The sequence below is a fragment of the Elaeis guineensis genome, chromosome 11, assembly GCF_000442705.2.
Source record: "Elaeis guineensis isolate ETL-2024a chromosome 11, EG11, whole genome shotgun sequence".
Taxonomy (NCBI): Eukaryota; Viridiplantae; Streptophyta; class Magnoliopsida; order Arecales; family Arecaceae; genus Elaeis; species Elaeis guineensis.
The window spans coordinates 107,152,106-107,224,194 of NC_026003.2; the positions used below are offsets into that span (position 1 = coordinate 107,152,106).

General features: G+C 37.7%; 4 protein-coding genes across 4 annotated transcripts; 1 reads left to right on the forward strand and 3 right to left on the reverse strand.

Moving 5' to 3' along the window:
• Nucleotides 1–7,368: 7,368 nt before the first annotated feature.
• On the reverse strand, nt 7,369–13,520 carry LOC105054286 (glyoxylate/hydroxypyruvate reductase HPR3). The gene is made up of 2 exons (XM_010935779.4): nt 12,961–13,520; nt 7,369–8,279 (listed from the first exon to the last, which is right to left on the reverse strand). Exons 1-2 carry the CDS (start codon nt 13,429–13,431, stop codon nt 7,758–7,760), a joined length of 993 nt encoding a protein of 330 aa, XP_010934081.2. The 5' UTR covers nt 13,432–13,520; the 3' UTR covers nt 7,369–7,757.
• Nucleotides 13,521–16,884: 3,364 nt separating this feature from the next.
• LOC105054285 (glyoxylate/hydroxypyruvate reductase HPR3) lies at nt 16,885–27,832 on the reverse strand. Its single transcript, XM_010935778.4, has 2 exons — nt 27,245–27,832; nt 16,885–17,624 (listed from the first exon to the last, which is right to left on the reverse strand). Exons 1-2 carry the CDS (start codon nt 27,695–27,697, stop codon nt 17,094–17,096), a joined length of 984 nt encoding a protein of 327 aa, XP_010934080.2. The 5' UTR covers nt 27,698–27,832; the 3' UTR covers nt 16,885–17,093.
• Nucleotides 27,833–45,867: 18,035 nt separating this feature from the next.
• On the forward strand, nt 45,868–47,627 carry LOC105054284 (gibberellin 20 oxidase 1-D-like). Its single transcript, XM_010935777.3, has 3 exons — nt 45,868–46,544; nt 46,670–46,991; nt 47,098–47,627. The coding sequence occupies exons 1-3, from the start codon at nt 46,036–46,038 to the stop codon at nt 47,374–47,376; spliced, it is 1,110 nt and encodes a 369-aa protein (XP_010934079.1). The 5' UTR covers nt 45,868–46,035; the 3' UTR covers nt 47,377–47,627.
• Nucleotides 47,628–70,547: 22,920 nt separating this feature from the next.
• LOC105051654 (ethylene-responsive transcription factor ERF020) lies at nt 70,548–72,060 on the reverse strand. Its single transcript, XM_010932173.4, has one exon. The coding sequence runs from the start codon at nt 71,762–71,764 to the stop codon at nt 71,366–71,368; it is 399 nt and encodes a 132-aa protein (XP_010930475.1). The 5' UTR covers nt 71,765–72,060; the 3' UTR covers nt 70,548–71,365.
• Between the last annotated feature and the right edge of the window lie 29 nt (nt 72,061–72,089).

A 72,089-nucleotide genomic window follows, 5' to 3' on the forward strand; every position in this document is an offset into this window, starting at 1 on the left:
TTCCATCGGTGCAGACCCATAGGACTTTGTCATCCAATCGCATCATCCCATTTATTAGCCGCACACAGGTCAAGCACATATCACATCACCATCCTTGAGTAAATTTATGGCCGCTGTTAGAGGTATTTAAACACCTCACACGGTCCCGTGTGATGGACATAATCGTAATGACCTCTTGTCCTTTCACCCTTAATTTTAATCCCCTCTGGAGAAGGGATCCTAACCAAAGTTGCAGCACCGACCCCCGACTCAGCTCTGGCTTCCAGCACCTTAACCGATCCATACATTAGCCAGTTCCCCCCAAAGTGACATACAAGCGCCACGCATTGAGCTATGGAAGGCCCAACTATCTTTGAAGATTTTGAGTCAATCCTTACGCCTAATCAATCTTTGAATCATATACTATTACAACTTATTGTATATGGAGAGGCTGACCTTCCCCAAGCCCCATGCGGTGGGCTAAACCGACCCTTAGATCGCATCGAGCCCCGCTTGTCCAACCCCCTGCTGATTTCAGATGGCGCATTCTGAGGACATTTCTTAGCATTCCCCCCAATCCACCGATCCCTGCTGCTATCAATTAATGAAGAGGCCGATCGATCGAGATCGGCCAATTCTCATGACCGACACCTTCTAGCAATAAGGGTGTCCACCAGCTCTCAGACTTTGGCGCATCGGACAACAGCCCTCCATCTAAAGTGTGGATCAAAGTACACTAATTATGACTTCTTGTCTGTATAAGTCAAGTCAAGGTACACTATCCCACGCCATTATTCCACTTGTAACCCACGCACTGGGTAAACCTACATCACGTAGATTTCTTTAATTGACTATGCGCCATATAGCTCCATGTGATAGGACGCAATCGGAATAACTTTCTGTCTCCCCTCAATTGACCTTTGCCCATCCCCATTAATGGGGGGCAGACGGGGCTCTTGGAAAATGCACGGATAATGGACCACCTGGACATCGGGCTCAAGGTCAGGGGAAGCTCATTTTTGGTGTTATCCCCGAGGATTCTGAGCCGATCCTTACTCTTAATCGGACTCTGGGTCCTTCACTATTATAACATATCATTTCAGAACAGTTGGCCCCTATTATACTGACCCTCTGAATAGGACCTCATAAAGAGCCCTCCAGTGTCCACACTTCTACTGCCGATCCCGACCTCCGTCAACCAATAGATGGGCGAGTTCGAGCAAACTGACCGACCCCCCTGACCGACACTCTCCGTCTAATGGTAGGGACTTCTATTGGCCCTCAGACTTTGGCATCAAGAGAGAAATCAAACATCAGACTACAGCCATACATCTAAAAAATAGGTCGAAAGACTAATTATGATTTTTGTCTAAATACATCGAGTCAGGATACATCATCTTGGTGTGCCATTTTACTCATCGTACGCATGCCCGTTAAGCCCCCATCACGTCACCTTCCCTGTCAGTGGTGCATCAGACAAAAGTCTACTTGACAGTGATACATGTGGCATGACCTGTATGGCCCACCATTATCATCAATCTCTCTATAAATAGAGATAAAGAAGAGACCCTCAGGTATGTGCGCATGTGCCCATAATACTTTGTGCTCTCCTGTGATTTCTTCTCTTTCTCCTGTATTGCGTCAGATTTCTGATTTGATCGTCGGAAGGTCCCCACCGGAGCCAATTTTGATTGGAATTTATTTTCCAGGATCATCGCTTCGGTGATCTGTAGTTTATTCCGGTCATCTTCGTATGCGGTCGAGAATCTTCCGTGACATATCCTTTTACACAACCGGAGATAGTACTATGGATGAAAATCTTATATCTATGTGGCGTGTTAAGCTGGACTCTGGTACCAGCTAGACATCATTTTCCCAAAAGTCACCTTAATTGTACGGCTACGAATCATCCACCTAAGAATAACGAAGCTCACCTCTAGCTAGTCTACCCTGGAAGCATTTGGTAGTAATTAGAAAACATCAAAACAGTATCTAGAAATGGTGCTTCCTCTGTTGGACTGATGTGTATTTTTGATTTCTAAGGACTTGAATACTGGCTCATACTATTGCGTTTTAAATAACCCCACAAAATAAGAACTTGAATTCAAACGCCGACTAACGAAACATTCCAGACTAATTTCCACCTAAAAGGAAATTAAATGACACAAAATAGATTACTATATGACGCAGTTACTATCAAAGATTACCTATTGCACTGACAAAAAACAGTCCAACAGATACTTTAATTGTCAATTTGACGCGTCCTTGATATCGAATCGCCTGTTCCGCAAAACGATTGCGAGAAGCTGTATGACCTGGGTGAGGGAAGATCACAACGCATTGGAGGTCCGAGGTGGCATTGGAGTCGAGACTAAAGGTGCAAATGGGTCAGGTTGATCCGCGACCCAACCTATGGAGATCCAATTCTAACCGTTTAAAAGGACTGTGGATTCAAATCGAGTTTTAAAATTGGATCCATTCTATTTTTTGGATCGGGTCAGGATTTACTAAATTTGGACCCGACCCACTTGAATATTTAGATTTATATAAATCTTATGCTCAATGATCCGATTTGATCTGAACCCATTATATGATCTAAATCTATTATATACCTGCATGGACTAAGCATAAATTACAGTGGACTGTCCATCTACACCATATTATCTTCTTCTCTTCCCACTCCACAGCTGAGTGGCATCCACTGGTTCAAATGATGGAGTCTCCAACAAATATTATCTTTTTTCTTTCCACCTCTATAAGAAATCCTTCGCATCAAATCTATACAATCTTACGAACTCAAAAAATTTAGAGAATTAGTAGGAAATAGATATTTCACTTCTAATTGTATCCCATGACCAACTTCTATATGTATATGAGGTACATCTTGGTAGTTTCTTGAGATGTAATTGTCACATGTTGATGACCACTCCAAAAATCATTGTATCGTGAGTGTCATTAGAAGGTAAATTTGTAAGATCATTTTCAACTCCAATCATAGAAATCGATTGAATAGCTATAGCTAATGCCCATTAGTTAATTTGACCCACAATCTAACTCAAACTTAATCTGGATTCGAACCAGATCCGTATTTCATTGGGTCAAAAAAATTGATCACGGATCCAATTCAACCCAACCTGATCTTTGATTAGATTGGATTTGAGTCCAATATTAAGATCCGATCAAAGAACCGGATCGGATAGGAATCACTGATGATTCGATTTGATCCGATCCATTTGCATCCCTAGTCGAGATCAACAGCGGCCAGTAGAGGTTAGTGGTGAATCGGAAAATGGATTGGCATGGGGATAGGTCACGAGGTAAATCCTTCGCATGAAAGCTGAATTCATCTTCCTGAGCACGAGTCCACCCGTGGGATCATCCACTGTTCCCTTTGAGAGCTATTCATGTGCAGATTGCAAAGGGACTAGTGGACGATCCAACAGTGGATTTGTGCTAAGAAAGATGATTTTTGTTTTGCATGAAAGACAACCCCGATTCACTCGGTGCCCTACCTAGGAGTATTCGGTAAACATTTGCATTTTCATGGCAGGTTTCGTAACAAGCAATGGCTGCTTTTCTAAGCGGGCTAACGGTGGATAATTTTTTGTAGGGCAGAGTCTCACTAAGGCTGCAAATAGATCGGATTGATCTATGATCCAACTCAATCTAATCCATATTAAAGAGCATGTAAGGTCGAATCAGATTCTAATTTAATTCGACCCAAACCCAATATACCATAAGGACTCAAATCCTTTTAAGCCTCTAAGTCATGATTTAAAACTTGTACGTGCAATATCTTTGATATAAGAATATATTTAAAATTATTTTCATATCCTAATTTGATTTGAGATCAATATTATTCATTATCTATTTTTGTGTAGTTAAAAGTAATTGGCTATGTCGTAATTAAAATGTAGTTAGCTATGTTTAACTTGATCCAACCTTAACCAATTTTTTTTGGGTTTGGACGAGGTTATACTTTAACCCGACCTAATTTGAATGATCCGTTGGATTAAAAATTTTAGCTATGGGCCCAACCCGATCCAATCTTTTATTGGATTGTATCTAGGTGTAACATTATGACTCGATCAAAAAATTGAATCAGGTTAGGGTCACTCGTGGTCCAATCCAACCAGATCCATTATTTGTAATGTTTGGGCTGGTTAGATTTTTGTATCTCTTTATATATATATATATATATATATATATATATATATATATATATATATATATATATATATATATATATATATATATATATTGTTAGAATTTGACGCCTCGAGATTCAGTCCACATTGAGCCCACATCGAGGTTCGCGGCGAAAAACGGAGTCCAACGAGACCAAGATCATCTGAAACGGAGCTCGGATGGAGGAGATACGAGCTTTTGAAGTCGGCACGAGATTCGAGGCGACAAAGGACCGCCGGTGACCGGCGGCGGGCGGTAGCGGCGCGGCCGCAGGCGGCGGCGCGCGGGATGCGCGACCCAGGCCCGCGCGGGACACGCGACCCAGGCGGGCGCGCGGCCCAGCCTGGCGCGCGGCCCAGCCGAGCGCGCGCAGGCCCGCGCGCGGGAGCGGGCCAGCCCAGGCGGCCTGCTGGCTGTTTGCCCCGGTCCACCGTGGACCGGGCGGTCCACAGATGAGCCTGTGGACCGCGTGGACGTTTCCCACGCGTTTCTCACGGTCCACGGCACTATTTCGTGGACCGGAGCGCGATCGGACAGCCCAGAGATATTGCGGTCTTGATCCGACGGTCCAGGAGGTTTTTTGGCTTTATTTAGGACTCCTAATCCCTCTCTAATCTAGTTTTAAACCACGTTTAAGCCTTTAAAAAGGCCTGTGACGAACAAACAGTGGTAGTGGTTGGTTTTCTCGCACCGTACGAACCCGAGAAGAGAGAGAGAGGCAGAAGCGCTGAGAGAGAAGGAGCAGGAGGCTCCTAGACAGCGGTCGCCAGGCACTTCAGGGGTTCAGGGGGTCTTCCAAGAGAGAGAGTGAGCTTTTGTGAGGAAACTTCTAGTGAGAGAGAATTGGGTGTACAAGGGTTGAGGGTGAGGTCTCCTCTTGTAAAATTTTCTTTTTCATAGTGAAGTTTGTATGCCCCGTGGAGGCGAGCCTTTTTGTGGCTGATCCACGTATTTTGATTGTTTTTCTTTTATTTTGTTTCTTCTTTCTTCCTGCTGCATCACGTGGTACTGAAAAGATCTTGAGAGGTGGTATCCTGGTCAGACATCCACCCAACATATATATATATATATATATAAAGTTAGATGAATTATACATGTCTTATATGAATACATTCAATAAAATCAGATAAGTATGAAATATCATGAAAAGCAATGGAGACAGTTGACAAGTTGATCCATAGCACTTCTCCATGATGCACCACATAAGATGTAACCTAGTCCACACTCTTGTTTACCTCTCAGTAGACATGCTAAGCACCTAGGGATATACACTCTCTTGATATCTTTCATATATCATACAAGAAGGGTGTGCAATAGTCATCCTAGCCTATCCCTTAGGCCACAGTAGTTGAAGTATCCTCGATGATTATGAGGCCAGTTTTCAAAATTAGCCTTACATAAATAATGCCCATCAAGGCCGCCCTTAGTCCTGCTCCAATAGTTGAGATATTAAATTTGACTTCTGCCAGTAGCTACAAACCTGAAATCCGGGCATCAGATTACGAACCTAGCTCTGCCTTTGTTATCACCATAAATCACATTATCGTTGAAGTTGATCTTAAGGAAACTCAGGGGTAGAGGCTCCTATGATAAAAGCCAACTGCATAGCTATAAGAGCAGAAGAGGAATCCCAAGTATCCCAAGCTATCATAGTCTCTCTAGCAAAAGATGGGTGAATGATCTGAATATCATGAATTAGAGCCCTTTTCTGAGCAAACCTCATTGGCTAGCTACTTCCCTCAGAAACATAGACATCCCTACCTAGCTAGTTGTGATAGGAAATGTGAGCAGCCCTGATGCCTTAAGATTTGGAGCACTATGAATACTCCCCTACAAGAACTCAAAAAAGGTGTGGACTGGCATCATGAACCGAAAGATCATCAGGAGAAACTAGTCAGCCTTCATACATGCACTGCTCTCTAGCATTGAAATGAGACATGTCCAGCTGTCTCAACATCTGTAACATAACAGGGTCGGTTGGGGAGACGTTCATCCTTCAATCACTCAAAATCCCCTCATAAGGAGACGACCTTAAGCTACCTCTCAGATAAATAGACCAACTCTAAGATTAACCCCGAACCTCCAAATCCAAGCTCTATCTAATCTCCGGGCCGGCTCACTTCTAAATAGATGTTAAAGATCCCTGGCCTTCACCTTCGAATTGTAGAAAGACCTCCAAACCCTCGTGTCATGGATGTCATAAGGAGGAATTACGAGAGAAAGGAAAGGACCTTCTTGACCAGCCAATCTCCAAACACGTGGGCGACTAGAGCAGTATTCCATCTGTCTCCTTAGGATGGAACTTGCATGCTCACCTTGACCTCCATGTTAACTATGATCAGCTACCGTCTCATAAGAAGGTCAGAAAACCAAACATCCTCCATCACATCCATAGTTTTTTTTTTTTTTTTTTTTTTTTTTTTTTTTTTTTTTTTTCACTTTGTGCTATCGTTTGATCTATCCAATCATTGTTTTTTTCATTTTTCATTTTTCTTTTATTTTTTTATATTTTAAGCAAGCATAAAGAGGGCCTATGCTATAATATTATCTTGCTTTTAGGTCTTCCCGCAACCGATGAGCAGCCACGAATCAAAGGAAAATCAAGTCAATGATGTTATAAAGATGAAGCTGATTTCTTTATGGTTGAAACAAAGATGAAGCTGATTAATTATTGAGAACAGGGCCATTGGAAAATAAATTTGGAGGAATGGGAAACTAAAAGCAACACTAGGTAGCCCTAATTTCATGTGCCCGAAAAATTGCTCCCACCACATGGCATAAAAACATTGTGTAACTTATTGGAATTGATGCGATACATTAGAAATTAAGGAAAGGTCTATAATGATCATCACTGAACTTCATTGTTATTTAGGAAATCTCTATTTAGATTATGAATGCTTAATATATAAGAGACTTGCTTAACTTTATAAAGTTTTTAAATAGAAAAGTGTCTAGTATCAAGTTACTTTCAATGGTCCTAACTCAGTTGATGCAAGTTAATGAATGCTAGATACAACCCATGTTTGAATCTTACCCTCACCCAATGTCGGTGGAGTTTTACTTCCCATTTATTTCCATGGAACTATGGAAGGTGCCAATAATAATGGCGGCACCGTCTTAGGTCATTCTGGCAATAACATGAACCAATAGACTGATGTATATCCAACAAGAAATAAAAACTCACCAAGTATAGCAGTCTGATAGTAATTAAACAATCAGAACGAGGAGGTTGTCATAGAGTAACTAATATTTGATGAGCAAAGATTGATCCTACCGTTGGTAGGTTAATGAAGGTTTCTGAGAGGGGCATTATTTGGAGGAATCACCATTATTGGAGTCATGCAAGCAGGTCCAAGTACACAGGCATACGATGCCTACGACAAGGAAATGAAGCTGTAGCTGTCAGATGCCGTAATGATTCTAGTCATTTTAGCACAATGAGATGTTTAATAATAAGACAGCCACAAGACAACGGTTACAGCATGATGATGAGAGTTTTGACAGGATCCAATATCCTGGTACTAATATAATCAGGGGAATCTTATCAGACTGGCTCATTATATGCTGTCAAAGAATTGATCGTTTTCTTTCTACTCTGAAACTGGAGTAGGCAATGGCCTATTTGAGAAGAAAGCTTCCAAATTGCCCATGACCACCTCAAGCAGCCCATGAAATGACTCCGGTGTGAACACAGCTTGATGATGTGTCAGTACAACATTGTCCATGTGAAGGAGCTCTTGGGGCACAACTGGTTCATTCTCGAACACATCGAGACCAGCACCTCCAATCTCTCCTTCCATTAAACACCTGACTAATTCCTTCTCGTCAACAAGAGCCCCACGCCCTACGTTGATGATAATGCCATCTTTCCCTAATGCTAACATGACTTCCCTGTCGATGATATGGTGTGTTTCAGCAGTCAATGTACAAGTTGTAACCAGAACATCGCTTTCAGCAGCAAGGTCAGTAACATTTGAGAAAAACTGGTGCGAGACAGATGGCTTCTTTCTTCTTGAGTGGTATAAGATAGTGCAGCCGAAGGCCTCGAGCCTTCTTGCAACTGCTGATCCAATGCTTCCTAGACCGATAACACCAACTCGTTTTCCACCCAGCTGTGACATCATAAAACAGGATATCAACACACCAGCATAGATGATTATCTAAAGATCAACATGTACAAAATTGTCATGATTAATCTTCATGTCAAAATGGACCAGTGGTTGCACATCAGCATAGAGAGTGAAACATGGGAAATCAAGTGTTATGGAAATTATTGACAGTTGGACTAAGCAGCCGGAAAGATATCGAGTATCCTAAAACTTGCTGCCATAAAATGCTGTAGGTATTTATGTCCTAAGAATAAAGGAGCTAATCATTTGACCTAGCAATATCAAATTCCCTAGAAGTAACTGGAAGTAATTGCAGAACATCAAGAAAGTTTCTGGCAGTAATGCTTCATAAGTGAGATGACTTGAGACTGTTTCAAAGGAGGTGACTTGGACTGTTTCAAAGGAGGTCTAAATTAGCACCAAAAAGTCATTTTCTTAATTAGTCACGGAATTTGCATTTTGGCAATGAGGTTAAAGGAGGTCTAAATTAGCACCAAGGAGTCCTTTTATAGTCAGAAATTTTATAGTCCTTTTATAGGCATGAACCTTAGGAATACATGGATCACCCGAGAAGAGTTGCAACGGATTCCTACGGTTCTAGTCTCACTAGTCCTAAGGTTTGTTCAGCTTCCTCAAATTTCTCGATCCGATCTGAGTCTGGTTCATATACTTCTTCCTCCTCAGATTCTATTGCCTCAGGCTTGTTAGTCTCAGGTTTGGGCTCATCGATAAAAAAGGCGCAGGTAGGGCACTGAGCCGCTACATGACCAAATCCTTGACACCTAAAGCACCTCATGACTCTCGGTCCCTCTCCTAGAATACTCTTATTCTTTTCGTCTTTCCTTACTGGTGGATTAGAGGTTGGATTCTGGGGTTTTCGAGTAGGGGTCTAACTTGATCCTGGTCTAGGTTCTGAGGGTATTGATCGAACAATCTCGGTCTTTCGAACTATCGAACGATGGTACCTCTTAACATCCTAGGCTATCTAGTATGCATGATCTAGGATCATAACTTCACGCAAATAAAGTTTACGCTGCAGTTCCTCATGTAGCCCAACTCTAAATCTAGAAAGGATCACAAATCTATCCTTATTAACACCATACCGCATCTGGAATTCATTGAATTTGGCTATTTATTCTGATACGGGTCGGTTATCTTGGGATAGTCGTCACCACTAGTCCATCAGTCGCTGCCTATAAGATACAGGTAGTTACTTCTCTTACAGTTTCTCCTTCATCTCTACCCAAGTCTCTATAGATTCATTCTTATGGTGTTCAATCAAGATCTAAACATTGTGCCAGTACAACTTGGTCTAACCTAACAGTTTCATCTTAACATACCGAATCTTTCTACCTTCAGTCATATCGTACCACTCGAAGAAGTGGTCCATGCTCGCTTTATAGTCTAAATATCCTTTGGGTCTAAATGCCCATCAAAGCTAGATGCATCAACCTTTGCACTTCTTACTATTCGGTCATCTAGATCAACAGATTCACGCTGGGGTCGTCCTTCTAGACACTGACCTACTTGTAGACCTAACCTTAAACCTTGAGGTAGGGTCTGCTTAGTCTGCACTAAAAGCACTGGCAGGATCTCTGGGTTTAATTCTATAGTCTGATTCCTTCGAACATCCTCTAAGTCTCCTATTCTTTGACCATAATTCTACACCAAATGGGTCAAGTTGTCTAGCCTCTCCAAGATGGCCCCCATCATAGGATTACTGCTTGAACTCGGTTGATCCGATATGGGTGGATACTCAATTTCAGTTTGGGTACGCATGCAATACAATTAATCTAAAGATTACCTAGACCTAAAACTCGATGCGCAATGAATCGAATAAAGCATGAATTGAATCTATTGCTCAATTCTGTCAACCAGTCAAGTAAGGGGTATAGTTGTAGGAGGCTCTCCTTGCTCTCACAAGGACCTAATTAGAGAACCATGAGCTAGCTTCGATATTTGCCTCTTAACCGCTTATCTTAGACATCAATTTTGAGAGTGGATTGCAGACTCAACTCATACTAAGTTTCAACGAATCACACGAACTGACTCAGTTGAATCCTAAGACTGACGTCTAATTAATTTTAAATTAAACTTTTGGGTTCTAAGATGCAAGTTGGTGGTTTATGAGCTAAGAAAGGGTGATAAAATCTCCACCTTATCTTATAATAATGGGTGTGCCCTTAATTAAGTTATAAATGATGCAATACAGCACAACCAGAATTTCAGCAGAACAAGTTCAGACTTACGGGTCGAATTCACAAATGATCTTGATATTAGCCTGGGATCAAACAATCAAGATTTGAAATCCTACGAATCTAGTTTCCAACAAAATAAGTTTTATAATTTTTGGATTCTCATTTAATAAATTATGAATTTTCTTTTGCTGCTTGCACAGAAGAAAGTCCTGCACGCGAACAACAGGGAAACAGAGAACTGTTCAGATAATTTTAGAAAACAAAATGGTAGAATTTTGAAGAGAAATTTCAGGGGCGGATTTCTTATTGAATAAAGTCTCTAAAATAGTAGAAATTATATTTTTTTGATTTTCATACAAATAAAAATGAATTTCTCAAGGACTGCTGCGCGAAACAGAAAACTGTGCAGAATGCAAAACCTAATCAAAACCTAGGGCTCTGATACCAAATCTGATGCGAGAAAGGCATGCAGATGAAGATGCAACTAACTTCTTCTTCCTTTTCAGCAATCAAATAATAAACAGTAGCAAATCTAACAAGATCTAAACTTTCAAGAAAGAAAAGCATTAATTAAAGTAGGTGGATCTTTCAAGCATGTATAGTTGTTCCTTTAATTTTAAGAATCTAGGATCGAAGGCAATTAAGAAATCTTCTTTTTGATTAGGCTTCACAATTCAGATTCAGATCTAAAAAAATATAAGAAGATGAATTTTACTTATCAACAATAACGATCTTCTCAATAGATCTATCAAGATTCAGCTCAGATGATCGCTCGATTCAACCTTAGAGAAGTTAGATTGCTGCAGACGGTGGTGATCCCAATCAGTGGTAGAACTTCACGAATCCAAAATTAAGGCACCTTCAGGCGTTACTCCGGATCGACGTCTCAGATAGTAGATGGCATGTGGAGAGATGGTGGTTTTTTTGATCTTGGCACAGGGATGAGTTCAAGCACAGAGAGAAAAACTCAAAAGAAGAGAGGAAGAAACCAAGAAGGGGAAAAGGATCTTTAGATTGGAGAAGAAAACAATAGCTCTATTTTCTTTTTTATTCTTTTTTTTTTAAGTCTAAAACCTTGTGGGTTTTTATAGACTGAATAAATCATATCCAACAATTTAATTTCAAACCAAGATAAGATAACAAATTTCAAACCTAGACAAGATAACAAATTTCAAACCTAGATAAGATAACAAGCTCTTGACTTCAAATCTAGGAACTTATCTAAAAGAAACATGATAAACTAAAATAATATAAAATAATTTTAAAAATAAATAAAAAATCTTCAAATCCACATGTCGGCTTCAGGTTGCTGATCTGCGCCGTCTTCGTTGATAGACCTGAAATTTGAACTTAGATGCGGTTCCTTGATTTAGCTGGCGCCAACACAGTTCCTCTTTTTTTGGTCTTCTTCATGGTGCAGGCTAGAAAATTGGGACTCTCCTTTGGGCAGCATTAGAGGTCCATTAAGGCTCCAACTTGACTGGTGACGCAATGCAAAGGTAGCATACAAGTAGCATATATGACAATCTAAAATAGTAGCTACTAACATACTAAAAATAACAACTTATTAAAGTATGAGAACTCTTATTGATGTAGTTAGACTTGGCTTAGTCAAGTCAGATGGTGGCTTGCGAACTAGTGTCTGTACCACTATATTTCACTAGTCATCACCCCATATGCTTTCTTCCTATCATGGCAAAGTAGAGCAACATTCATAAGCCAATCCTCAATGCTCAATTGCAAAATCACGACATCACAATCTCACACTCATTATTTTTTAACAGATCCACAACTATGAAAATATAAAATGGTTCAATTCAGATCTGAGACTACATAGACTGTTGTACAATAGTTTGTAATTTATCTATAACAAAATTCCTCAGTCTCTGAATCACATCGTCCAAAAATGAAGAAAACCTTCTACATCACCAACAATATATCATCCGAAAAACCTTCACTTATTAGAAGTTAGAATTTGCTTTGTAAATTAATGAGCAAAGGTTCATGCTAAAATCCCACTTCAATTTATCCTCAATCCTCTTTAATCTCCAATAATCCACATTAGAGTTTTCATTTATAGCATTCCTATCAACAACCCGTAGCATTTTCAAGTCGAATGGACATTAATTATGTTACCATCATCAATGGCAGTCGAGAATCAATGAAGTTTGGAGGTGTTTGGTTGGGAGGAGTGGGAGTCTGGAATCGGAATGGGTGACTCCCATTCCAACCATTTGATTAGAAGGAGTTTCATTCTGATTTCGATTTCAAGATGGAATAGAAATATAGAGCTCAATCCCAACTCTCATCTATGGATTCAATTTTTCATTCCAATTTCGATTTCGATTCTGATTTCGATCACAAACCAAATACTTTGGAGGATTTGACCATTTCAATTTTGATTTTCATTTTCATTCTGATTTTGGTTACGAACTAAACGCCCCTTAAAAACAACCGGAAGAAGAGGAGAAGGGACAAGAAGTGACCTTGCGACCGAGTGGATGGTCGCCCTTGATCGGCCAGAGTCCTCGCCGCACATACCGATCAGACGCAGAGATCTTGTGCAGGACATCGATCAACAGAGCCACCGCATAATCCGCAACATCATCAGTGAAGGCGTTCCCGGCGTTGGTTATGGCGATGCCCCTGCGCCGGCACGCAGCGACATCAATATGATTGACCCCGGCGCTGGAGGCCACCACGAGCTCCAGCCGGGGGAGGCAGGCAAGAAGCTCGGCGTCGACGGGGGTAGGACCGGAGCAGAGGAGGGCCCGGACGGCGCAGGCGTGGGCGGCGAGGAATTCTTCTCGGGGGAGGGGGGACTCCCAGGGCTTCAGGAAGCGGAATTTGTGGGTGAGCGCGACATGGAAGTGGGGGAAGAGAGGGGGGAGGAGGAGGACGAGGGGAAGCTCTCGCTCTCCGGCCGGCGTCTCCGCCGTGTGGTTTTCGACCGACATCCTCGCTGGCGTGGGGGCGAACCGGCAGAGAAGGTGACGACTTTTGAGTACAGGGACCGAGAGCTTGGGGACTGTGCGGTGGAAATTGGGGGCGGGGAGACTAAAAAACAGTCAAAAGAGACGTTCCAGTATTGTCCCTACCGCCTTAGATGGACGCCACGTCATTAATTTCCGCTGAATCCAAGAGTACGAAAAAGATGTCTTTGAAAGATACGTGCTTGTACCAATAATAAATAAATAAAAATAAAATACTGAATGCTTTACCTAATTAATTTAAAAAAAATTATTTACAAAAATAATTTAATTTTTAATTTATTTATCAAATTGATGTAAATAAAATAAAATATCATTTTGAATGACATTTTATGATGACCACGTCACCTACTTTTTTCCTCATTTTTTACGTAGATGATGAAAAAAATAAAATAAAATTATTAAATTAAATGATATTTTTTAAAACGTCATTTGAAATAGCATTTTTGAAAATGCCATTTCAAATGGCGTTTTAAAAAAATATCATTTTATTTGATGATTTTAATTTTTTCTTTCAAAAAAATAAAAAAAATTTAAAAAATTAAAAATTATAATTTTAAATTTATAAAAAAATAAAAATTATAATTTTGATTAAAATAAAAATCATCATTTCGAATTAGTATCTCCATTTCAAATTATCTTTTTAAAAAAATATCTGAAAAAAATTGATGTAAAAAAAATATCATAAAAAAAGAATTAAAAAAATAAAAATTATATTTTTAAATTTTAAAAAATAAAAATTTTAATTTTATTTCAAATAAAAATCATCATTTCAAATTACAATCTTCTTTTCAAATTAATTTTTTTAAAAATATCATAAAAGAAGAAAAAAATGAGAAAAATTATAATTTTGAATGAATTTTAAAAAATAAAAATTTTAATTTTAATTCAAATAAAAAATATCATTTTAAATTATTTTCTCCATTTAAAATTAATTTTTTTAAAAAATATCTCAAAAAATCTTAAATAATTAAAATAATTAAAAATACCATAAAAAAGAAAAAATGAGAAAGAAATGAGAAAAAAATAAAAATTATAATTTTGAATAAATTTTAAATAAAAATTTTAATTTTAATTAAAATAAAAAATATCATTTCAAATTACTTTCTCCATTTCAAATTAATTTTTTAATTAACTTTTTTATGATATTTTTTATTTTTTTACACCAATTTTTTTCAGATATTTTTTTAAAAAGATAATTTGAAATGGGGATACTAATTTGAAATGATGATTTTTATTTTAATCAAAATTATAATTTTTACTTTTTATATTTTTAAAATTATAATTTTTATTTTTTTTATTTTTTTTCATTTTTTCTCTTTTTTTGGGAAAAAAATTAAAATCGTCAAATCAAATGGCATTTTAAAAAATGCCATTTGATTTGGTGATTTTATTTTTATTTTTTTTTGCGTCTAAGTGGAAAATAGGAGAAAAAGGTGGGTGACGTGGCTATCATAAAATGCCATTCAAAATGGCATTTTATCCTGTTTGCATCAATTCGATAAATAAGTTAGAAATTAGGTTATTTTTATAAATATTTTTTTTAAAAAAATTAATTAGGTAAAGCACTCCAAAATACGTGCCCGATTTTGAAAAAGAATATAACGATGAATAAGCCGTATTATTTTTAATAGTAATTAAGGATCTCAATTGAGTTAAATCAGATTTGATACAGGTCAGATTGAATATAAATTAGATCAAAAATATATTAATTAGAATATAATATATTTATTAAATAAATTAAAATTTTAAATCCAAATCTCGTTATTTTATTAAATAGATAATGCAAAAAAATTAAATTAAATTAAATTAAATAGGTTGAATATGTTAGATATTGCAACTTCTATGCTAGCATGACTTCTTGTTAAAGGTATGGCGCATGTCGATGGTCAATACATAGTGCATGCCGGTGGTCGATACATAAGCTATGAGTAGAATATAGCTAGTGACAACAAAATTGGCCACATTTGAGAAATATTTTGTATAAGAAAGTTGACCTCTTGTTTCTTGAATGGATAAAGATAAGAACAGCCAAAAGCCCCGAGCCTTCTCACAAGTAGATCCAATGCTTCCTAGTCCGAGAATAAGAGTGCTTCCCACATGTTGCAGCATTAAAAAGTAAGATATCAACTTTAGCTTAGATGACTAGGTTTCTATAAAATCAATATATACCGAATATTATGATGCATCATCAAGTCAGAAGGAAATGGTAGATACACATCGGCATAGATGGAAAGTAGCATGAAAAGTTATTGGCATTTCGATCTAACAGTCGAAAGATATAATTTCTCTCAAAAATGACGACCACGCAAGGCTCTGCCGAAGTATTTGAAAGTAATCTTAGCACAGCAAGAAAAGGTTAGTGGCATTAACTTATAGTGGGTTTGCATTTTGAAGGATTCTCCATCATTAAAAGTAAACATTCGACTGGATTTCACTATTATTGTATGGCCTTTTCAACCCAATTTTCCATATTAAATACATTCTTGTTCTTGAGCTGCCAGCATAATAATATATTAAGGTATCAACGCATGCCAAACGTATGCAGTTCTCTGATCATTTGATTAAAATGGTTGCCAAATCTGCCAAGGTCACCAACCCACCATCAATTAGACAATTACTCAATGAAACATCTTCCCCAGTAATCGAATTTCCTGTTGTAATTGAAATCCATCATTAATAAATATAGCTTTTAATGCCACATTCCAACGTTTAATCTCTTTTTTTTCTTGATCAGGTTATCACCAAGTCACAGTATGCTTCATGGGTAGCTATCCAAGCAAGCACGTTTATAAGATATTGCTTGAGGCAAGCACCATTATCAGCAATTCTGTGACTTTGGTTGCTCATTTCATGCATTACGAAATCAATTTCTGGAGCTGCATTCGCCGATGGAGTCCTTGATTTTCCCTCTGCAATTGTTTAATTTGTTAAAACTGATTGAGAAGCCTGCAACCTCCCAGATTGGTTGATAATACTTGGCTCCAGCACTTACCAAAAAGTGAAAAAACAAGCACTCAGATTTGTCCTGTTGCCTTGGCCTTGCAGTGTTGGTACAAGCTGCACTGGACAGGGATCTACTGTGATCTTTGCACATAAACCGTGATTATAGACCATTTGGCCTAGTCACATTATGAGATATGTGGAACCTCGGATCCTTGGAATCAATGACACTGAAGCATTACTATTATGGTAGCAAGAGGGAATAAGGGATGATGAGATGGGACTCACCTCTGGAATTTTAGATGGCTGTGCAAATTCAATCACTTGGCTCCAATAGGCTTCTCATTTTGGTGCAAGATCTCAACCTGCAACAAACTGGAAGAGTGGTCCCATGCAGCTGAAAAATAAATATGCAGAGATACGAATGTTAATCGCAATATAAAGAGGTGATTGATTTCCCATGAAATATGGTATGCAACCATATAGAACTACAGATAAAATTAGCTTCATTTTATTAAAGCCATAAGGCACGTTTTTGAAACAATATTCACCTGGCTGTCTGAAACAACTTTCACTGGATAAGAACATAGATAGAAAAAAACCATACAATAGCAAGCCCCTACCACCAAACAGCATAGCAGTTGATGCAATAAGGCAATGAGCAATCGCTCAAATTCTTTGTTTGGCTATAAATCATTATGATTAACCGGTGTAAGTAATGGTCTATTTGAGAAGAAAGCCTCTAGATTGGCTACAAGCAGTTGACCCAGGTCAGCTAAGGATTCTGAAGTAAAAATGGCTCGGTGAGGTGTCAAAACTACATTGTCCATGAGGAAAAGCTCTTTGGGCACAGCAGGTTCATTCTCGAACACATCAAGACCAGCACCTCCAAGCTCACCTTGCATCAAGCGCCTGACAAGTTCAGCCTCATCAACTAGAGGCCCCCGTCCGACATTTACAATGATTCCCTCCTTTCCTAATGCTGTCATGACATCTTTGTTGATGATATGATGTGTTTCACTGGTCAGTGCACAAGACACGATGAGAATGTCGCTTTCAGCTGCAAGATCACAAACATTTGGAAAGTATTTATATGGCACAGAAGGCTTATTTTTCCTTGAATAATACAGGATAGTACAGCCAAATGCTACAAGCCTTTTCGCTGTTTCAGACCCAATGCTTCCCAGGCCAACAATCCCAACTCGCTTGCCACCTAACTGGAGTCATAAGCATGCATTATTAACAGAAAAGAAAGAATGATTGATTTCTGAATTCTAGCGATAATTGACAAGAATCCTATCAATTTAGATAGATAGATAGACAGACAAATAGATAGATAGATAAATAGAGAGAGAGAGAGAGAGAGGGAGATCTACTATTTCTGATGATCACATGAGTTATCAAATGAAACTATGCTGAGGCTAGCCCAAGTGCCCAACTGAAAACATAAAAATGTTCAATGAGACATGCACATGTAGTAGAGAATTTGGACTAGCCACTTAGCAGACAGGATTCTATGGGTAGGCCATGAGGTATTAGTTTTCATATGAAAATGGTGCTTTACAAGAGCCAAATAGATGCTTTAAAATAATGATTTGGGCTTGTAATTCTACTAACCCACATATAATTCACAGTCTGCACCTTAAGTTTTAGTGGCTAATTGCCTGAGCATAGATAGCTAGGTTCTGCTGGTAGACCAAAGCTCTTAATTGGTGACAGGCTATTTCATCAACAATTTCCCTCTTAAAAACTCTGAATTATCTAAAGTTATCTATGCATACAATTTAACTCTTCTACAAGTAACTAGCAAGATTAATGTTCATAAAGTAACCTTTATCAAATATTTTTTACAATTACTTCATTTTTAATACTGACATCAGTTATTGATAACTAATAGTGTGATGTGTAAGCCCAAGAGGCAGTACAGGCAGATGCTTAGCCACCAGTGCATGTAAAGAGGCCAGACCCTTTCTGGTACCAGAGCAGTCATGGGTAGCCTGGGGCAAATGCAAATGCCAAGCAAGTTGGACATGATAAGCAGTTATCTAGTCAGACATGCTTATGGGTAAGGAAGTTGGCTTGGATGAGGGATGGTATATCTTTGCAGACAATACACCATGCTTGTCCTGGAAAAAGGTCAGTCATGATAGCATGTCATAAGTACTGAGCATACCAGTGCGAGTACGTGACAAATTGCCTATTGGGGCAGCAATGAACAAGGTAGCTTTCCTTTTTTCTTCCAAAAAAAAAAAAAGGGAAGAGAGAGGAAGCTTCCTGAATTAACCAAATTGTAGAAATGCTCCACAAGTATTATTTCACAAACAAAAGAAGTCAGCAACACAACACTTTTTCCTTGCAAAAAATAACATCCTAATTGTAACAGAACTGTTAGTGAACTTATATATTTTTAATATTGATCATTATATATACAGGTCTTTAATGATTTGCTATTGTTTGGACTCACAAATTATAGTGGTTAGAGTATGTATTTATGGCAGTAGCATATTAGGCTTATTTTATTTTTCACTTCTATGCCTTATTGTATATGTTCATTTATATTAAGTCATCTATACATCTCTATAAATAGTAAAATAACTCTAGAGAGGGTATGTTGCTTTTACCCATATTTTTCATGATATCAGAGTCAAAACCCTAACTCTAGGATAAGCCGCTGCCATAAATGATCATCTTTTGTGGATCCTCTACCACCGATTACTCTCTTTCTTCTTCTTCTCTTTTCTTTCACGTACCCATTCCCATCTCTGGTGGATCCATGTACCCATCATCAAACCTTCTCTTTTTTTTCACATTACTTTTCTCATTTTTACTGCTTGCTATAGTACCACTACAGTACCATTGCAACAGTACTGCTACAATACTAATCTACTACATTACCGGCCATCAATTCTTTGGTACGACTTTTATTTTGTCATCTTACAACAAACTTATGGCGGCTAACATATCTTCACTATTTTCCGCCATCAACATCAAAATCTTGGTCGCGATTGAACTCACCAACATCACCTATCTTGCTTGGAAACAAGTGTTTTTGGATGTACTTGAAAGTTTTGGAGTCTCCTCACATGTAGATGGCATGGCAATCGTCCCTTCTCAAACAATTGAAGGAACTGACAATAAAGTTTTGACCAATCCGATCTACTCTACCTAGAAGAAAGAAGATACAACTATACTGTCATGGATTAACGCGACGTTGTCTCTGAGCATTTTATAGATGGTCATATCTACTCCACCAAAGATAGCATGCGAGGTCAATCTATAGATGGTAGATAGTTTCTTAGATCAGTTGGTATATATTAATGTGTTGCATATGGATGATGTATAAATAATTTAAATATTAAAGATTTGATATGTAAGCATAATAGTTAGTTGCTCTGATAAGCACCATTGTCTATGCATTGAAGTATATTACTTTGTAAATTATATTGGATTACATGACAGGTAGAATGCTTTGCATGCTCATAGGAACATTTTTCTATGAATATGCCGTGGCTGCTCATGCCCTTGGTTTGTGAATCCAGAGTCTAGGGAGTGACATCTCCCATTCCATGTAGGCCAAAGCCAACATATATAGAGAAGAGATAAAGAAAGTTGACTACTTAAGATTGTTTATGAAGCTAACCCATATTTGGAGAAGAAAGAAGATGTAACCCATGCCTAAATTCAAGGCAATTGCTGGGGACATAAGGGAATATTTTGTCAATTTGGCAGGAATCTACTAGTAGATGGGGGAATCAGGGAGGGTGGTCCCTGGCCTCTGATAGATCACATCCACAACAAAGTATAGGCAAGATCAAATAATTACACACAACACAAGAAAGAAAAAGGAAGGGGCAAGTAGCGGCCGCAATTACTGAATCGAAGGCATTCATTATAATTAGGGTTAGAACCACATCAAAGATGGTCACCAATCACCACAAACATCCTCATAATCCCACCCATAGATCAAATCCAAGAGAAAAAAAGGACCACAATCATCATAGCACATGAAGAAGAAAGAAAGAAAACAACAAGGCAACTTAGTGCATCGAAATAATTGCTGGCCATGATCATCAAGAACATTCCAAATCCAATCATTCCAAATTCCAACAACCACAATTATCTCAGAATCCAAAGAAGAGAGGAGGAAAATCGAAGAAAAAAAATCATCTTATCGAGATAATTATCGGCCACCCTCACCAAGCCAAACTGCAAAGCTAATAAAAATGGAGCTAATCACAAACCAAAGAACCTTCGGCCAAGTCCACCCTTCATTGCACATAATACCTCTTGATGCCAGTGAGGACAAACTTGGCTACAGCAAGAAATAGCCACCAACCATGGGAAATCAGGTGGATGGATGAAGATGGATCAAAGAGTGTCAGTGCACCTCGATGCTAGCCAAAAAGGAAGTGCCAACATCCAAAATTGGCTGACACCGATGGAAATAGCTACACCAATAGACTTAGGGGGATTGAAGAGGCCCTCAATCATTTCATGATAATTACAATTCCAATTAAGGTTCACTGTTTCAGTACCAGACCCTATACCATACCATCCTATTACAGTGCTGGTATGTGGTACGGTATGAGATGGCAATATGTATTGAGTGTTGGTACGGTATGAAATGGCATATTGATTTGGTATTAGTACATTAAGATATAATATTGACCGATCTGGCAAACCTTGATTCCACCTTTGACAAGGTTTAGGGTCTAGAAGTGGTGAAAGGAAAAACTGAGCAGCCATGCTAGCATGCTTCTAGGGCTACCAAGAGGGAGAGAGAGAGAGAGAGAGAGAGAGGGGAGTTTAGATTTTATGGAAGAGTTTGGGTTTTAAGAGAGGATATTTGCATCATTTGCAACTATGCTTGGCAGCTGATGGGCAAACGATGAGATTAGGTTAATCGAGTAATTTGAGGGATCCAATTACAAGAGGGGATATAAGTGGAACTTGGGCTAAGTTGAGGGGTTGAAACTATAATTTTTTCTAACTTTTAACCATCTTTCTGACACCAATCCATTAGTATAAATTTCAGAGGAAAAGAAAATCAGGCTATCAGTTATCATTAACATAGATATTAGTCTTTCATATGATGATGCTCCTACATGAGTAGATTTATAGCAGGTTAGTAAACTTGATGCAATACTTTCTTCCTCCCCACTTTCCTTTTCTCAATTACTCCATGCTCTAATCATGCTACATGTCAATCTGGACCATGTCAACTTACATAATTTGGCAGCACATGAATACTTTAAACTGATAGTTTATGTCTATTTGTCTATATTGTCACTTACTGAAGCCACATTGAAGACTCAATGATGGCCCTATAAAACTATGACCAGACGTATATGATTAAGGCTTCTCCCATCTATCTGGAGTCAAAAATATGTATCAATAATAGGTTCCACGCAGGGATAAATCCAGCAAACAGCCTATAATTTCACCCTATCCGAAAAATGGTTCCTAGCAACACTAAGTCAGATCTATAAATGTTTGACTACAGTATTTTAGTCTCATCAACATAGCAAAGCCAACATGTTATCGCCAAACATACCTAGCTCTACAAAGACAGAACTTACCTTGTTCTTGGTATCTAGCTCTACAAAGCCACATTTCAGTAAGGCAGAAGAACAAACATCCGACAAGCATGTTATGAGAACAGACACTTTTGGGGGTAACTGATAAATGAAAAGCTGATAAGGAAATCGGAGAACTGTATAGAAGTACAAAATTCAAAGGTAAAAAATTAATCCCTCAACACAGACATATCTAGAGCAATTATTTTCTTAAGAGTACTGCAAAGGTCTCTACTCTCTATAATTGATGGTGCAAGGTCTTTACTCTCTAGATGGTTAGTTTGTTACACTCTTCAAAATTCGACAAATTTTACATGGACATGGACCAGAGAGATGATTGAAGTTTTTCAATGGGAAAACTGCCTCAAATTGTTGTTCTTCAACTCGTTGGAGACTCTAAATCAGACCACCACCTTCAAAATCTGAAGAAAGGAGAGAAGGAAAAGATCGAACAAAATAAAACTTGTGCCATGAACTTGTGTAATCTTACAGTGTCAAGTCACAAGGTCTGTTAAAATTAAGATTTTTGAAGAAGTATCATTTAGTTTTTAGTTTTTCCATGTCGATTTTTGATTTTCAATGTTTCTCTTTTCCCATGTGTTTTTTAATGTGTGTTTTCATTTCCTATGTAGCACATTAATGTTTGTCTTGTTCATTGTGCAAGACTTCCTCTACAAGTCTTTTGTTATGTATTTAAATTCTAAGATGCTTAATGAAGATAGTATAAATTAGTCATAAATTCTCTCTTCTTCTTCTTCATCTATTCAACCTATCAAATCTATTCAAATCTATCAATTGGTATCAGAGCGTATTTCTTAAGAGATCTGTGAAGAGTTCTAAGGCAAATCTAAAAGATTTCAAGATGTCTCCAAGCAATTTTCTTGGTACAGGTCCTCCAATATTTTCAGAGGAAAATTATCACATATGGTCCATTAAAATAAAGTCCTATCTCAAAGCTTTGAATCTATGGCAGGCTGTTGAAGTAGGAGCTGATCCTGCACCTCTTGGGGCTGATCCTACTCTTGCTCAAATCAAGGCTTATGAAGAGAATAAGGCAAAGAAACTAAGGGCTCTGACTTGTCTCCATTCAGCTATGTCTGATGTAATTTTTATAAGGATTATAACTTGTGAGTCACCTAAGGAGGTTTGGGATAAGTTAAAGGAGGAATTTGAAGGAAGTGACAGGGTTAAGACTGTTAAGTTGTTAACTTTGAAAAGAGAGTTCGAAATGTTGAAGATGAATGAAGGGAAAAGTGTAAAAGATTACTCTTCTAAGCTTCTTGATTTAGTCAATAGAATCAAGTTGCTTGGAGAGAATTTTTCCGATGAGAAAGTGATTGAAAAGATTATGATTAGTCTTCCCATGAAGTTTAAGTCCAAAATTTTTGCAATAGAAGAGTCTTGTGACCTTAAAACTATGACTGTTACCGAACTCATCAGCAAGCTTCAAATTCAGGAGCAAAGATCAATCATAAGGGAAGGAGAAGTTGTAGAAGGGGCTTTGCAAGCAAGACAAAAAAGGAAGCAAGCCAAGAAGGAAGGAAAGAAGGGAGGTAATGACAAGGGAAAAGTAGCAATGGCATCGGATTCTGATAAAAAGAAAAAAATTTCTCCTTACAAATTCTGCAACAGAACCAATCATCAAGAAAAGGATTGTTGGTTCAAAGGCAAACCTCCAATCCAGTACAAATTTTGCAAGAAACTTGAGCACATTGAAAAGCATTGCAGAATCAAACAGAATCAAACACAAGAAAAACCTACTCAACAAGCAAATTACACAGAGAAAGAAGAAGAGGAGTCTACTCGAAGTTTATTCATGGCAGCTCAAATCTCTATGGCAATCAGAAAGCACATATGGTACATTGATAGTGGATGTACAAGCCACATAACAAGGGATGAAGACATATTCAACAAACTAGATAAGTCTTGTAGAACAAAGGTGAGATTGAAAAATGGTGTAATAGTGGAAGCTCAAGGAAAGGACACTATAGCTGTTAAAACTAAGCAATGTACAAAACTCATCCATAATGTGCTCTTTATTTCAAGATGAGCATAGAACTTGCTTAGTGTAGCACAAATGATTACAAATAGCTATTCTCTATTTTTTAAAGACAGTTGTTGTTGTATCTATGACAGCAAGAATGTATTAATAGCTGAGTTGCCTATGGTTGATAAAACTTTTTCATTAAGATGGAATTATGTCACAGAGTCTTTGAATCTTGTTAAGGTAGATGAATCTGAATTATGGCACAAGAGATTTGGGCATTGTAGTTATGACTCACTTTGATGCATAAAAAAACCCTAACAAGGGGTTTGCCTAATGTTAAGCAATCGGAAGGTGTATGCTCCTTTTGTCAAATGGGAAAGTAACATAGAATGCTTTTTCCAAATGCATCAACATGGAGGACTAAAGAAAGGTTGGAACTTGTGCATACTGATGTTTATGGCCCTATGAAGGATGAATCCTTGAGCAAAAATAAATATTTTGTATTATTTATTGATGATCTAACCAGAATGACTTGGATTTATTTCATGAGACACAAGTTATAGGTTTTCAATATATTCAAGAAGTTCAAAAGGATGGCTGAAGCTAAATCATGGTATAAATTGAAGACTTTAAGGTTGGACAATGGTTTGGAGTACAATTCTGAAGAATTCAAAAAATTTATGAAGATAAAAAGATTTTTCATCAACTAACTGTTGCTTACACTGCTGAACAAAATGGAGTGGCTAGGCGCAAAAACAGGAGCATTATGGAGATGGTGAGATGCATGATAACAGAAAAAGGGCTGCCAATCATTTTTGGGTGGAGGCTGCTCACATTGTAGTTTATTTGTAAAATAGACTTCCAACAACAGCTCTTAAAGGTACAACTTCTATTGAAGCATGGAGTGGAGTTAAACCTTCAGTTTCACATATGAAGGTCTTTGGCTCTTGTTGTTATGTTCATGTTCCAGCCATTAAAAGGAGCAAACTGGATCTAAAGTCTAAAGTTGGGATCTTTTTGGGCTATGCCTCTCAATCAAAGGATTACAGAACTTGCAACATCAAAAGCAAAAGGTTGTTATCAGCAGAGATATGGTTGTTGATAATTTTTTTTTTAAAATTAGAGCAAATAATAGATTGAAAAATATTTTGAAATTAAAGAACCTAAAGCTATTGATGTTGAAGCAGTTACAAGCTCTCCTAGCTCAAGCAAATTTGAATTAGATGTTGATGATGAACCACTGAAGAAAAAAACAAAGTCTCTTGTTGAAATCTATAAAAAGTGAAATTTTACAATTGCTGAGCCTACAAGCTATGAAGAAGCAACAAAGAGGAGGGATAGATTAATACTATGAATGAAGAGTTAAAGATAATTGAAAAGAATGAAACTTAGGAGTTAGTTCCAAATCTGATGGAAAAATGTAACTGGCCTAAAATGGGTGTATCTAAGTTGAATCCTGATAGCTTCTTAAACAAGCTAAAGATGAGATTAGTTGTGAAAGATTATGCTCAACAATCTGGTGTGGATTATTATGACACAGTTGCACCAGTTGTGAGGCATGACACAGTCCAACTTCTTGTGGTCTTAGCAGTTCAAAGCAAATGAAGAATTTACCATCTAGATGCAAAGTCTGCTTTTCTGAATGGCGAATTGTAGGAAAAAATCTTTGTTAAAGAACCTCCTGGCTATGCAATCAAAGGCAAAGAAGGCATGGTGTACAAGCTTCACAAAGCTTTGTATGGGTTGAAGTAAGCTGCTAAAGTTTGGTACAGCAAAGTAGATTCATATCTAGCAGATTGTGAATTCAGAATGAGTCAAAATGAAGCTATACTTTACTCTAGAGATGGAGATGGAGATGGAGGTAAAAAGCTAATTGTGTCTCTCTATGTTGATGATTTATTGATAACAGACGATGATGAAGATCAAATGAAAAAGTTCAAGGCTAAATGGAAAGGATCTTTGAGATGACCGACTTAGAGAAATGAAGTATTTTTTGGGTATGAAAATTCACCAAAGTTCCAAAGATGTTTTCATATCTCAAAAGAAATATGCTACAGATCTTCTTAAAAGATTCAAAATGGAAGGGAGCAAGGCTATATCAACTCCTTTGATGGCTAATGAGAAATTGTTCAAAGAAGATGAAGGTGCAAAGATTGATTCTTCAACATATAGGAGTTTGATTGGAAGCCTATTGTATTTAATCATCACAAGGCCTGACTTGATGTTTTCAACAAGTCTTCTTTCAAGGTTCATGCAAAATCCAAGAGAAACACACATGGCAGTAGTAGAAAGGGTTCTCGTTACATAAAGAAAATCATTGACCATGGCATATGGTTTGAAGCTAAAATTTCTGTCAAGTTGAAGGATTTTTCAAATAGTGATTGGGCTGGAATTATTGATTACTCTAAAAGCACTTTCGGTTATATTTTTTCTCTTGGCTCAGGTGTTTTCTTTTGAAGTTCAAAGAAGCAAAAGGTGGTGGCAAAATCTTCTGCTGGGACAAATATATAATTGCCGCAAAGCAATAAATCAAGCTATTTGGCTTCGAAAGATAATGAAAGATTTGAAGATGAGTCAAGGTGAAGCCACAACAATATGGGTAGATAACAAGTCTGCAATTTCAATGGCAAAGAACACAGTACTTCATGACAGAACAAAGCACATAAAGTGAAGTATCATGCTTTAAGAGAAGCTGAAGCAAATAAAGAAGTAAAATTCAATTATTGCAAATCTGAAAAATAAATTGCAGATACTTTAACTAAAAGTTTGCCAAAGAGAGAGTTTGAAGTGCTAAAGGAACAATTAGGAGTTTTGAAGAAAAATCTTAAGGAGGAGTATTAAAATTAAGATTTTTCAAGAAATATCATTTAGTTTTTAGTTTTTCCATGTTGACTTTTGATTTTCAATGTTTTTCTTTTTTATATATTTTTTAATATGTGTTTTCATTTTCTATGTAGCTCATTAATGTGTGTCTTGTTCATTGTGCAAGACTTTCTCTCCAAGTCTTTTGCTATGTATTTAAATTCTAAGATGCTTAATGAAGTTAGTCACAAATTTCCTCTTCTTCTTCCTCGTTTATTCAACCTATCAAACCTATTCAAATCTATCAAGGTCAAATGACAAAAACACCATTACAAAGCAGAATCCTGGCAATAGCAATGCATAATTTAAAGCAATTAGAAAATTTTATACTGCGGCCCATTAATTCATCCACAGTAGAAAACTAACGCAAGAATTAGGAGAGAGAATGTCGAGAGAGTAGCTGAAACTTGACCTTAAAACCAAGAGGATAGTCTCCCTTGACCGGCCACAGACCCCGTCGGACGTAGCGGTCGGAGGTGGACACGCGGCGGAGGACGTCGATCAGGAGGCCGACGGCGTAGTCCGCGGCGTCAGCCGAGAAGACGGTGCCGGCATTGGCGACGGCGATGCCGCGGCGGGCGCAGGCGGCGAGGTCGATGTGGTTGACGCCGGAGCTGGTGGTGACGACGCATCCGAGGCGTGGGAGGGCGTCGAGGGTGGCGTCGTCGAGAGTGACGAGGCTGCTGATGAGGAGGGCGCGGACGGAGCCGGCGTGGGCGGCGAGGAACTGGTCGCGGGGCAGCGGGGACTCCCACGGCCTGAGGACGTGGAACTTCGCCGACACGGCGTCGTCGTACGCGGGGGCCACCATCCGGAGGAGAAGGACCGGCGGCCGCGACTCCGGTTGCTCCTCCGACGAGGCCATAGCGAGTGCAGCAGGGGTGTGCGGAAGCGAGCCCTCCTGCTGCTAGCTGGTGGAAGTTGTAGGAGTGAGGTGGCACCGACCAGGATCCGTGCTCCGCCCCAAGCCAACCAGCTAGTGTCAGTAGCGTAGGCGTGAGGTGGCACTTGCGACGGCCTTTTCGCTTTCCTGGCGTTTTCAGCCGGCCTGTCGTGCTGTGCTTTGGTTGCTGCTCCCAAGGCCTATACCGTAAGTGAATCCAGCTAAGGCCGCAAACGGATCGGATTGATCCCTAATTCTCTGATTCATTAGATCTAATTTAAATTTATTTAAAAGATATATAAATTGGATCGGATTCAAAAATTGAATTCATTCATCTTTCTGGATCAGATCTAAATTTTTGAATTTGGAATCCGATCCGATCCATAAAAATTTTTGGATTAATTTGAATCTCAAAATATATGATCCGATCCGAACCAGATCCAAATATAAAATCCAACTCAGTTAGAATGACTCATCCAAATAAGAATTTGGACTTGGACCAAAAGAATGATCACTCAAATTCTTTCTTAAATCTTTACTAAAATCTTTAATATTGTCACACTATCACAAGATTATTAATGTACTGCACAAAAATGCCATTTTTACAGCTAATCTCGAAACTTTTCTAAAAATTTTCCACAAACACAAAGTAAATTGGAGACATACCAACAGTTGTTCATAATTAAAATATCCAGTTACTTGTTTAATGTTGTACATTATTATTGTCTTAGGGATGGTATACAATATCCACTATCAATGGTAAGTGAGAAGACGTAGGAAGAGAGGAGAGGAAAGAATATCTATATGAAAGATAGATATGGCCATGGCTCTAATTCCACTTTATGTAGATTTTTAAACCCATGATCCGATCTGATCCAAATTAGACCTAAACTGGACCCGTATTTTATGGATTGGGACTGGGTTATATATGATCCGACCCGATCCAAATGATCCAATGGTTAATAAATTCGTCATGGACCGATCCGACCCGATCTAATTTTTTATTGGGATGGTATGGTTCAATATCAAGATCCGATCAAAAAATCGGTCGGATCGGGATCACTCAAGATCCGATCCGATCCGATCCATTTGCAGCCTAGATCCAACATCGCATAGGACCAATGTAGTCATCAAAAATATTGTATTATAAATTATCCCAGCTCCATAACTTCAACTATTCAGAACTATCTTTTGTATGAATTTATCTGGATCTCATAGAAAAAAAAAATCTATATAAATTATCTTTTATGTAGATCGGTTCGAATCGGAGAAAAAAAAATTCTAATATAAAAAAAATTTGAATAACTACAAACATATCTAGCCTAGCTTATAATTTAAAATTTTTGATGGATGAGTCAAAAATTCAATGAGATTTTGGGCCAACCATCCAAACGATTCTTAGAAGAAATTATATACTATACAATATGCACCACGTGGCTGTCTCACCGCCCATCGTATCTATCCATTTCATAACAATGCATCGAAATAAATAAATATATAGAAACCAGCAGTTATAATTGGCATCATGGCTGCATGGTGGATATAATTTTCCTCAATCTAAGTTATTTTAGCTTTTTATATTTACCCACGAGACTGCTGCAACATGAGATCAGATTATGCTACACACCACTTTATGCCTATATATTTTCTACTATGTTTGACAAAATTCGGATACTATTCCATCATATACGATATGCACCACATGGCCATACTCGCCGCCAATCACACCTATCCATTTTCAAAATGATGCATCAAAATAAATGAATATATCGAAACTAGTTGCTATGATTGGCGTCATGGCTGCATGGTGGATATAATTTCTCCCAATCTGAGTTATTTTTATTTTTTATATTCACTCACCAGACTGATGCAGTATGAGTAAGATTATGTTATGCACCATGCTTATATATTGTCCACTCTGTTTGACGAAATTCGAATACTATTCCATCCTATACGATATTCACCACGTGGCCATACTCGCCACCAATCACATCTATCTATTTTCATAACAGTGCATCAAAATAAATGAATATATAGAAACCAGTGGCCATAATTGGCCGCACGGTGGATATAATTTCTCTCAATCTGGATTATTTTTAACTTTTTATGTTCACCCACGAGACTGGTGCAGCATGAGGTCAGACTATGCATGCACCACTTCATGCCCATACGTGCTCCTCTCTGTTTGACAAAATTCGGATACCATTCCAGCCCAACTTTCTTTAGTGGGGGCTAATCATATATTCCACCTTCACCTACACTCATGCTATTTAGTTCCGAAGAGACATGAGTGGCGGTTTGAGACACCTTTGATCACACATAAGATACTCGATAATACAGAGTTTGCAGTCATGCTCACATCATGATTGTGCTTTTTAATGCATCTCAGTTAGTGATCAAGGACTTGTGCTACATTGGATCATCAACTGCTCCAATGAGTATTAAACCCACCTACCTACATGCTTCCTTTTCACTTTAGGACTAATATTCTTGTACTTTTCTAGGTAGGTAGTTATTTCTCTATGATAACATTTACACATGACATGCGGGGAAGTCTTATCCATGTTGAAAAATTATTTTTCTATCAACTAAAAAAATAATTTATTTTTATTTTATTCCTAATATAATCCCAACTCTATAATGATAATATAATGATATAGTAATATAATTATTATTATTATTATGAAAAAATCTGTCGATCAAGACCAATCCTCCACTGAGATGCATCCAACATAATGTGGTGAGGTCACAACAGATGTGGACCTGAAACCACCAATTTGACTAACTGCATAGTTGAAGCCTACACCTAAGCCTACACCTAACATCCACGACTAACAATTTTGATTCAGAAAAAGTAGGAGACATTCTTTCTCAATGAAGACCACAACGTAGTCTAACGTTCTATAGATCCAGACGTAACAGACTTATAGATTCCGGCTAGTGGTCTACGGGCTCAACCTCTATAGAAAAGAGGTACTAAGGAGAACCTTAGACAAGGAACAACAAGCAAATATGAACAATTGGGGAGGAGGAAGGAGAACTCTCTTCACTCTCCCGGCTCTCATTTTTTTTTCTATTATTTCTAAAATTTTGGCTGACTTAAGCAACGAAGGATCCCCTGTCGGAACACACCCAACGAGTATGGATTTTTTTTGCAAGTACTTCATCGCATCGTGGATCTCGTGCAGTATCAAGTTCTAGTCACATTAGTATTACTTCGGAGCTTTGTAGCAATAGATTGTACTAGAGAAAGGGATCAGTCTTTTTGAGAGACAGAAAGTATGGTGTAGATGAGGGCATAAAACTTCACTGTCTCCCATTGGCAATCCGTTTGTCATAGCCAAAGCAATGCTGCCCGTGGATCTATTGGAGTGCAATCTCCGACGATAATAGATCCCTCGCTGCTCGACACCCTGGCTAACCAGGTCAGGTGCTGATCGATGCTGTGTAACAACTGTAGTAAGTAATGGAGCGACAATAATAGCACGTGAAGCCAAACCCCCAAATGGCTCTCTTCCATCTCAATTGGCGATCTCACTCTCAGAGTCTGAGATCCACTCCCTGACGACACTTCTATCGTTCCCCTCTTATTGTAGCTCATTCCTCCTTCCATTGGAGCCTGAGGGAGGAGGCACACTCGAGAAACTCTTCCTCTACTAATGATTTGGTTCTGGCCTATTTTTCTCAACCCAAAAGATCTCGATGTGAAAAGAAACTCAAGAGGAGAGTTCAAGACATAGAGCATCACCTCGATGAAGTCCAGAATGGATCTTGCTGGAGCAATGATGGTCTCGACTTCAATTCTCAACTGCCATTCTCTTAGATCATTCTAGAGAAACTGATCCTGAATCAGTTTAAGATACCCGAACTGGAGCCATATGATGGTTCCACATATCTCCTTGATCACCTATAGGATTATGCAACCCTCATGATGCTACAGGATATCTTAGACACCCTCCTTTGCCTCGTCTTCTCAGCCAACCTTAGAAAGTTGGCATGGGTGTGGTATTCCAAACTCCAACTAGGGTCCATTCATTCATTCGAAAAGTAGTTCGACATGTTGTTCGTTACTTTAGGAGCTGTCAACCCTGATTAAGAAACTCTGACAGCCTCTTCTCTCTTCAGTAAGAAGAGGACGAGTCACTATGTGACTATATTGCAAGCTTCAATGCCGCCATGCTCAAGGTGAGGGGCCTCAATGAGTCGATGGCGATGTCAGCACTCAAATGAGGGCTATGGAATGAGTGCTTTATCTTCTTCCTCGATAAGAAACCTTCGAGGGACTATACTGACCTACTGGCCCAAGCTCGAAAGTACACTCAGGTGGAAGAAGCCTGGAAGCTATGCAAACAGATAGAAAGAAAGAAGATCTTCGATAAGAAGAGAGATTGGGAAGATCCTCGAGTGGTCCAGGCTAAAAGAGAATCTTTTCAACCACAAAAGAGCTACCGACCAAGGAGTCTGCCTCAACGATTCGACAACTATACTCCTCTCTTCTTCTCTCGATCTTAGATTCTAATGAAAATCGATAGTCAAGAGTATCTACAATGACCTAGGCTGATGAAGTCTCCTTCAGACAAAAGAATCAAAAGAAAGTATTGTCGCTTCTACTGTGACCATGACCACAACACCTAGGAATATCGTTAGCTCAAGGATAAAATCGAGGCCTTGATCTGGAAAGACTACCTTGGCAAATATGTCCGGGAGTGGCGGAATCAAGCATCTGACAAGAAGAACAATGATAACTGACTAATGGCCGACATCATCAACATCATCTCCACCCCAATTGGAGGTGCGAGGGGTAGGAGACCAAATTGAGGAAAAGGAGATGGTGTTTGGGGGCATCGTTTTTCTTCTTGATTTTCAAGGAAAGTTAATGGCACCATCATCGCACTGCCTATGATAACCAGCCATAATGTAAATATAATTTTAGTTTATAATAAAAATTTAATTGATATTTTGTTTCATAATACTTTCTGAAGGATAACATTGTCAACCGACCTACAGGAGGCGAGAGCAAAGCCAAGGTTATATTGAATGATGCTCGGCCCCCAACGACAGCACCTTCGAGATAATCCCGAAAAGCTCATAAGGCTTAGGCCTCAAATTCTCTGAGGCTCGAGGAGTGAAGATGGCCCGGCATCCAAGAAAGGATGAAAAGATCTCCAAGACTTTCTAGAACATGGAGATCCTACTGGTGCAAATATCTAAGGACACCCGAGCCAACGCCTTGCCTCGTCAGGTGACACAATGCTCCTTGCCCACAGGCGGATTGAAGCGGAGGCCAAGATGATGGAAACACATGGGCTAGCCTTTCGAGAACCCCATGTGGCCCACTAAAGCAACTCTTGCCCATTGAAGCCAGCCATAGCCCAGTGTAGCCGACATAGCCTATTAAAGCCTACATGGCCCACTGAAGCCAACCATGATCCACTATAGCCGACATAGCCCAATGAAGCCAATCTGGCCCGTTGAATCCAGCCACGATCCACTGTAGCCAATCGGAGCTAATCTTCGAAAACCTAATATGGCCTACTCTAGCCACACGTAATCCATTATAGCCATATGGCTTACTGTAGCCAACTAAGGCTATTCCTTAGGAATCCAACATGGCCCACTATAGCCATGTGGCCTACTGTAGCTAGTCGAGACTAACTCTTGAAAATTCAATGTGGCCCACTATAGTCATATGGCCCACTGTAGTCAATCGGGGCTAATCCTTGAAAATTCAACATGGTCCACTATAGCCACATGGCCTATTGTAGCCAATCGGAGCTAATTTCTAAGAATCTAACATATCCCACTACATCCACATGGCTCACTATAGCCAATCGAACCTAATCATCAAAAATCCAACATGGCCTACTATAGCCACATATGGCCCTCTGTAGTCAATCAGGGCCAATCTTTGGGAATCTAATATGGCCCACTATAGTCATATGGCCCATTATAGCCAACCAGGGCTAACCTTTGAGAATCCAATATAACCCATTGTAGCTGCAAGGCTCACTGTAGTCAAATAGGGCTAATCCCCTAGAAATCCCACATGGCCCACTGAAGCCAATAGGGATTAGCCCCTTGAAGATCTCATATTGCAAGCAAAAGTTGGCGACGATGACAAGAGAAGGGTTAACTCATCCAAAGACCCCACCTAAAGAAAGAAGAAAAGCATCCAACAACATAACAAAAAAAATTACAATAAAATGCACACTTTATTCAAAAGGTTCGTGGACACTCTAAAGGAACTCATTACAAGTTAGTCGAGCAAGTCTCGTTACAATAAAGAAAAAAGAAATATAAAACTCGAGCCCGACCAAGGCCCTCGAAGCACAAACCGAGCCCCAACTGGTGCGACCCTTGATGAAGAGAGCAGATCTTTTCATTTTGCGATGCTCAATGACCCCCTCTAAAGGATATCGATGGTGGTATGGAGGCCTTCCTCTTAGAAATCCATCCATCTCCAAGATATTCTTTTGAGGAGGGTCAAAAGGCTACATTTGGGGAGGCAAAAGATAGTCCCTTAGAAAGATTAAAGACCTTTCTGTGAAGGACGAAACACCAAGAGCCTCAGATGACCATCGTTGCAGCCCTACAGCCGAAGCTATGAAATTTTCTAACACCACCCATGCCAAAATAGAATGCTTACTGAAGCATTCTCTGGAAGCACTCTGTGATTGATTGAAGGAAAAAAGAGATCTCCCAGGATAGAGAAGAGTGCCGATGATCCTTTGACACTGGACAAGGTGGCACCACCATGACATTATGGAAGATGACTGAGGCAATACCAATCTCAAGCCGTAGAACCCCTACTTATAGAAGGGGCAAGCCCATGCATGTTCAAACGCCCCACTGATCACATGATAAATTTTGCCATTTGAAAGGCATCAGAGACTGCACTTCTTGGAAAGCAGGCAATGGTATTAAATGCAACCCTCGAGACGAATCATCTTCTTTGATCTATGGAAGGCGACATGACACCAATCAACATCCAGTGCTTGGTGTGCAAACAAGCCTACAATTTTCAAAAAGTTTATTCACTGCATACTAAGGAAGCAAATGCTTCAAATAAAGTCAAGGGAGATCTTGGCTCGACCATAGAAACCGACCCTGTGGATCCATTCAAGCCCTTGACTGAGGCAAATGGCCAACCCATACCAACACCGCAAAAGAAGTGAGATACTTCATATAAAAGATAAATATAATGAAAATATATTTTTCATTAACCAAAAGTTATTTATAGAATGATGCCAAAAAAGGCACCGAAAATTAGTACAAAAAGGAGGAAGATCTAGTCTTCGTCCAAGAAAAATGCTTCGGCTTCTTCATCACTATTCTTGGGATGAAGGTGTCTTAGGTCCAGCTTCGAGACTATCCACTGTAGACATGCCTTGCAGTCATAGAATCTCTGGATGAAGATAGTAGAAGATGCCTTGATTAGTTAATCTTTAAAGTCCACCAAGGTCTTGTACTCCATGATACATTTATGCTTGACCTTGGGTAGGGCCTAGCTAGATAGAAAATGAGCCTGCTACGGCTCGACTTCAACCGATTTATCCTCAGTCTCCACTAGGAACGGTGATGGATCGGAGACAACAAGCTCCAATTGGATGCTCCTCGCTCTTTTAGATGAGAACTCTCTGCTTGAGGAGCACATCTTCTTCTTTGCTACCGACGGCCTCATAGTTACAAAGCAAATAAAAGAGAATCTTTTTCTGACGGCTACAATGACAAAAGAGTAGCTGGCAATGAGATGACAGAAAATTGCCCGCCCAAAGGATCTATTTATACAGATCATCGATAGTATAGATTTGGCCATCTAGTCGCCAAATTCTGCCACTTGGCTAGTATTGGAAGCAACGAATCTTGCAATCATTTGTTGCACTTTCATCTGATCGAACCATATGGAGTCACCTCGGAACCTGCCATCACCTGGCATGTGGCAAGTCTCAACGAATCCATAGACAAATCCCTAGATTCCTTTTGCTTGGAGCATCATTCTGTGACTTCTCGAACCCCCTACAGTAATGGTGGTGCGGTTCACGAAATGATGCATTAAATATCTCTGGATGCTTCTCCTTCCAAAGCACAGCAAGATGTATATTCCCACAAAGAGATTAGGTTGACGATCCAACTACCAAGGTGATAATTTCCTTCATCTGAAGCCAAAAGGGCACTTCAAACTCAAAAATAGGAAACATATATTATAGGAAAGACCTATTGACCAAGATCAATCCTCTACTTAGGCACATCCAATATGATGCAGTGAGGTTACACTAGGTGTGGACCAGGATCACCAATTCGATCAACCATGTGGGTGAAGCTTGCACCTGACATCCACGGGTAACGACGTCCATTTAGAGAAAGTGGGAGAGATTCCTCCCTCAATAAAAGCTAGAATGTGGTATAATAGTCCGTAGGACTAGGCCTAATAAACTTACAGATTCTGATTAGCAGCTTACGGACTCAATTTCTATACAAAAGAAGTACAAAAGGGAGCCTTAGATAAAGAACAACAAGCAAATATAAATAAATAGAGAGGAGGAAGAAGAACTCTCTCTGCTCTCTTGACTCTCATTTTTTTTTCTCTCTATTATTTTCAAAGCTTCGACTAACTTAAGTATTGAAGTGAACCATCTTTGTATGTACTTCATCGCATTGTGGATCTCATGCCGCATCCAGCTCCAGCCATATTAGCACCACTCTAGAGCCTTGCAGCAATAGTAATAATATTATATATTATCTTATATGTAATATAATAAAATATATATTATTTTTATTGTATTATATTATATATCATATATTTTCTATGTTATATTAAAATTATGTGTAATATAATATACTATAATTCATTATAAGATATTATATGATATAATATTATTATCAGATAATAATTTTTTATTATTTTAATATAATATATCATTATAATAATATATAATAATATAATATATGTTATATATAATATATATTATCTATATTATATTATTTTATCTATAACATATATTATCTATATTTTATGAATTTATATATTATATAATATATTATATTATACTATACTACCATATATAAAAATATTTATATAATAATGGGTATTATGAAAAATAGGAATAGATTTTAGCAACTTACACAGAAAAGTAGTAATACAAAAATAATAAAAAATAATAATATATTTTTTTAACTATTTTTAATGCATAAAATAATAAAGATAAATTATTTTTTTGACTAAATATTATTTAATAAATACTTATCTAGATAAATACATATTTCTGCATGAGATTTTTACTCTCTAAAGAATGGGTTCTTAGATTCTAGTTTCGTGAGAGTTCGATCAACTTAAAGACTGAGACATAAGTATTCCTAAATTATTCAATTCTATCTGGCTTCTTCAAATTTAAGTAATGCAATCCAAACCCTACTCAACTCACTTTTAAACCAAACATTACATGGGTTGAGTTCGGTTTGGTTGGATCATGTAAGAATAGATTGAGCTTTATTGGGTTATGCTGAATCGATAGGGCTGCATTACTATACTTCAGGCAACTAGGGTTGACTTGGAGAGGAAATATATACTATACAAGTTGGGATCAGTTTAAAGCAAAGTTGGTTTGGGTTGAACTTGGTCGTCCAAGCTTCAATTTAATCTGAGTCGAAGTAGAATAGGTTGCCGGCCGGGTCCAGCTTTAGTAAACAAATATATTGGCCCATATTGACCAACAAGATGGTTTTAGTAACTCACATTTGGATTAACCTGGCCCATATTATACCCCTGCGTTTTGGTTTTTATAAGACCTGCCTGGTGATTGGATTTTCAAGAATAAACCAGTATCTTTGGGAAAGAGATTGATAGTCTTTTTTAAGCAATATCTAGGATTTGCACCCTAAAGATCCTCCAAGCGCCAGCCTTAATGGAGAGTCCCAACGAAAACTTCCATCATGGAAAGGGAGATTGAGAAGGGGTAATGTGGTTTCTCCTGTCCAAGTAATGTTAGGATTTTTATATTCTTTTTTTGATGGAAGTTTGGATTTTTATATTCACCATGAAAAAAGGTGTTTAGCATTAGGTCAAATTATTGCATACATTTCTGTACGTCCACATATTCTTTACTCAATTTTGACAAAAAAAAAAAAAAAAAGATGCTCTTCCAGCTCAGCCTTCTCCTTATGGGGAATAATCACGTCTTCCACCTCCACCTACACTCACGCTGTTTAGTTTGGAAGAGAGTTGAACATAACGTGGTCTGATGTACCACCGACCTTTGATTCTCAATAAATGATCAGGTAGTATTGCATTGGATCATCAAATGGTCCAATGAGTATCAGAACCTACCAGCTTTATTTTTGCTTAGAATTGTACTTGATGCAAGTTGAATCAGCTTAAGGATCACTACATGCCTAGCAATTTGATGTCTAAATTATCCAATGCTATCCAGGCTAATACTGTTCAATGCAATCAAAACCCTACTCTAGTCATTTTTAATTGACCAAACTATTACTTGAGTAAGGTTATGTTAGATCATCTAAGGATAGCTTGAGCTTTATATGGTCATGCTGGATTGCCAAGGATGCATTTTCTACTTTAGGCAGGGCTGGGGTTTGGCTTGAAAAGGAAATACATACCATGTACAAGTTAGGGTGCACAAAAATTTATAAAGCGAAGTAGTTTTGGATTGAACTGGGCCGTCCAAGCCTTCAACTTTGACTCACATTTGAGAAGGTTGACCAGGTCCAGATTTAGTAGACAACCATATTGGCCCATCTTGACCACTACGATGGATTAACCGAGGCTTGGATTAACCAGGCCGATATTGTACCCCAACATTTTGGGTCATACAAGGCCTGCTTATTTTTGGTTTCAAGAATAATCTTATCATATATATATATATTATATATATATATATATAATAATATTTTGTGGAAGAGCATTGAAGTATTGCCAACTTAGCTCCTTAAATGAGTTTGGTTGTGCCACCTGGACAAAAAAGCATTGAAAACCTCTACTGATTTAAGGATACCCCTTACAAAACGTCGTGACCCGAGCCCATATGGTTCCATGCGAGCACCGATGAATCCCAGCCACCGTCTAAGCTTCCCTATTCGATCGCTTCAAGCCGGCGACCGTGCGAGCACTGGCGACCGCCCGTGGCTAGGGCCGGAGAGGGGAGGCGAGGGGGGTTGATGGTACTAGAGTCGGGAGAGGGGAGGGGGATTGGTGGTGCCAGAGTCGGGAGAGGGGAGGGGCGGTCGCCAGTGCTCATACGGAGCCGCAGGGGCTCGGGTTCGCGGAGGCTGGGGGAAGGAATAGGAAGGGACGGCAATGGGGCGAGGCCGCGGAAGTGAGAGGAGGGGGTTGGTCGCGTCGGAGGCAGAGGAGGGGAGGAGAGGGGGTTTGGTGGTTGCATGGAACTGGGTGCGGCATGGATGGCGGGTGCGGTGTGGACGGTGGTGGTGCCAGGCCAGGTTAGTGGTGTCGAAGCTGAGGGAGGGGACGGGCGATCGTCAGTGCTCGCACGGAGCCGCGAGGGCTCGGATTTACTGGGATCGAGGGAGGGAACAAGAGGGGACAGCGACAGGATAGGGCCGCATATAGGAGGGGAGGAGGGTTGGTGGCACCGAAGCCGGAGGATGTAGTGGAGGCGGGGGGAGACAGCAGGAGGAAGGGAAAGAAAGGGGAAAAAAAAGAAAAGAAAGAAAAAAAATATTTGAAGAGGGAGAGAAAAAAATATTATTATTTTATTACTAATAATAATTTAAAATATTATTTTTTTAGGATGTTAATTTAAAAAAAATATTTGAGGAGGAGAGGAAAAAAGTAAAAAGTAAAAAAAAATATTATTATTTTATTATTAATAATAATTTGAAGCAGAAGAAAAATATTAATTTTAAAATAATAATAAAAATATTATTTTTTCAAAATATTATTTTAAAAATACTATTAATAATAATAACATATTATTTTTAAAAAAATAGTTCAAAAATTAATAATAAAATATTTTTTTAAAAAATATTTTTTAAATAATAATAAATATATTATTTTTAAAATATTAATTTATTATTAATAATAATTTGAATAATAATAAGAACACAGTAATATCAGAAAAATAAAATAATAATATTTAAAAAATTATTTTTGTGTATCCGATCCCGCGCAACGTGCGGATCTTTGATTAATTAGTATATAAAATTACGATAGTTCTTTTTTATTAAGCAATATCTAGAATTTTAATCCTAAACCTCTCATAAGCGCAACTCATTAGATATGTATGAATTTCATATGATACAGATGATCTGTGTCGAGGAAAAAGCCGCTAGATTGGCTACAACCGGCTGACCCAGTTCAGTATCCTGAAGTAAAAACAGCTTCGACTCTGTGAGATGACAAAACTGTTGCCCATGAGGAACAGCTCCTTAGGCATGGAGGGTTTCGTTCTCGAACACGTCAAGACTAGCACCTCCAAGCTATGCATCCTCGTCAACTAAAGGCCCCATCCCATAGTTATAATGATTCCCTCCTTTCCTAATGCTGCCATGACATCCTTGTTGATGATGTAATGTGTTTCACTGGCCAGTGCACCAGACACAACTAGAATGTTCCTTTCAGCTGCAAGATCGCAAGCATTTGAAAAGTATTTATATGTCACAGAAGCCTTACTTTTCCTTGAATGATACAAGATATTACAGCCAAAAGCTTCAATCCTTTCGTTGTTTCAGACCCAATGCTTCCCAGGCCAACAATTAATGACAACGTGCTTGCCACCTAATTGGAATCACAAGCATGCAGTATTAACAGAAAAGCAAGAACGATTGATTTCTAAATTCTAGCAATAATTGACTAGAATCCTATTAATTTAGATAGACAAACAGACAGATTGATAGACTTGCACAATTTCCATGCTCAATGTTGTTTCCCGGGGTCTCTAATTAGCATGGTGAGCAATTTTGGATCAGGGAAGTGTTCCACTATAACCAATTGCTCAAATAAGGATGTATTGTTGATACAATTAAAAAGGACGATGTAATGTAATGGTTCCAACCGACAAGGGGAAACATTGGTACAAAAGCTAGGTCTAATCTACCGTGATGGTATTGTTTGCATATTTCAATTATCATGTGGTGACAATCAAATCCATGTACCATTTGATAACCAGGGAGTAATAACAAACCTTCAAGAAAAAAATTCAAACAACCCTTTCCTTGCAACGTAATTCCCATGTGCCATGCCCGAGTTTCCCACTTTTTATTGTACGAGTAGTATTTGTTTGGGCTATTTTGTTTTGGGTGTTTTGAATTGTTTTAGAACGCATCATGGGCAGAAAATATCAGCTATTTATTTCATGTTGGAAGCAATAACAACCTAGCACAGGGCCACTTTCATCTCTTCCTATTAGTTAAGATACCAATCAAACAGATTGGGTTTTGAACCAATTGCTCATGCTCCCCTAACTTGTTGAGTGTGATATATTTAATTAAATTAGGAGTCTTCATCCATTGACTTGAGTGGTTCCAAGTCCATCGATCCTTGCTTGCTAGTGGGTCTGAGGAACGTGCTCTCAGCCCACAGTCTCAATGATCTGGATTAGAAAAACTGGATATATAGTTGTTGCTGTTGCTGCTGCTGTTTTGTTTTCGTCGTCTTCTTCGTTAATTCATACAAACCACTTGGTTCAATGTTAGGTCTGCTCGAATAAATGAGTTCAAATCAAAATTGTCACTCTTGATTATGTTGTTATCTTAGAAATAATGCTATGACAATGGATAGTTAAAAGCCTTTCTTCTTAATCCACTCTAATGAAAATTTTAACCATATTAGGGCCTGTCAACTAGACACGTAGCCTTCAACGAAGTTGGATATATATATTTAGCAGTTTATATGGATTTAGTTAAAGGATCATGAAGGTGTAGACAGTCGCAATGAGATGGATAAGCTATATAATTGCAAAATAAGATAATTTAATCCAATAAACAAGTGAAGGTCCACACTAACGAACCAGATTAGCTGAATGAGACCATGTTTAATAGGTCCAATTAAGAACGGGGAAGCATGGGATCTATTCTAATTATGTTGTATGCCGTCCAACCCCCACAGATGGATAAGCTATATAATTACGAATAAAATAATTTAATCCAATAAAACAAGTGACGCGATAAAGTCCACACTAACAAACTAGATTATCTGAATGAGACCAAATTTGATATATAGGTCAAAGAACGGGGAAGCATGAGAAGCATGGAGCTATTCTAATTGTGGTGTACACTGCGGCAGTAAAATGGATAAGCTATATAATTACGAATAAGATAATTTAATCCATAAAACAAGTGTCATGACAAAGTCCATACCAATAGAACAGATTAGCTGAATGACACCAAACTTGATGGTCCAAGAACGGGAAAGCATGAGAAGCATGGGACCTATTCTAATTATGGATGGATAAGCTATATAATTATGAACAAAATAATTTAATCTACTGCAACAGGTTACGTGACAAAGTCCACACCAAATATGATACACCAAAGATCGAGGAAGCATGCGAACCATGGTGGGCCTGTTCTAGTGGTGGGCCTGTTCTAGTAGATACCTTAGCACAACACGTTAGTAGCAACACACCATGATGCGTGCTGGATCATTTGTCACACTAAAGAATAGTGTCTGATCGAATCCTATCTAACCTGTGAATGGCTCTTTAAAATTATAAGTGGTCCAGCCTTTCAGCAATTATCCAGAGTTTAAAGGATCAAATAGGTCTTTACTAAGAACTGGTGATTTAGCTCACCAAAATAATTTCTTTTTAGCAAAGTTTACTACTCGATAATTAAGGCAACACTCTTGTTCACTCATACAAGTATGGGACACTTGTTGCTCTGGAGCCCGGGCTAATCAAATCCTGTGTTTCTTGGCCTGCTGAAAGGTCATGGGCACTGTTCTCCATTACACCAAAGGACAAAGTTGATGGATTTTGTAAACACCATGGTGCCCCTGCCCGGTCTATGTGAAGACAGACAACCCCACAAATCCGCGAGAGAGAGATTTGGCCTGGCCAGCCTGAATAATTTTGGCAGTGCCCGCCAGCGTTAATCAGTTTATCAAGTATCACTTTCCTAGGCTGCCTGTGCCTTTTGGCAAGACCTGTAGACCAGTTAAACCATACCAACCATGGATGACCAGGTTAATTATGGCAATAGTACAGGATCATATAAAATGTCTCATATTCATAGGGAAGCTAACAGTGCAAAAGATTGAATGACATCTTATATAATTAATCACATAGAAAAAATTTTATGAAATTCTATGGCTAATTTACCATCATGATTTTTGAATATCTTATTTTCTGACTCCCATGGATGTGTTTATGATAGAACTGTATAATTCTTTTCTGATTTATCGGGGGCAAAAAAAAAAAAAAAACTCATCTCAAAACTTCACAAAAGAGATGGTGCAGACCTCTGATACAAGGGGCTTGGTACGACTTATAAGGTTGGTTGGATTCACGTGAGGATAGCTGAGTCACGACATGCAGTGCCAGAGTGATGTTAGTGAGGTATGGAACTGAGGGAGAACCGTAACATTCTTTTTCACGAAATCGAAGGTTGTCTGCTAGTGACCCAATTTCAGGTTGCAGCCCATCTTCCAATAGCCTGTGTCAATTTGCCAGACCGCATCAGACTCCGACGTGCCAGAAGCGGAACTACGAGCCTGCTCCAAATAAGTTGGAGATGTCCCCAGGCCTCGGCCCACCTTGGACTTTCCTGCTCATAATGGCCTAAACATGGTGGTCCAGGCAGTGGTCCAACGTTGGAACCCCAACCGGACTTGCCGTGCCCAGTCGACCAAATTCTTCAGTTTGCTTGCTACCATGGAGAGAATCAAGTTATCCTCTCCATTCTTTAGAATATAGTTTCACAGGTGTATCTAGGGATCCACAAAGGTTGGTCTTGGAACTTAATCGAGTCCCAACGATTCAATTATGAGTAAGACACAAAAAGGCTGATCTAGAATCAACACTGCCAACCCTACTGTTCTCAATCCATGGCTATCTTTCTTTTTGTTTTCTTCTTTTATTTTCAGAATAGGATCTATTCATGCAATGATGATGGGATGTTTATGGTTAGTAGCAATCTTGGATCAACTAACCAAAATGATGGGCCTAGGTTTGTTGTAGTGGAGCCATAGTGGGTTCACTCCACCATCTCTATATCTTGTTTGGCTAGCCTTTTTAGTAGTGGCCATAACCGTCGTTATCTAAAGACACTGAGGTCCCAAATAAGAGGAGGCACGCCCACCATAAGAAAGCTTAGTTACGCTAATATGGGAAGAGCGTCAGCCACTTTCCTCGTGTTAAGCTGCCACTACGAGTACCACGGGGCCAGGTTTCCGACTGGGCCCGAACGGCAAACATTGGCGTCCCATCCCATATTTTCCGCGGCTTTGGGCGCGAACCCCGGAAACGGCCAAATTCCGCCGAGCGGAGCCGTCGTCCCCCGCGCCCATGACGCGCTCGATCATCGGCCGCGGTGAAGCCGTTGGGGGCGGATTTAGTACGATGGTTTTTTTTGATAGCTAAAATATATGTTTAAGATTTAAATTGAACGGCAGTTATGCCGGTTTGGGAGGCTTTAATTAGCATAATGGCACTACGTGGAGAGATTCATACCTTTTGTTTAGATTTTCTAGAAAAACACACACGCACACACACATATAATTCAAATATCAAGTTAGCCCGTGAAGATGATTTTTTTATTCAACTAACAATGACAGTTAAACAATGAGCATCCTTTTTTCCAATTGCATACAAATTTCTAATTATAATTAATAAGAAAAATTATTGGAATTATTATTTTATTTATAGGATGAATTAGGCAAGTATGTTTTTATTTTGATTATCTATATTATATAAAAAAATGAAAATTCCAAGTCTTGAAATATGTCTATCTAGCATCAAAAAAAAAAAAAAAATCTATCCACATTTTGTATATCTTTAATTTTAAAATATCTCTATCTTAATTAGGAATGAAAATGGATTGGATTTCCATATATCCATGTCTATGTCTATTTTTTGTTGGGGACACAAATATAATATAGATATTTAATTAGAAATAAAAATTTATATCCATATTATATACAGTATGTTAGTTGATCGGATTGATATTGAGGTTGTAATAACTTAGAAATCCCTAGGTAAAATATTTATACCAAAAAAATCTTATAAGTGACTAGATTTTATTAACATGTACATCTAGCTACATATCATGACAATACAAATGGGAGTAAGAATACTATTTGCATTATGATTTGTAAAAGATAATATTTTAATTTTAAGTAATGGTAACTACCGGAGAGAAGCTTAAGCATATTCTAGGAAATAGATAACAAAAAAAAAAAATAAGATGAGAGACAAAAGCGAACAGGATAATATACAAATCCATTTTCATATAGCAACCTATCAGGATGTGTATGTTGACTTGAGCATAGGACTCATATCTATTTCGGCCAATCAAAGATTGATATAAATATAGATAGATAAATAAATGACTATATTAATATGATATTAACTATTTATTGTAATTTGCTTTCTTTTATTGACAAGATGCGGCCGCAAGAAAAGATTTACTTTTTGGTTGCCAATAGCAAACTCCTGTATTCAGAAGAAATTATTAGATGGATTAGGTTTAGTTGGCCAATTCAAATCCCAGAGCACATGCACGTTTTTACTATACATGTGCCCTAAAATTTAGATTGGTCCATTGGATCTAGTCTATCTAACAATCTGGCTACATTGAACCCCACCTCAAAGAATGGAGAAACTACTAAACGGACCACATCGGATCAGTCCAAATCCCGAAACACGCGTACAGTGCATGATAGCATGAATTCTCTCCTCTGTTTTGATGTTGAATTATTTAAATAAAATGGGGTAACGTGGAAAGTGACAATTGGATGGACTTATTGGACGTGATCCATCTACTAACTTGAACCTTACATATACTCATTGTCATACTCCTGAAGTATTAAAATGATATCATTTATAAAAAAATATTCACGATGGTTCTGATTTGCTGCACCCAGAATTACCCACTGTGGAGTCAAACCACAAGCCTTGTTCCTCCCACTATAAAATGGGCAGCAGCCAGGCCAAATGATACGAAGAGATTGAATCCTTTAAGATTCCATATTTTTCTATACCGGCTTCTCTCCTCCCACTCCCACTCCCACTCCTCCCATTCTGCAACCCCACCCTTCTTTCCTTCCTCTCCTCTTTCTCCATCCACCCCTGGTACTCCGCTCTCTCGCCCCACCGGAGGCCGAACAGGAGGCGCGGGCCCCGCAGCCCATGGCCACCGCCGCCCAGCAACCGCCGTCGCTGGTCTTTGACGCCGCCGTCCTCAGCCAGCGGCCGGACATTCCGGTCGAGTTCGTCTGGCCGGAGGAGGACAAGCCCACCCCGGACGCCGCCGAGGAGCTGTCCGTCCCCCTGATCGACCTCGGCGACTTCCTCTCCGGCGACCCCGCCGCCGTGGCCGACGTTTCCCGACTCGTCGGCGAGGCGTGCAGTCGGCACGGCTTCTTCCACGTCGTCAACCACGGCATCCCCTCGGCGCTCTTCGCCAAGGCCCACCGCTGCGTCGATGGCTTCTTCTCGATGCCGCTCGCCGAGAAGCAGAGGGCCCAGCGAAAGCCCGGGGAGAGCTGCGGCTACGCTAGCAGCTTTACCGGGAGATTCGCTAATCGGCTCCCATGGAAGGAGACCCTTTCTTTTCGCTTCTCCTCCTCTCCTCTCTCCCCAAATATCGTGCAGGACTACTTCGTCCGCACTCTTGGCGAAGATTTCCTGCACTTTGGGTAGGACAGAATAACAAAACAAGACTGCGACATGAAAAAAAAAAAAAACTACTAATAATAGAAAAAAAAAACCAATGTTTTTTTTTTTTCCTTATAAATTTCCTCTCATTACTGTGGTTCTACAGCACGGTGTACCAAGACTACTGCAATGCGATGAGCAAGCTGTCATTGGCGATAATGGAGATTATCGGGACGAGTCTGGGGGTGGGGCGGGCATATTATCGGGAGTTCTTCGAAGGGAATGATTCGATAATGAGGCTGAACTACTACCCACCGTGCCAGAAGCCGGACCTGGCCCTCGGCACCGGTCCCCATTGCGACCCCACCTCCCTGACCATCCTCCACCAGGACGACGTCGGCGGCCTTCAGGTGTTCACCGACGGCAAGTGGCGCACTGTCAGCCCCAAACCGGATGCCCTTGTTGTCAACATCGGTGACACCTTCATGGTACACAATATCTATACAATCAACTCTTGGACTTGGAATTAATATTTCGAGATCTTCGATCGTATTATGAGAAGGGATGGTCTTCGTTGTAATATTGGATTTGCAGGCGTTGTCGAATGGGAGGTACAAGAGCTGTCTGCACCGGGCGGTGGTGAACAGCAAGGTGGCGAGGAAGTCTTTTGCCTTCTTTCTGAGCCCGGAGATGAACAAAATAGTGCGGCCGCCGGTGGGGCTGGTGGACGCGGAGCACCCGAGGGCCTACCCGGACTTCACGTGGTCGGCGCTGCTCGAGTTCACCCAGAAGCACTACCGGGCCGATATGAACACCCTCGACGCCTTCACCAAGTGGATGATGCTCCAGGCCGAGGGGCCCGTGCCGCAGTGATGACACGGCTGGGGGATTTTTCTATCAATTTTTTAAGTCATTAAACCTCTTGGATTTAACTAGCTAGCTAGCTTATAGGGGGTCGGATACAGAGGAAGGTTATGGTGTGAAGGAATAATGAGGCTAGGGAATGAAATAAAAGTAAAAGGAGGAAGTGAAACGTACGCTTGTTTCCAACTCTCATCGGAGCCAGCCACTGTTAATACCACTGTGAAGTAAATTGCCCGTAAAGGCCAGCACATCTCTTGTCATTACACTCTTTCTCTCTCTTTTTCATCCTTTATTTCATATTTGAACAAAACTTATAACACGGGGAGAAACAGGGGTGGGAGAATCCACGCCTTTAGGCTATGATAGGAGGGGCAGGCAAAAGAACAAGCTTCGGTGGCACATGTTTTTAGGAGAACAGGAGATGGTGATGATGACGGAGGGACGACGACATACCAAAGAGGCGGACGGCTCGATATCTCCGCAGCACTGGCTTGTCCTCTCCTGCGACTGGATTTTTTCTATTTCTCTTTTGTCACCTAGCGCCTTGCCACCAGGACCACCATGGTAATCGGCCTGGCCGCAAGGAGGACGATTCTTTATGCTGCTGCTTTGATTTGAGGATTTTAATTACCTTCTTCACCTCTTCTCTACACTGGACTAGAAACGTGTATAACTACAAGCCAATAACATCAACACTGGAGAGAAAGAGGAGAAAAAAGATGGATAGATGGATAGATGGATAGAGAGAGAGAGAGAGGTAGAGGTTGGGGAGAATAATTGGCTATTTGTCCTAATGTCTGTCCACAACTGAGGCAACATTCTTCGAAAGATATAAATATAAAAAAACGGGTAGGGGTGGGGGGATGGGGCCAGGTGAAGTGGAAGGGGCTCGCAAACCACACTCTGTGTTATGTATGTTGTTTCTACTCTCTATCTCTTGGTCCCTGGCAGCCGCCAAGGCTAAGGACAAGAGCTGCCTCCGGGCGATCCCGTCCAAAGCGCCCGGCGTCACATGGCAGCATTTGTTTTCGATCTCCTCCTCCGTCCGTAGTGCACGAGGAGAAGAGGTGCAAACGACAGGGCAGTCCTGTTCCTGTCCTCCTCCCACCCGCTGCTGGTGGAACCCCACCCCGTGTCTCCTTCTCGGCATTGTTCACCACCACCTACGTCTTATCACATACCCACAATCCTAAACACATATGGCTTCGCTTGGTCCGGTGTCGCATGCTTTTCTTTCTTTCTTTTTTTCTAAGCTTCTCTCCATCATGACACGACCACCGGCTTTCCTGCCAAATATTGAGATCCATGGTTGCGTGAGAAACAGTTGATTAACTTGATGGATCTGCTGCTATCGTTGGTTATCTTTGTGCCTGCTGGCTATTCGTACTTCATGATGTCATCATTTGAATGCTTGGGAAAAGGACATCAGGGGATAACTTTTGAGCAGCGATGATGACTGAGAGGAAGATAAGTGACGAACGTTGACACGTTCAACAATGTACGGTTCTCCCTTTTTTTTAACCTGTTCCTTCAGCCGCAGAAGTAAAACGATACGTTTCGAAAGTGCTCAACTTCGCGCGCAATATGCTACTTTACAAGTTTAAATAAAGGGAATTGGCGATGTCTGATTGGAGTACAGGGCTTGCACCCACTTTACTTGCTTCCGTGTACATGTGCCGTCCACCTTCTGATTCTAGGCGCCTTCTATTAATTGGAGTATGTATTTTTTTTTTCTCACTCCAAGTTCCCTCTTCATTAGAATATAGGAGTTCATGACCCAGCATAGAAAATCTCACTATTTATCCATCCATCCATCTATTCATACAGGAGATGGTGCTTCAACAGAATTCCTAATCATTGATGATATAGGGATCTACACTGCTTTCCCATACCATAACTACTCTAGGGCTCAACAAATATTTGATGGTTAAATTACATATCTGGAGTGATTTCTTTCTTCATAAATGCATATGTCGATCGGGTGCTACCATAAATGAGGGTAGGGTATTGCTACATATTGATCATGAGATTGCTATTTAGCGACACTAGAATAAGAATATGAATCTTTTGTGATCCATATATAACCATAGAATACGGTATACCTGTGGATGGTCGTCACCACTATTGGGGGTGATTTTATATTGACCGAAGACGTGATGCTTACGGGAATACCTCGGGCCCCACCAGATGTCTTGATTTATTTGTTTCGGCTATTGATCCTAACTTCAGCCATTGATCCAGAAGAGGTCTCTTTATAACCCTGTCATGTCACCTCATTTAAAATGAGAATGGTCATGAGTTGTCAGTTCATGCAATTAATAAATATGATCTCATGTACCATGAGGTGACACCACTCATCCAACTTAAGAGGGTTAGAAGGTTAGATACGCAATAACTACCGATTACACGACCTCGAGAATCATGCCACGTCATGCCTGAATCATCTCTTGATTTCTCCAAACGGTTACACGGCTCTTCAGCCTTTGCTCATAAATAAAGGGCCAAGAGGGACCCTCCAGGTATGAGATTTCTCTCTCCCAATATGCTCACGTCTTCTCTTTTATTGTCGGATTTCTGACTTGAGCGTCAGAGGATCTCCATTAGAGCCGCCTTTGGTCAGAGATTTTTCTTGCAGTCTTACCGCCATCGTCCCGCCATCGTCGGTCTGCCATCGCCATCCAACTCTAATCGATCCGATCTCAAGATAGATTTCTATGTCAATAGATTGGTAGGGGGTGTAGGTGGTCTCATCCTATGGTGGCATGAGCATCTCGGGATCGTCGACCCCCTCTTTGTCCCCGATCCAACCCGGTCGAGTCCACCTCCCTCTTTACCTTGGAGATCGAAGTTGAGCGAGTGGGATTTAGAGGTCATTCGTGCGGCTCTTAACTCGATCTCATGGATGGATACTAGACTCTTCTCCCAACTGGTGCTTCCTTTGTAACATCGACCTATGTGATATTGGAGACGGGGCTAGTAAGGTACAAGTTATTGACTGAAATCGGCCCAGTGACGTGGAACTCGCATGTGAGTGAATCAGGCTTCTTTGGTAGCTTCTAGGGAGGATCAAGATGTATGGGGCTGCTGCAGTGCTGTAGGCTATAGCAATGTATAAATCGAGGGACCTAAAGAGCTTCGATGCGGGTCAATCCAAAGCCAGATCCAAGCTAATCCAAAGCCAAAGTGAAGGCCGATCCGAACTCAAAATTGAGCTGATCCAAAGTCAAAATTAGATCAATCCAAAGCAAAAATAAATTCAAACTAAGATCAATAATAGAAAGGAGTCAAGCAAAATCCAAAAAGCTCCCAAACAGAGCTCGCAACTCTCGTGGTAAAAGATTTCCTTGCCCCATCTATTATTCTGTATCATTCTTTTGCAGAACAATGAGTTTTCAAGCACTTAAGTTGAAATAGAGATCGAATCAAGGCCACAAATATGAGATGAGGATCAAGATGAGGCCTATGTTATTAGAGAGACAACTTCCAAAACTAGCCTCAAATGGTCAACATCACCAGCAGGCCAAGGTCATCAAAAGATCAATCTAAACAGATCAAGGATGGGCTATCAAGTAAAAGGCCAATGGCTGAAATGAAAGATCAAGTAAAACTCACTACCAAGGTAAAGCCTAAGGTCGACCTGAGAAGGTCAAAATCTCGATGCGGATCATCCAAAAATCAACCTCCAAAGGTCAACCCCTCAGAAGTGAGCTCTTGATAGCCGAACATTCAAAATCTCCAGAGTTCTCGGAGGCTAAGATAAACAACTCAAGACCTCTATGTCTAAGTAGTAGGAGCTAACCTATTCAGACCTTCGAAGGCCGAAGTCACTCTTTAGCGAGTCAACGACCACACCTCTCACTCTTTAGTGAGTCAACAGCTCACAAAGAAAGCTCCTCACTCTTCAACGAGTCAACGATCTAAACTTCTGGCTCTTCAATGAGTCAACGGCCCACAAAGAAGATCCCTCGCTCTTCAGCAAGTCAATGATCCAGGGTCTTCACTTTTCAACGAGTCGACGATCCATGCAAAGGCTCCTCACTTACTACTATAAAAAGGAGCTATGGTAGCACTTATATGGCAGCGGTTTCAAAAATTGCTGCCATAGAACCTACAATAATGGTTATTCGTAACTGCTACTGCAGGTCAGACCTACGGTAGCAGTTATTTGTAACCGCCATCGTAGATTTTACATACCATAGCAGTTACAAAAAACTGCTATCATAGGTCGAACCTACCACAGCGGTTATTGCAATCGCTGCCATAGGTCTGACCTATGGCAGTGGTTATTGTAACCGTTGTCATAGGTAATCTATGATAACGATTACTCGTAACCACTGCGGTAAGTCAAATCTACCATAATGGTTTGAAATAATAGCTGCGGTAGGTCGGACTTATGGCAGCGGTTACGGATAACCGTTGCCTTAGATAAAAACTTTGTCATACCATAACTTTTAATCCAGAGATCGAATTTCAATAATTTTTTTTTTGATTTCATATAAATTTTTGAGATCTACCTGGCTACAATGATGATTTTGCAAAAAATATCATTTTATTCTCAAATTAGAGTTTTAAAAAAAAAAGTAGATACATACAAATAATTTTGGATGATTACGTGAATCTGTAATAATGAAATCAAATTTCAAGCACATCATCATAATTTATTATCTAAATAATTATCGTTAGTATTCTCACAAAAGATCACTTTGATCCAATAGCCTAGCTTTGTCGATCATTAAAATTTAATTTCAACGGTCACGAACGACCGCACGATGATCTGATAGATAGAGATTATGATAGATTCAAAAATTTACGATGATGATTTTGATGATATTTGTAGCATACTATCAAAATTTTATTTCAATCGGATATCATTAGCATGGTCAATTTTGCATGACATGATTTTGACCGTTAAATAAAAATGAGTGATCATAAGGCCAATCGACATCCAATTGAGGTGATTTTTTAGATCAATGATCTTTGTTAGTACTTTAATCATTTGTATGATGATGATCATAAAATTTAAATCATATGTATATGTTGAAATCTATTTGAGCACATCTTACAAAAGCACAATATAATTACTTAAGAAATTTAAGAATGAGTAGCAAGCGATATATAGTTTTAGATTGTTTATATACGTATGATTTAATTTTATGATCATCATCATATAAATAATTAAAATAGTAACAAAGATCATTTATCCAAAAAATTACCTTAATTGGACATCATTTCGCCTTTTAATCAATCATTTTTCATTGGATGATCGAAATTATCCCGTGCTAAATTGATCATGATAATGATGTCTGATTGAAATAAATTTTGATAGTGTGCTATAAATATTATCGAAATCATCATCATAAATTTTTGAATCCATCAGTAGTCTCTATCTATCATATTATTATGCGATCGTTCGTAATTATCGAAATCGAATTTTAATGATCAACATAACTAGGCCTATCAGATCAAGATGGTCTTTTGTGAAGATACTCTAATGATAATTATTTAGATAATGAATGAAAAAAATACACTTAAAATTCGATTTCACTATTACAGGTTCACGTAATCATCTAAAATTATTTGTAAGTATCGATTAAATTTTTTTAAAACTCTAATTTGAGAGATAAAATAATTTTTTTTATAAAATCATCATCGCAATCACATAGATCTCGAAAAGTTATATGAAATAAAAAAAATTCGTCTAAGTCCGTTCTCTGAATCAAAAGTTATGGCCTTTAGAAGGAAAGTGAAAAAAGTATAAATATATATATAAAAAATTATAGCAAAATAGAAGGGGCAGCTCTTTGGTGAAGTCAAGCATCGAACCTAGACAAGGACCCAGGTTCGAATCCTACAAGAGACGTTGATTATGCAATATTATTCTTTGATCACCCATCATTAATCGATTGCTGACCGCCCGTTGGCTGACCCTTCGTCCCCATCGCTGACAACCGACCGATCATTTTGATCGATCAAAAGATATGGCAGTAATTTGTAAACCGCTGCCATAGGTTATCTATGGTAGCGATTGGTATAACCACTACCGTAGGCCTATGGTGACAGCTGCAACGTAGCGTTAGACAACCACTGCAGTAGTCTAGCAGTGGTTTAAACCGCAACCATAGTCGATTTTGTAGTAGTAGCTCTTCAGCGAGTCAATAGTCTACGAAGAGATCTTCCTTTTCAGCGAGCAAAGTCGAAAAAAACTCAGCAACCAAATTGGGGCAGAAGAAGGCACTCTCAACTCATCTTCGGTTATCCTGAAGTATTCCTTTCGTCTGATCCATTTCCGACTCAGACTTGAGAATAGGGGGCTATGTTGGGGGTGATTTTATATTGGTCAAAGACGTGAAGCTTACGAGAATACCTTGGGCCCCACTAGATACTTTGATTTATTTGCTTCGGCTATTGATTCTAGCTTCAGCCATTGATCCCCAAGAGGCCTCTTTATAGTCTTGTCACATCACCCCATTTAAAAGTGAGAATGGTCATAAGTTGTCAGTTCATGTAATTAATAGGTATGGACCCATGTGCCATGAGGTGACACCACTCACTCAACTTAAGGGGATCAGAAAGTCAAACACGCAACAACTACCGGTTACACAACCTCGAGAATCTTGCCACATCGCACTTGAATCGCCCCATAATTTCTCCAAACGGTTACACGGCTCTTCAGCTTTTGCCCATAAATAAATGCCAAGAGGGATCCTCCAGGTATGAAATTTTTCTCTCCCAACACGCTCACATCTTCTCTTCTATTACCGAATTTCTGACTTGAGTATCAGAAGATCCCCACAAGGAGCCACCTACAGTCAGAAATTTTTCTTGCAGATCCTACCGCCATCGTCCGACCTTCGCTGACCTACCATCGCCGTCCAACTTCAATCGATCCGATCTCAGATAGATTTTTGCATCAACAACCATGATTATGAGATAACATGAGCGCAAAATATAGATCGTATCATATATGTAGCATATTCTTTGATGGTCGCCCATCTTCTAATAGCTAGGGCTGAAATTTAATTATATATAGATCGGATATTAATATATACATATGCATATTTATTTTATTTAACAAATATAGATATGAATATGGATATGTATCGGATGCAAAAATTTATATATATACATGTTTTAAATGGATACGGATACAAATTGAATACTGAATGCATAGATATAAATACAGATATAATTCGAATAATTAAATTTTAATCATAAAATTAAAATTATTACTAAGTGAATGATAAAGCAAGTTAATAGCATGTTAACACAGCGAATTATTTTTCTTTAAAGTTCATGAGTGCTATACAATTAAATAGGTTTATAAATAGAATCGAAAAATTTGATTCGGATCAAATAGTTGTCTATCCTTATTTATATTTTTTTTGATGGATATTGTTGCTCCTCCTCGAGGTCTGTCAGAATGGCGGTGTAGATCGTGATGGATGCTCTACAGGGATGGCCGAATGGTGACCGAGGCACCAAAAACCTGCAAAAATAAGTTCGTGCATGCCATAGAGGGAGATGAGGGGTTTTTTGATAGGAAATCCTCTGATGCTTAAGTTCAAGAGGATTCGAAGAGGAGAGAACAAAGGAGAAAGATAAATCGAGAGTCTGAAATCTTTCCTTTCCCTCCTTTTTATAGGAGGGAATCGACAGATTGTTAGAGTTTATTAGAGTGGGAGAGGTGGCTGTTAGGGAGTCAAGATAGTAGTGTCAGCAAGTTGTTGCAGTATCGATCGTCTATGTTCGGAATGTAGTGGACTGCTGTAATAGAATGCTGATATATCAAGTTCCGCACGTCAGGAAGGTCGTGCGGTGTTTGAACTGGAGGACGGTGTACAGAAGACTGGGGTGGAACAGAATGAGATCAATAGGTACCCGATGATGTCATCTTAGCCGAGATTCCGATCTCTTGTGTGTCATCAGTTTGTGGCCAATGTCTATGGTCGATAGGAGATTGATGCCTTGGTATCTCAATCTAGATCGACCAGAGCCACAAGTGATCAGGTCATGATGCCAGATGTCTGTCATATTATCGAGAGTGATATTTATCTGATGATGAAATATAATCCAATAAATATAAATATAGATGTATATATTAGTTCATATTCAAATAAATTTGGGTACGGAAGGATATTACTCGATCCATAGCCAGTGATGAACATTTGTTTGTGCACCATACTCTGTGTTGTGCGTGCCGCACAGGATCATGCTCCCGAAGTAACGGAGCCGCAAGAAACGACCACCGTACATGCTCCTAGGCAAGCGACTTTGCTCAAACAAAAATGGGCAATGGAGTGACGACACATGTCCTGAACAGTGTCAGGAATAACTGAATGGCAATGGAGAGACGACACATGTATGCCAGTGTCAGGAGCAACTGAACGCGAAACGTGGGAGTAGTTGGCAGTTGGATTCTTTCTGAGTCCTTGTCCTAAATAATATTAAAAAAAAATTATTTATTTAAATAATTCAAATTCTAATTTATTTATCAAATTAATATAAAAAATAAAATATCATTTTGAATGATATTTTATTAAGGTCACGTCCCCCATAATTTTCATGTAAACGTCGTCCAAAAAAAAAAAATAGAAAACACCATTTTAAATGACGTTTTTAAAAACGTCGTTCAAAATGGAGTTTTCTAATTTTTTCTTCAAAAAAAAATAGAAAAAAATAAAAAAAAATAAAATTTATAATTTTAAATTTATAAATAAATAAAATTTTTAATTTTAAATAAAATTTAAAATATAAAAATTAAATTTTTAATTCAAATAAAAAAGATAATTTCAAATTATTTTTTCTTTTCAAATTAATTTTTTTAAAAAATATCTAAACAAAAATCTTAAAAATTTAAAAAAATAAAAATATCATAGAAAAAGAAAAAAGGAGAAAGAAATGCAAAAAAAATAAAAATTATAAATTTGAATATAAAAAAATAAAAATTTTAAATTTAATTCAAAAACATCATTTCAAATTCTTTCCCCATTTCAAATTAATTTTTTCAAAAAAAATATTAAAAAATAAAAATTAAAAAAAAAAAAGTGCAATTAAAAAATTAAAAATTTAAAAAAATAAAAAAATAAGAATTATAATTTGAAATTTAAAAGAAATAAAATTTTTAAAATTAATTAAAATAAAAAATATGATTTCAAATTACTTTTCCAATTTTAAATTAATTTATTTAAAAAATATTGCAAAAAATAAAAAAATAGTCTAAAAAAATTTCATAAAAATAGAAAAAAATGAAAAAATAGAAAAATTATATAATTATAATTTTAAATTTAAAAAAAATAAAATTTTAATTTGAATTAAATTTTGATAAAAGAAAAATAAATGCCATAAAAAAGTGAAAAAAAAGGAAAAAATATGAAAAAAAAATTTGTAAATTCAAATTTAAAAAAAATAAGAATTTTAACTTTAATTAAAATAAAAAATATCATTTCAAATTATGTTCTCCATTTCAAATAATTTTTAAAAAAATTATCTGAAGAAAAGAAAAAATGTTGTAAAAAAATAAAAAATACCATAAAAAAAGAAAAAAAAAGAAAAGAATAGAATTGAAAAAAAATAAGAATTATAATTCTAATTTAAAAACAAAATTTATAATTTTAATTTTTAAGAAATAAAAATTCTAATTATAATTGAAATAAAAAATATCATTTTAAATAAGTAAAGGAAAAATAAAGAAAAGAATGGGAAAAAATAAAATATATAATTTTAAATTTATAAATAAATAAAAATTTTAATTTTGAATGAAATTTAAAATATAAAAATTTGAATTTTTAATTCAAATAAAAAAGATAATTTTAAATTATTTTTTCTTTTCAAATTAATTTTTTTAAAAAAATATATAAACAAAAATCTTAAAAATTTAAAAAATTAAAAATATCATATAAAAAAAAAAAAGAGAAAGAAATAAAAAAAATAAAAATTATAAATTTAAATTTAAAAAAATAAAAATTTTAATTAAAAAATATAAATTAAAATTTAAAAAAAAAAATTAACTTTAATTCAAATAAAAAATATCATTTCAAATTATTTTGTCTCTTGAAAATTATTTTTTAAAAAAATATCTGAAGAAAAGAAAAAAATTGATGTAAAAAAATAAAAAATACCATAAAAAAGAAAAAAAATAGAATTGAAAAAAATAAGAATTGTAATTCTAATTCAAAATAAAATTTAAAATTTTGAATTTTAAGAAAAAAATTTAATTATAATTCAAATAAAAAGCATCATTTTAAATAACTAAATTAATTTAAATTTAATTTTTTAAAAAATATTTTAAATAAAGAAAGAAAATACCTAAAAAAATACCAAAAAGATAAAAAAGGGAAAAAATGAAAAAAATATAAATTTAAATTTAAAATTTGAAAAATAAAATTTTAATTTTAATTCAAATAAAAAATAATTTCAAATTATTTTCTCCTTTTAAAATTTTTTCTTAAAAAAATATTTCAAAGAAAATCTTAAAAAATTAAAGAAATAAAATATAGCATAAAAAAAGAAAAGATGAGAAAGAAATAGTAAAAAAATATAAGGTATAATTTTGAATTAAAAAAAGATTTTAATTTTAATTCAAATAAAAACTATCATTTCAAATTACTTTTTCCATTTAAAATTAAATTTTTTAAAAAAATATTTAAAAAATAATAAATTAAAAAAATAAAAAGTACCATAAAGAAGCCATAAATTTTAAAAAATAGAAAAAAATTATAATTATAATTTTAAATTTAAAAAAAATAAAATTTTTAATTTTAATTAAAATAAAAAATATAATTCAAATAAGAAACATCATTTCAAATTACTTTTTCTATTTAATATTAATTATTTTTTTCTCATACCACACCGTACGTACCTGTTCGTGCCTGTATCAGATCGAGATGTACCAGTATGATCCGATTTATTTTGTAATTAAATTATTCGATATATTATTATTATTTATGTTATAATTTTTATAGTTCTTTTAGCATAACTTTTTCTCTCCTAATGTTTTGAGACACATTCGAGTATATGTATCCATATGCACAAAGCATAATATCCGATCATTTGAAATTAAATAATATAAAATAAAATTAATATTTAATATTATTAAATAGAATAAAAATATCAAACGTATAAAAAGTAGTACAATAAAATTTTAAAAAATACTAAGTACAAATCTAACAAAGACTAAGTCCCACAAGGACGTCACGGTGCCCGTAGTCACTTGGACCTTCTCAGGAAGGTCCTCGCCGGCTGCTCCTGCTGTGATGGCTCCTCCCCTATATCAGTGGAGGAGATCTGCTGATCATGTTGCTCAGGAATAACTGATGCTGTCGGATCATCTACGGACTGAGCGACCGTTCAACCCTCTCATCTGGATACACGGATGGACCTGAAAAGAAAGTATCATACTCATGTGGCCAACTGGTACCCGATGATGTCATCTGGGGGATGTAGGAAGAAGAAAGCGCTGCCATCTGTGGATCAAAAGGCGGTGGCATCTGTACAGCATCTAATGATGACATCTGCGGAATATGCGGTGATGGCATATGTGAAATATATGGTGACGGCGTATATCTCATATCTGACGTCGGGACTGCTCCATACCAAGACGCACAGCTATATGGATCAACACCAATCGCCACCAATATTTCGAAACTTGTTCTCTCTATCTCCGTAGTATCCGAATCCGTTCGTCCTCATCAGTCGTACATAAAGCACGACGAGCGTCCAACACAAGATCCGATATAGAATCAGTCTACAAAATAAAAATAAAACAGTCAGTATACTGTAAAATATAAAACAAAAATATAACACAAATAATATAAAGTAATTTTCGTAATCTTACCAAAAGACGCACATAGAACTCTCGCCCACGTATCCGAAACTGCATACCGAGACTGTCCAATGACTCGCACCATAATGCTAAAAAATCAAGCTATATAGTCATCAGTATATGAACGGTCTCTCAAAATAGGATCACCATGAACAATGTGATCTCGACGTACATCCCAAATATCGATGTACTCTGCATGTCTGATACGCCAGTCAATACGAGCTCTCCCTCGTCAATCAATACGATGAAGTCCCTGACTGGTATCAAACTGCTCTGGGATGCTCTGAATCTGACCAAACTACTGCAGGACACGATCGAAAAGATGCCACTCTACCACATCAAAATAAATAAGTGGCACCCTAGCAATCCATATGTCGTGTCCAACTGTACACATCTGCGACGGTATAACCAATATCTCATCTGTATATGGCTCCCACAAAAACTGATAGAGTTAAAATAAAAAAATTAATAAGCTAAAATTTAAATAGATTATGAATACTGTAAAATGATATTTATAAAAAATTCAAAATTTATCCATCTATATGTATCAACTAATGTATCCAACTGGCACTTATAAACTCGTGCCACTCTCGTCGATACGTGATGAACGTTGAATGCAACGTTCCATCTGTTTTACAATCTACTCATATAAAATAAATTTTATCGAATTTAAAACAGTAAATTTGAAATAAAAAAAATAATATTTTTATACCTATATCTCAATGGTCTGTCTAGTCTGAATGGAACATCAGGATCCTGCTGCTCTGATGGCATCTCGAGCAACTGTCGTCGTAATAGACTGATAACGGCATACGCTCCCATACCCAAATTTATAAATTTTAAAAAAATCATACATGATATACCCAATATAAAATATAATTAATATTAAAAATAAAAATTTTTAATTCACATACCTGTAATAATACAAGATAACCACAATCTCGCTCTGATCAGCATAAGAACCCCGACACATAGCTCTATATAGGCAAGCTAGTACTGCACTACCCAACTGAGTCTACGAGCGAAGTCTAAATCTTCTAATAATGATAAAAATATCAACTTCATCTTATTCGATGAAGTATCGGATAACAGGACACCACCTAACAACTGCAGCACCTAACCCCTAACATACTGCTGCACCATCTCCTCTGGTGCATCATCCGTAATATGAAAATATCGATAACGATCATCCAAACACTCAATCCTGAGTCATGAATGATCGAAAAAGTATGCGTCGGCTCAAACCCTAGCAATCGCAAGCACAAAGCCTGCCACTCCAGAATGGTAAGTGTGGGATCAACTCCGGTAACTAGATCGCCATCAACTGGTAGTCCAGTAAAGATACTGACATCCTGTAAAGTGATGGTCGCCTCACAATGGAAGATGAAATGTATGTGTCTCTGGATGCCATCTCTCAAGCAAAGCAGTAATAAGACCAACGTCCATCTGTATACGACCAATCCGATATACTCCATAAAATTCAAGATATCGTAAATAATCTAGCACTCTATATGGGATGTCCTCTGTCCTCCAGAAGTCAGCATCGGATCATCGTAGACGAAGGTATCTGAGCTCCTGGAATAAAATATAATAATTAGATAATGTATATGATTTTTTAAAAAAAATTTAAATAGTAAATAGGATTAGAATGCTTACGCCATCATCTAAAATAGTCTGTGATCGATGATGCTCCTGCAATGTAAGAATACTGCTATCTCGAAAATCGGAATATCGCGGATCGTAAGTCATAATACGCTAATTAATCTAAAATAACGATATTATCACAGATGTATTAAAAAATAAGATACAATATATTTTAAGAGAAATATATTTTAAACATAATATTATCACACAATACAACTTAAATATAAAATTCAGTTCATCTCAGGATATTAAACACGTATATTCAAATACAATCTCACAGAAATACATAAAATAATGATGAAAATAAGTCTTCGGAACCTTTAATTTCTTCCACTACTTGAAGTTGAAGTATGTTGAAGTATCCTAAGACAGCGACGGCGGTCATGACCTATTTCCTACAAATGCCACAGTGGTTTTTACTTCTTATTTGCCTATCATCCATCTCATTTCGTAGTCTTGTTGACTTTGGTTTACCTTTCTGCTTGGATCTCAAACGATGATGATCAGAAATACATTTGAATATACGTGTATGCATCCAATAATCTTCGTGTGGTAATGGATTAAAGTCACCGCTCTAAGCATTCATATATGCTGTAATTGTATATGCATCATCCACAAAATCACTAAAATGTACAGCAATTTCTTGACACTCAGCTAAAACATATGAACATGGATATTTGTACATGCTCCACTTTCCACAAGAATATTTTTTTTCAGCTAAAGTAATAGTATGAGAATTTTCTCCACCTCGTAATCCTGTGCTTGCTCTCCTCGTAAGCACTTCATATATACCTTTTTGAAGGTTGAATGCTGTTACTCGGTGCTGGTTAGCTTTAACTTGATCTTCAGCAATCTTAATTGCAACATGAGGAGTAAAAAGATTATTTGGATTCTCCTCTACATATCTCAAGGCTTGGGCATGCCTCGTATTGAAGTATTTCACAAGACGATAAAATATCATTTGAACACAAGCTATAATTGGTATATTTCTAGCTCCTCATAAAATACTGTTAAAAATCTCTGATAAATTTATAGTTAAGACACCATAGCGCAGGCCATCATCATGTGCCAATGTCCACTTCTCCTTTTCTATCTCGAACAACCAGTTCCAAGCCTCTTCATTCACTATTCTGATCCTACCCATAATAAAGTTGAACTTGCGAACTTGATGAGCGCTTCCTGCTTGCCATACTGCTCTTTTCAGCTGCACATTTTTAAAATGAGTATTGAAATTACTGCAGATATGTCTTAAACAGTATCGGTGATAGGCACGTGGTGGACTCCATCCAATAGACTATCTACGATGGCATTTAATATACCTAGATGCTATCAGAAATTAAGCATATTCATTTCTATCTTTAACGATATGTGTTCTGAGCTGGAAAAGAAACCAACTCTAACTTGCAGTCATCTCCTCATCCATAATTGCATATGCTAATGAAAATATCTCATTCTTTGCATCAATTCCTGTTGCAATTAACATCTTACCTTTAAACTTTTCATACAAGTGCGTGCCATCAATGCTGATTACAGGACGGTAGTGCGTAAAATCCTGGATAGATGGTTTGAAAGCTCAAAAAATATAATTTAAAACTCGGACATTGAAATTCACAGTTTGAAAAAAATTCCATGAAATAACTGTACCGAAATTTGCATGTTGAAGTGCAGCCATATAATAGGGTAATTTAGCATAAGACGGCTCCATTCTCCATAAATATCAACCAATGCCTTCTGCTTTCACACCATGCTTTTCTGTATGATACTGTATATTGAAATTGATCATTAACAGTTCCATAATAGCTTCAACTTTAACATCGAAATCTTTCTCAACAATATGTCAGACTAGTATGCTAATCATCCTTCCACTGACATGTTTGTGGTCTCGACTTAATCCTGTAAACAAACAAGTGTGAGGATCCTCATATTTTGTAATTTAAAAATATCCATATTTTTTCAACAATGCAGCATGAAGCCTCCATTTACAATTTTGAACATTATCTGATGATGCGCATCGTACGGACCATAATTTCAAATGCGACTAAACTACATTGTATGTCCGATGCTTCATAATGTGATAAAGATCAACAGCTCTTCGTACATAATCTTTACTCTCAAATATTAGACCTTTAGAAAATTCAGTCATCGAGGAGTCCCAAAACTGATTGTCAGAGTTCAATCTTCGACCAGCACTAACACAACCACCATCATCTAAATTTATATCATTAAAATATTATGGAGGTTCGTGCAAACGAGGTTGAGTTCTTCCACATTAATATTAGCCTGAACATCTTCATCATCATTCTCATCTTCACCATCATCATCATTACAGCTACTGTCCTCATCCATCCAACAGTCTTCATCTCCACTTTCATCTGACTCAAAGCCTAGACTATCAGAATTTATTCCACCGACTACCCAGTCATCATTCCCTATATGAGTGTCGTCTCCCGCACTTACCACTACTTCTAGCAAAGAGAAGTCAACATAGCAGAAGATACAGGAGAAGTCACCATAGGACTCTGAATAATTGGACAACTAGGACCGACAGTAGTGGAATGTTGTTTGCAAAAATGGCCTCAACACTATCGATTTGCACTATAGGAGTTACGAAAGGTGAGGAAGGCCCAACATTATTGTCCGCTTGAGTTAAAAGCCGACTATGATATCCAAAGCTTGGTACATCTTCCTTTTCAATATATAATTCTAAAAATCAACATTCTGAATATTTCAAAGGAAAGGTCAGCATTTCTTGACATCTTCATCGTCATCAATTGGAACTAAGATATATTTGCTCTGCATTAACTGTCCCGACAGATTAGGAGATTTTCATTTTAATTTTATTTCATATTTTTCTTTGTCTATAGGAATACTGCTTATAAATGATCCAATAATTCTTGACGTGATAATGATGAAGATACTCTAATCATCCGATTTGCAGGGTGACTGTACTGCACACCAGTTTCATCATTCTGTACCATGCCATCATAATACAATAGTACACGAACTCGAGTACTGACCATTTTCTCAGAGAAACCTACGATAAAATCAAAATCAAAATATTTAGTATTACTAATTATTTTATCATTTTAAAAGATTTACATGATACATGCATCATACCATCAAAAATAGGTACAGATAGATCCTATCTCATTCGGGAATTACATTAATTCTATAGATTAATTACATTAATCAAACGATATACAAAAAGATGAAAAAAATTTCGACAGCATTTTTCTTAGTTCTCCCCACACGACTCAAAATGTGTGAGGAGAACTAAAGAAAAATACTATCCGAAATTTCTCTCGAACCCTCCCATATCATTCGAATAATGTAATTATCTATAGAATTAAATACAATTCCAAACTGTCCAAACTGGACAATCAATTGATCAATGTATATATTTTACGGTACCATACAAAAATATATATTAAATATATATTTTATACGGATATCTAGAATATTCCACATTGGTCAATTGACGGGTCTACTTTTTATGAAATGTAATATATTTTAAAATTTTTAAATTAGATCGAATCGAATTTTAAAAACATCTGAATCTAATGAGATAAAAATAAAAATAAAAAAAAAATAATGAGATAAAAAAAAAATAAAAAATTGAAATAGACGGCCCGCCTGGGGGCCATCGCGGGGCCGCCCGGGGGCCGTCGCGGAGCGACCGTCGGAGCCCGATGGGGCCCCCGCCATCGCGGCCCATCGCGGGGACCTGTCGTATCCCACGCGGGCCCGCCGCCGAGAAGGGGAGGGTCGGGGCCCGCCACAGGGGGCCGCCGCGTGCCCCCGGTGGGGCCCCCGCCGACCCCCGCAGGGCCCACCCCGGCCCATCGTCGGGGCCCCCGCAGGGCGCATGGGCCACCATCGGCCGTCTGTCCGACGGCCAAGGAAAAAGAGGGGCAGAGAGAGGAAGAGAGAGAGAGGAAGAGGGAGAGGAGGGGCCGGCCAAGGGAAGGGGACCGTCGGGGCCCGCCGCATCAGGCCGCCGTCGGCCGTCGTCGCCGGCGGCCAAGGAAAAAGAGGGAGAGAGAGAGGAAGAGAGAGAGAGGAAGAGGAGAGGAGGGGCCAGCCAAGGGAAGGGCCGCTCGGGGCCGCCGCCGGCGCGCCGGCATCTGCACCGACGGCCAAGAAAAAGAGGGAGAGAGAGAGGAAGAGAGAGAGAGGAAGAGGGAGAGGAGGGCCGGCCAAGGGAAGGGGACGTCGGCCCGCCGTCGGGGACCGTCGGGGCCCGCCGCCGCCGTCAGTCGTCGGTGGCCGAGGAAAAGGGAGAGAGAGAGGAAGAGAGAGAGAGGAAGAGGGAGAGGAGGGGGCCGCTATCGAGGCGTGCAGTCGGCCGCCGACCCTCTGACGCCGGCGGCCAAGGAAAAAGAGGGAGAGAGAGAGGAAGAGGGAAAGGAGGGCCGGCAAGGGAAGGGGACCGCCAGGGCACTGCGGGGCCGCCGTCGGGCGCATGGGCCACCGTCGGGCGTCCGTCGCCGGCGGCCAAGGAAAAAGAGGGAGAGAGAGGAAGAGAGAGAGGGAAGAGGAGAGGGAGGGTCGGGGCCCGCCGTCGGGGTGCGCGGCCCGCTGCCGGCCCTCTGACATCGTGGCCAATGAAAAGAGGGAGAGAGAGAGATGAAGAGGGAGAGAGAGAAGGCAACTCACCGCTGCGGGAGCTCGCCGCCGTGTCGCCGGAGAGATACCGGAGAAGAGGGAGAAAAGGGAGAAGGGAGAAGGGGGAGAAGGAGAAAATGCCATTCCCTTTGCATTTTCTCTTTTTTTTCTCTTTTCTTTTTTTTGATTTTTTTAATTTTTTTCTTAATTTCTTTAATTATTTTTTATGATTTTTTAATAAATAAAATTAATTAAAAATGGGGATAGTAATTTGAATGATAATTTTTAATTTGAATTAAAGTAAATTTTTTTTAATTTATAATTATAATTTCTATTTTATTATCATTTTTTTCTCTTTTATTCACTTCTTTTATGGCATTTTTTTTTGAATTCAATTTAAAATTTTTATAATTTTAAATTATAATTTTAGTTTTCTTTCATTTTTATCTTTTTGGCATTCTATTATGTATTTTTTTTCTTTATTTAAAATATTTTTAAATAATTAAATTTAAATTAATTTAGTTATTTAAAATGATATTTTTTATTTCAATTATAATTAGAATTTTTATTTCTTAAAATTAAAAATTATAATTTTTGTTTTTAAATTAGAATTACAATTCCTATTTTTTTCAATTCTATTATTTTCCTTTTTTCCTTTTTTATGATATTTTTTATTTTTTTACAATATTTTTTTATTTTCTTTAGATATTTTTAAAAAAAATAATTTAAAATGGAGAAAGTAATTTGAAATGATATTTTTTATTTGAATTAAAGTTAAAATTCTTATTTTTTAAAAAAATTAAATTTATAAATTTTTTTTCACATTTTTTCTTCTTTTTTTCACTTTTTTATGGCATTTATTTTCCTTTTATCAAAATTAAATTCAAATTAAAAATTTATTTTTTTAATTGAAAATTATAATTATATAATTTTTCTATTTTTTTCATTTTTTTTATTTTTATGAAATTTTTTTAGGCTATTTTTTTATTGATTTGAAATATTTTTAAATAAATTAATTTGAAATGGGGAAAGTAATTTGAAATGATATTTTTTATTTTAATTAAATTTAAAAATTTTATTTATTTTAAATTTTAAATTATAATTATTATTTTTTTCAATCTTTTTAAATTTTTGACTTTTTAATGCCATTTTTTATTTTTTTTATTTTTTTATTTTTTTTAAATTAATTTGAAATGGGGAAATAATTTGAAATGATGTTTTTGAATTAAATTTAAAATTTTTTTTAAATTCAAAATTATAATTTTTATTTTTTTCATATTTCTTTCTCATTTTTTCTTTTTCTATGATATTTTTAATTTTTTAAATTTTTAAGTTTTTTATTTGATATTTTTTAAAAAAATTATTTGAAAAGAAAAAAATAATTTAAAATTATCTTTTTTATTTGAATTAAAAATTTAAATTTTTATATTTTAAATTTAATTCAAATTTAAAATTTTTATTTATTTAAAAATTTAAATTTATAAATTTTATAATTTTATATTTTTTTAATTTTTTTCTTTTTTTTTTGAGAAAAAAATTAGAAATCATCATTTTGAATGGCGTTTTTAAAAATATCATTTTAAATAATATTTTTAAAAATATCATTCAAAATGATATTTTTTTTTTTTTTTTTTGGACGACGTCTACGTAAAAATTATGGATGACGTGGCTTGGATAAAATACCATTCAAAATAATATTTTATCCCTTTTACATTAGATTCATAAATAAATTAGAATTTAAATTATTTAAATAAATATTTTTTTTTATATTATTTAGAAAAAGGACTCACAAGGGCAGCCTTGCGATTGAGGCTAAGGCGAATGGCCAGGGGTACACAATTATGGCAAGGACAGCAGCGAGTGTGGGTTCATCTACCGTATCTATGCAGCCTAGCTGACAAGAGATTTTTCTAAAAAAAAATTAAAAAAAAAATTCAGAAAGCTCAAGATCCAGTCCGAAATTCGAATTACTAGTAAGTTCTGGCCCGAAAAGTAGGCCCAAAAGTCAGGCTGAGCTTCGCCCTTGTCTAACTAATTTAAGTTGAGAAATTCTTTGTGCACCGCGTGCGGTGCGCGAATGCACTCACCGTAGTGATTGGTTCACACACGAATCTGGCAGGGAAAAAAAAAAAAAAATTTCCGTACGCTGCCTGGCTCCGAGCATGAACCAACCACCACGCGCGCGTTCCGCACGGATCCACTTCGCACACCACGTGCGGTTCACAAAAAATTTGTCAATTAAGTTATATTTTGGGCTGAGCCTCACTCGAACCCACTTCGTGCACCGCGTGCGGTGCACAAAGAATTTCTCAATTAAGTTATACTTTGGGCTGAGCCTCACTCGAACACACTTTGGCCCACCCAATAAACAAGTCCAGTAGGAGTGTTATGATTTATCACAGACTAAATAAAACACTAATTTTTCTTTAAAGAAATAAAAAAAGACAGGCACAGGCTAAGCTGGATGGTGTGCAGCACTCTAGGCATTTCCGTGGCGCCACAGTATAGGCGTGGATTACCCCTTCTAGAAGGTTTAAGGGTCGTAAGTTGTTTTGCTCCATCGAGTACTTGACCTGACATAACCTTAAAGGAGTGGGTTTTGACCCAACCCATTGTGGATCCAGGATGGATGTGCACGGTGGGAAAACCCCCTTTGCAACTCCACTCTTTAGAAAGATTGAATATGCGAATTATTACATATCATGATATTTAGTTGTTCACTTTAGTTTTAGTTGATTGCTTTTCTTAGGTTAAAGAATATTCAACTTCGATTTGATACTGCTGCACGTTTTTTTGACAACCTCGAGTCCTAGGACTCCTTTGCTGCACCAGCAGCAATCCAACGGGCTTTATTCATATCTTAGGAGCCTCCTCCTTCGGGATGTGTCAAAGTAAACTTTGATGGTAGTGTTAGGGATGGCAGAAACGGAGCTGATTTTGTCATTCATAGCCCTGATGCTCGACTGCTAATGGCTGAAGGATCCCATCTTTTGGAATCTTCTATCCTTGGCGTGGAGATTCATACGACTTTGGCTGACATTACCTTTACTATACGGAAACTTTGGACGGAGAGGATCTTCATTGAGGATAATTCTACCACTGTCATCGGCTGGATCCAAGGCGATCCAGACCAAATGGGGGCTTATTCGTTGATTCGAGACATCTGGATATCCCTTCGCCATTCTGCGGTGGTGTCTTTCTGGTACATCTATCGAAAGGCGAACAGCGCGGCAGATTGGATGGCTGTCTTTGTGGTAGAGCATTCGGAAGACTGAATTTAGAGATAAGGAGATGTCTGCCCTCCTGTCCTCTGAGATTTTGTGTACCTTGACCATTTGAGCTGCTCTCGTACCAGATTAGTGTGGCCATCCCTTTCTATCCAAAAAAAAATAGAATATTCAACTTCTTAAAAAATAAAAATTTTACCTATTATATATTTATTATTATGAAAAAATTGGTTTCTTATATTTTATGTCTTCAACTCTTATTTTATTTAATGTTATATCAAGTACTAATATTTACTTTTTATATTTTTATTTATTTGATTGTATGAAGAAAAAGATTCATAACTTTACCTAACCTAATCTGACCAACCCACGCATCTAACTCTATTTATCTTGCTCTACCCCCCGTTCAAAGACAAGTGCGGGATGGATACGAGAATGGCTTATTTGACCCATACCTAATCCTTGGCCATCCCTGGTTTGATTGACTATAATCAGTATGCTACAATCCAATTAACTGCAATTAAATTATGGATACAAAAACAAATGTTTGGATGCCTACAATTGCAATTTAACTATAAAAATCCAAAACTTACAACTCAAACCATAGTCAAAATCAGTCACAGCTCCAAGTATAAAAAATTCTCTGATAAACAAAATCCTCCAGGAGAGATTCCCTCACCACTCTTAACTATTCTTCTCCTCCTCCATGGCATCCTTATAAAATGATATTATTATGGTATTATTATATTATTGGTAACAATAATATTAATATACTATTATTACAATATAGTATTTAGTATTATATTATAATAATATTATAATATAATAAAATATTATTATGAAACAATAATATAGTTTAAACTGCATCATATTAAAATGATTATATCAATTTATGGTATTATTTCCTTTTATTATAGTATTATTACAATACTATAAAAATAATATATTATTACAATACTAGTATAATATATTATATTTGGTACTATAAAATATTATAAAAATTATAATTATATAACTAAATAATATATAAAAAATTATTAGTTTTATAAGGCATATGATAATAATATGCTTTGATGTTATAATATCAAATTAGTTTTATATCGATATAATTATTATAGTAATTACGTTATGCTAATTCCATGATTCTAGGGATATCGAGCCACCACTTGTTGCTTTGAGAATTATATATGGGGAGATCAAAATCAAACCATTACATCCTATGCATGGCAATGATTGTACCATCCAAACCAAGATTCTATAGTATATCACTAATTAATTATTAGATTTCAAAAAGTTTAGATTTATAACAAATAAAAATTGAGGATGGTGTCTTCCTCTCGGCGTAATCGATCTTCTCTCTTACCTGTCCTATCTATAATAAAATAAAAAATAGCCGGCTTAGCTGTAGAAACTCAATTCTCTCTTGCATCTTTATCCCCAAGTCTTTCCTGGGGTGGAACCTCATCTTTGCCATCATCCTCAGCTTTGGTGGCAACTCATTTTCTCTCGGATCTGGTTTCCAGCCTCCTAAATAGGTAAAAAGGGGTGGGACAAGGCTTGTGGATTTAAATAATACAGAGAAGAAGAAGAAGCTTCTCGCCTAAGTGAACTACGAGAGTCAGTCACTCATTGAGGAGATCAGTTCAAGGGAAGGTCTTCTCATTTTGGATTGGAGCGGCAACTCAATGGATTGAATCAAATTAATTAAAGAAAATAGAAATGAAATCCAGGATAAGGAAAGAAGAAAAAATATAATCATTCGGTGCTTTAGATTATGTTTATGTAGCAGGAAGAACAGAAAGTCATATCGACGAGTGGAATAAACAACTTCAATATGTGACGAGTTCATAAGCCAACACATTTCATCAAGTAGTCATGCTAGAGACAAAAACAGTCATAAATAATTATGAAGATAGTATCTTTTCGAATGGGATAAGAGAATTCCTACTGTTCTCTTTCTTTTTCTCAATTAAAAAAATAATTGAAAAATAAAACAAGTACAAAAATGAGTAATAAACCTCAGTATAGATTGGTACGATTCAATTCAATTTTTTGTTCATTCAGATTTTGGGGAGATAGCACAGTACTTCGGACTCTGGGCGAACAAACAGCTCCTTCATCTCTAAGGGACAACTCCTTCACTTTTAAAGCTATGTCCTCCTCTTTGAGTATGAAATTCTGAGTATGGAATTCTCTGCGTTTGAACATAATTTTAGAATACAATCTCAGATCTAATAATATCATGTTAATTTAATTTTAGCATATTGATATCGTTGGGATTGTCTGGTGAAGTGCATAGATAAGAGACCATTTAAATATATAATTGTTATTTAAATATTCCAGATTGTAAATTAAAAAAATTAAAAGAAAAGGACCAGGAGAAAAAGAAGAAGAAAAAGGAGGCGGGGGCAAAGTCATTATGCCATCGTATCCAAAAAGTAGAAAATCGATTTTTTTTTTAAAAAAGAAAATCATCTGATGACTCTTAGTTTCCAATAAGAAAGCAATCCTTTATAATTCCTTCTTGCCACCTTTCCTAGCTGTAGACAACATTAGACAAACCAAGTAATTATTACAAAGATTACGAGATAATTTAGATAAATAATCAACTACGGCTAGTAACAGCACTTCAGATATGGAGATCTCTCTTAGTTAACCATCCCTTCAAATATTTCTCTCACCTCCACAGTCCCTAACCTCACTAATTTCCACAACTCAAGCCACCACGCTCCCACGTAGCCTCCATGAATGGACCTGCGGCAATCAGCTCAGCATCGATCGCCATGCCGGCGTCCGACGCCGCTCTCTGTATCGACTTGGGCGACATGCCAACGCAATCAGACAAGGTGACGTGATCGGGGAAATTTAGACCGCTGGACGAGGATGGTCCACGTAGGAGGAACATGGCGGTGTCATGGGCCACTGCAGCGGCCTGTGGGGCGGAGTAGGACCCCAGCCAGAGACGCTTTCGGCTTCCCGGGATCCGAATCTCCGACACCCACTTCCCCCACCGCCGGCGGCGCACTCCCCTGTATCTTATCTCCTTCCCGGCGGTTCGGCCGGTTGAACCACGGCTAGCTTGTTCTTCAGACCGCCTCATGTGACCGGAATCCGACAAGCAGGTCAATGCTGGTCTTAGGAATTTTGTAGTGTGGAACCCTCCAGTTTTGTGGGAGGTGGAGCGTTTGGAACTGGGATCTATACATTTTGATATATTGTCGCTTGAGTACGGGAGAAAAAGATAGGTCAACCGGTCAACCCTGGAAGGGTGGTCTTTGATTTGTAGAAGGGTTTGTCAAAGATGAGAGGAGGAATATTCACGGAAGCACGAGGGTTATATTTTTCAAAGTCGAACTGAGAGGTAAAAAATTTTTTTTTTTTTGATGAAAATAAAAAAAAAGAGTTGGAGAAGGATGACCCGGCGC

What these genes read in the sequence shown, in the direction of transcription:
- LOC105054285 (XM_010935778.4), bottom strand. Translation starts at nt 27,697, where the DNA reads ATGGCCTCGTCGGAGGAGCAACCGGAGTCGCGGCCGCCGGTCCTTCTC. An exon ending in ACTATCCTCTTGGTTTTAAG is followed by an intron (nt 17,625 to 27,244) that starts GTCAAGTTTCAG and finishes TTATGACTCCAG; the next exon opens with TTAGGTGGCAAGCGAGTTGG.
- LOC105054286 (XM_010935779.4), bottom strand. Translation starts at nt 13,431, where the DNA reads ATGTCGGTCGAAAACCACACGGCGGAGACGCCGGCCGGAGAGCGAGAG. An exon ending in ACCATCCACTCGGTCGCAAG is followed by an intron (nt 8,280 to 12,960) that starts GTCACTTCTTGT and finishes ATGATGTCACAG; the next exon opens with CTGGGTGGAAAACGAGTTGG.
- LOC105054284 (XM_010935777.3), top strand. Translation starts at nt 46,036, where the DNA reads ATGGCCACCGCCGCCCAGCAACCGCCGTCGCTGGTCTTTGACGCCGCC. An exon ending in GAAGATTTCCTGCACTTTGG is followed by an intron (nt 46,545 to 46,669) that starts GTAGGACAGAAT and finishes GTGGTTCTACAG; the next exon opens with CACGGTGTACCAAGACTACT. An exon ending in ACATCGGTGACACCTTCATG is followed by an intron (nt 46,992 to 47,097) that starts GTACACAATATC and finishes TTGGATTTGCAG; the next exon opens with GCGTTGTCGAATGGGAGGTA.
- LOC105051654 (XM_010932173.4), bottom strand. Translation starts at nt 71,764, where the DNA reads ATGAGGCGGTCTGAAGAACAAGCTAGCCGTGGTTCAACCGGCCGAACC.